Consider the following 71,669-nt stretch of genomic DNA (forward strand, 5'->3'; position numbering starts at 1 on the left):
TATAAAAAAAAAATATTGACGTGAATCATTTATCAAGTTTTTTACTTTCACAAATTTATGAAGTTGAGAATTATTTTGTCCCTTGGGTTTAGCCATGTATTCCTAGACTTTTGCTTCAAAAACGTCTCTTCAGCCTGAGCAATAGAAGTATAATCTTTGAGGCATTCACTAGCTCTAGCAGCACAACTTGATTGTCCCCGAGAAGATAAAACATCATTTTGAGCTTGATCCAAATGATCCTTAGCTAGTAATACCCTCTCCCTAATACCCCTAAACCTCAATATTCTTGACTTAAAGAAATGCTGAGAGACATCAGCTTAGCGTATAAGCAAAACATAGAAGAACCTTCAACACAAGTTTGCCAGCCCTCATCCACCCAAATAAGAAAATTCTCACGATCGAACCCAAAACAAAAGTACTTAAATGGCTTTGGCCCAAAGCTCTTCACCCTCCCTATAGAGATCACAGCAGGGGAGTGATTAGAGACCCCTACCTATTGGAATTCAACCTCAATTTCATCAACCATTTCCAGCCACTCCACATTACCCATCACCCTATCCAATTTCCAAGCCACAAAAGCATCCTCCTCATGATGAGCGGCCACTATAGGGAAAATCAAACACCTCAACCCTATAAAGGCATTCCCCAAATTCCTCCTCATAACAGTTAAGCTTAATACCATCACCCTTTTCAGACAAACTCTTAACCGCATTAAAGTCACCAGTTAAAAACCAAGGAGCCTGAGCAATTTGATTATGAACCACCCCCAATTCCTGCCATAACTCTCTATGCTCCACACCATTATTAGAACCATATACAAAAGAATGAACCCATCTATACTCACCTTGCACCAAACTGATATTACAACTTATAGTCTGGGCAGAACTATACAGAACACTAACACCAACACCAACAACATTCACATTCCAACAAACCCAAAATTTTCCAATAGGGTGGTTATCATAGTTGTTGATAAACCTCCAACACGGAAAAATAAACTCCTTAATCCTACAAGACTTTTCTAAATGAACACAAGCTTCTACCAAGCAAAACAAATCCACCTTATTTCTATTTTACAAACCTTTTTCTGCTGTAAGAGGTCATTTAGACCTCTTATGTTCCAAACTGCAATCTTCATAAAAGCAATTCCAGAAACACCTTTCCCCATATCATTGTTAATGGTAGATTCCAAGATACTAAGAAAATTGCAGAAAAATACCTTAATCGAGCTTTATTCTCTTTTTCAATAATAGTAGGTCTACTAATGGTCTTATCAAACCCTGTTTCTTGAGTTATGCCTTCTGGTTCTGCTTCACCACATTACCATCTGCCCTCGCTACCAAATTAAAATCAAACTTAGGCCTCCATAGCTTCTTCCCCTCACGCAAACATGCATGCGTTGGATGACCAAAAGCCTTGCATTTAGCACATTTGATAGGTATCCAGGGGTATTCAATCCCCACTATAATTAGCTTACCATCCCCATCAACCACATCCAACTCTGTAGGAAGCTCCGACTCCACATCAAACTCCACCACAGCTCTGGCAAATCCTAGCCGCTGTTGCTCCTCCGTCACAGAATCAGATAACGCTTTCCCAACCCCACTCGCAATACCACGAAGGCACTCTGGATCCCGAAACTCTATAGTCAGGTGAAGCAATTTGATCCATATGGGAATAGAAGAGACTGAAAGCTTCAGCAGTTGCATCCCCAGCTGCCACATTCTCGACTCAACCACCTCATCCCTTGTCATAACAACATTGAACCGAAAACTGTAGACCCAATTTTCTAGGGAGAAGACCTCAAGCTTCCCAAATTGGCTCCATATCTGCTCCACCGATTTCTTCACCAGGAAGAAAGAGAGCAGCTTCTCCAGAAATTGGCCCACAAGCTCGGGCTCCATTCGCTGCTTCCACCGGTGGTTTCACCACAACCCCTTCCACTGATCCGAGAAGGTAAAACTTCTCCTTCTTAAACCAACTCCCCCGGTCTTTTAACACCTTTTTTTTTTCGTTTACCTGTCAAACTACTATAATGTGACTAATGTCCCTATGTCCCTCTCACGAAAATGTTTTCGAATTAAGGGAAAGTTTCTAATAAAATCCCTTATTCAACTCGTGAAAATAAAAAATTTCCTAAACTTTTTTTTTTGAATTTTTAATCCCCGAGTCAATCAAAAATATGTCATAAGTCATTCCGTTACATTTTCTTCAAAGTGTCTAATGTCTGTGATTAAATCTCAAAACTCATTGTTTTGCCACATAAGCTTTTTTTTCATTTCACTTTAAAATATTAATTTTTTTATTAATTTAATTTTAAAATTAAATCTAAAAAATAAAATTTGAAGGGGTGGCCAGCCGTGGGATTGCCACCACTGACCACTCCCAACCCCTATGAGGTGGCTTGCGGCCACCTAGGGAGTTAGGGTGGCTCTCGTGGCCGCCCCGTTGGGAGGTTTGGGGTGGCGGCAAAGCCACCCCATAGGTGTTGCAAGCCACCCCTAACCCCCGGGGTGGCTGACGGCCACCCCGTTGAGGGGTTTGGGGTGGCCACGAACCACTCAATTGAAGGGTTTGGGGTGGCCGCAAAGCCACCTATGAGTGTTGAGGTGGCATTCCGGGGGTGGCTTGCATACCATCCCAACACCCATGGGTGCAAGCCACCCCAACACCCATGGGCATGGGTGGCTTGCAGCCAAGGGCCATGAAGGGAGGAGAGAGATATATAATAAACTCAAACCAAACCATGCATAATAGTTTATATACGAAGCTTTGATGATCGGAGGGAATACTATTAATTTATCTTTTTTTATCAATTTAATTCTTTTAGATAAATAATAATTTAACATAGTATGAGACATTTATTTTACTATTTATCTCAATTTTTCAATTAAAATAGTCTATGTACTATCTTGTCTTACACACATAAAAAGAAAAGTGTTACAATATTAATTAAAATATTAAATTTATTATTTCCTATAGACTTAAAACTAGTTTTAAGATAAATAGAGCTAGATTTAACCCAAACGTACAAAACGCTTATAAATTAAATTACTTACCAAAGATTTAGTGCTCAAAACGTTTTTGATAATCTCCAGATTCCCAAACTTGTGCAAGGCATTCCATATTCTCTTGTTAGTGGTTGTATTTATCAAGAAAATCAGAAACAATGATCTCTGCTTCCCAAAGAAGTCTTTCGACACCCTTACTTTAAAACTAGTAGATGTGCTGTCTTCCTCGTTTTCTTCATCGTCTTCCTGGTTTTCTTCATCGTCTTCCTGGTTTTCTTCATCGTCTGGATCATCATCATCCTCCGGGATTTTAGTGACCGTTACAAAAGCCCATTTCCTTCCTGTTCTCTGTAAATCAGAAACATCCTCGGGTATGGCGTCTGCTAAAACTAATATATCTCCCGGCAGAGTTTTGTACGGCTCCTTACCAGGAACACTGAATCTGTTTCTCCAAGAATCAACCTTAACATCAAACGACTTAGTTCCATATGGCTTAGATTCATGATCAAATGCAATCACTTTAGCGAAAGGAGCATTTGATATAATCTCCATGCTTGAATGCAGTTCTGCACGAGTTTCTTCCAGTAAGGGGTAAACATATGACCCAAAATACTGCTCAACAGACTCAAACTCCTTCGGAATATTTTCTACCTATAAAGAATCAAATTACAAGGGTTCAATTCAAAATAAAAAATAAAAAAAAACCATTGGAAGTAAATTTTCATTAGTTTTGACGCTACCTAAAAAATAAGGATATCGAACTTTTAATTTTTTTTCAATTATTTTGTTTCGTTGTTATTTTTCATTAATTTTTGTCAAAATACTCGTGTGTTTTTTTTTAATAAAAATAATTGCAAATTTGTTTTTATAAAAAAATAAAACGTTAGAATATTTTTATTTTATTTTTTTATAATAAAAAACATTAATATTTTTTGAATTTTGACAATATTTAACAGAAAATTCTATCATAATTAGGTAATTGAAAGTTAAATACCCTTAATTGAGAGTTTTTAAACTTTAAAAATACTTTCAAAACAGTGAAAGCTTCTATAAATTTTGCGAAGTTTCTCAAAAAAATAAAAAAAATGGTTAAATATTTTTTTGCCGTTATGGTTAACAACTTTATTTTTTGCGCTCTCAATTTTCATTTTGTATCACAAATGGTACCTTGATAATAGCTAATATTTGATGAGAATTCACGTTAGCACCCCATGCCACCCCCATTTGGCCTAGGGTGGTTTCGACCACCCCAAACCGGCCGATCTAGGTGGCCGAACCACCTCACCCCAAAAATGCCAATTAAAAATAATAATAATTAAGGTCGGCCCTTGGAGGTGGCTGAACTGCCCCCAAGGGCCGTGTTAGTGGCTGAAACTAAATGGGGGTGGCTGAGCTACCCTCAACAACCTTGGGGTGGTTTCGGCCACCCCCATTTTGCAAGTTAGGGGTGGCTCAAGTCACCCCTTTTCCTCCTATTTTATTTTTAAATTTAATTTTAATATATATATATATATATATATATATTATCATTTTAGGTATTTTTTATTTTTAATTAGATATATAGACATGTGTCGACTTTTTCGGGATGTTGACATAGATTTTCTTCAAATTTTGGAAGAAAGTTAAACGGGAGTATCATCTCCATTTTTAGCCATTATCAAAGTACCATTTGTGATACAAAATGAAACCGATGGAACAAAAAATAAAGTTGGTAAATCACATAAGGCAAAAAAATATTTAATCCAAAAATAAATAATAATAATCTTTGCTTACACATTCATAAGCAAGTTAAAATGCTTTCCTACCATTACTCCTATTCTTTTTTTTTTTTTTTTTTTTTTTTGACATGTCCACACAAGGGAAGAGGATGGGAGATTCAAACTAGTGACCTCCACTTTATGAGGCATGATTCACAGCCGATTGAGATACCTCTTGTGAACCATTACTCCTATTCTAATAACACATTTTATAAGCAGTAGAATGAGTTACAACCGTTACCCACATCCTTACAACTGTTGCCCACCAACGCTAACACTAAACAAGTAGAATGTTGGATTAAAATAAAATCAAACCTGGTTCTTGTAAAGGTTTTCATTGTAAATGTCTTCAAAGGACCAAGAAAGCACGACATCAAGCAAACCACCACGATTCTTAAAAACTGCTGCTCTCTTTGTGTTGGAACTCTCCCCCTCCATCATTAATTCCACTCTTCCAATATCTTTCTCACAATCTTTCTTCTTCTCATCTGCAGGCAATATCAATGATTTATTTTTTTTTTTAAAAAAAAACAAAGGAGAGAGGAGTGAGACTTCTTGGGTAGAAAGGAAAGAACTTTGAACCCATGAATGTATACAAGCATGCATTATCAAAAGCAAAATATATGCATTAGCACCCCTTTCCATCTAAAGAAATAAAAAAACACACACACACAAAAAAAACAGGGAAAGGTAAAAGAAGTTCTTTGGGCTGGCTATCCTTCGATCTCTTTCCTCGTACTAAAAGATATTTTTGGCATTTTGTTCATAAATCTTTTTGTTAGTGTTCTAGTTTTGACCAAAAAAGAAAAGAAAAAAAAAAAAAAAAGAAAAAACATTAATAAATAAAGTTTTGTTAATATAATTGGGGGAGAGAATTTTTAATTTTAGTTTTAAAACGTGTGGGCATTTTGATTTCATCATCATGGTATCGTCATTCATCGATGGGCTGATATGATTATGTAAATCAAGTCTTGATTAGTACTGCAAAATTAATCCAATAATACAATAACGTGATAAAAGATGAATACGTAGCATTACTATATATTTAATTGGCGCCACCTTGTTTTGGCGCCACCTTCTAGAACAAGGATATCAACGGGTAAGGATCGACATATATATTAAAAAAACATGCAAAGCTACTTTGGCTGGATGGAGCCAAGAAGTTTTATAGGAAGGGATCATAACAAAACTGTCTTTTTTCAGTTCTTAGGATTTTTTTTTTATAAAAAAAAAAAAAAAAAAAAAAAAAAAAAAAAAAAAGCTGTATTTTAGAACTAAAGACTACCCCGAACAATAATGATTGAATACAAATTAAAATATTGCAGTCTACAATCTAATACCTATAGTTATTAAATAACAACTAAATAACTATAATTTCTTATAAAATACCAAATAAAATGAGTAAACCTCATATACAAACGTTTGAGGATGCCTGTTTGGCAACCCGCTTTTTTCTTTTCTTTTTATCATTTCTATCCAAAAAAGTCACTCTTTTTTTTTTTTTTTCTTTCTTTTTTTTTTTTTACATTCATAAACAACTTTCTTTATTTTTACTCATAAAAATTTAAAGACTGATTTTACTCGCATCAACCTACCTTTATGTCTTATCAATCTATTTCTTTCTCATTTCTATTTGATTGGCCTTTTTGCTTTTTTATAGCATTAGAGCTTCTAGATTTCAATGTGTAAGAGCCAAAAGATTAATTGAGTAGGGATTAAAAGATTTTTATGCAATTAGGACTTCTTAGTTTGAATTAGTAAGAACCAAAAGATTTCTTGAGTGGGCCAAAATATTTATTGAGTTGGCCAAAAAAATTAGTGAATATGGCCAAAATTTTTATTGGGTAGGGCCAAAATATTTTGTTGGTAATTAAGGGCAATAGGCCAAAAAGTAAAAATTTTACTATATAATTTTTTTTTTTAACCTTCAATTTTTTTTTTTTTCTCTATGGATTAATGGGGGGACCCCCTGTCACTGTGCTTTGGGTTCTCCTTTACTAAAAAAGCATGATCACATTATCTCAACCAAAAACAAAAAAGAATAAAAAAGAAAAACATGCAGACTGAATAAAGCAGATAACAACACACCCTTTTTTTTCTTCAAAGCAGAAGACTACATACGGACCTGTTTCAAAGACTAGTGCTCTCTCATTTCAAAGAATTATACACATTATAAATTACCTTTCCTTTACTCTAAAATAAGAAGTTTTTATATTTACTTTATTCAAATAAAAAACCTTTTGTACTACATATATATAAATCTATAGTAAATCTTCATCTTTTAGTATAGGAGAAATATTGTTTAAACTATTTTTTATTAATATCATTTGCTTCTTTTCTCCTTTATTATTTAAATTATTTGTTTCAAAAAAAAAAAACTATGAAAAAAAGAAGAAGAAAAAGAAATTCAGGGATCTTAATTACTTAAAAAATAGAACACATGCAGTGGATAATTAATTAAACTTATTTGCATGGGTTCTAATATATTATTTACATACCTGAAAAGGCAATGCCCATGTGGAGGAATATTATTCCAACTCCAATATTAGCCTTCGTTTCTCTGAGTGTGAATCTATTTTTCTTCTTCTACTTGTTGTTCTTCAATCGCTTAAATGCTATAAATTATTCAAAAAGTTGCAATAAAATCTCATGAGACAATAAACTAAACCAAAATGAATTAAGATAACGTCGGAATAAAATAAAATCAAACCTGGTTCTTGTAAAGGTTTTCATCGTACGAAAAACTGCTGCTCTCTTTGTGTTGGAACTTGGAACTCTCCCCCTCCATCTTTCTCACAATCTTTCTTCTTCTCATCTGCAGGCAATATATATCAACAATGATATAAAAATAAAAAATAAAAAAACCACCCAATTCACTTGGAAATTAACTTTAGTTCTTTAAAACAAGGAATGTATAGTACAGGTACCCCATTCTGTCTAAAGAGAGAATTAAAGCAAAAGGGAAATAAGTTGTTGTTTGGGATGTGTCTTTTCTTTCCTCGTACGAATTTCCTAACTTTTGAAAGAGAAAACACATGTCACTAGATCATAGCATGATTCTGTTTGTAAACTCGTTAGAAGAAAAAGAAACCACAATTTTGAGAAAAATTATTTAGTAGACTCGTATTATTCCGATACAATTATAGTGATGTAACAGTGAAAATTAGCCTTTGAATCAGCGAGAGTTATAACAAGAAAAAATCACAGTGATTTTTACTGCTACATCACTAAAGTTATATAACAGTCGTATGAAAATCTACTAAATAGCAATTTTTCAACAAGATTTCAAGGTTCATAAAAAATAAAAAAATTATATCCAAATGATGACTTCACCATTTTCATTTTCAATCCATCCACGTACACCACATGTTTGGCGCCCCTTGTTGGCGTGATAAATATTAATTAAATACGCAAAAAATCACTTTGTGAGATTCTTTTTTTCTAAGTGAGATTCGAATTCGAAAGTAAACAGAAAAAAGAGGAAACAGCCAAACCACAAGAAAGCAGAATAACAAAAAGTCTTAGCAAGATTTAAAATGAAGATTCCCCATCCTCTCGATCGTACAGACTCTTTCACTTAGAGTATTCGCATCTGATTCATCAAATATATATATATATATATATATATATATATATATATATATATATATATATATTAACATTTGGTGAATTTATGGTACCCACCAAATATTTTTTGTTAAAATAACTAGCCGGGTGTAAATGCTCGTACAAGAAGAGGGTGGTCACATTGTTTGCCCATCTCAAACCAATTACCATAAATATTCAGCTAATTCAATAGACTAAATAAGGGAGATTCAAAGAAAGAAAAAAAGAAAAGAAAAGGGGAAATACAATTTATCCTTGAAGTATTCACGCATTTGTGTTTTAGTTTCTAATGTTTAAAAATTGATGATGGACCCCCCATAATTTATCTCACGTCAACAAAAAATACCATCCGTCTATTTGGATGGAAACCAAATCACTTGCATGGCACGTGACTTTTTTTAACCAAAAGTTCAAAATTGCCCTCGGAAGTAAAGCGTAAACATTAGAAAAAAAAAAAAAAAAACAAAAAAAAGCTTATGTTAAAAAACAAAAACAAAAAATAAACAGCATTAACGGCACTAAACAGGTAATGACATTTGAATAATGCCGTTTGAGTAAACAGCATTAACCTTCCGATCAGAAATTAATTTCCTCCCTTTAAAGACTTAAACGGCATTAATTTATGCCATTTGCACAGTAAATGACATTATTGTATATAATGTCGTCTACTATTCAAGCGGCATTAAAATTGATCATTAAAAATTGTTGTTCTCTTTGTCTTGGAACTTCCCCCCTCCATCATTTCCACTCACAATCTTTCTTCTTCTGATCTGCAGGCAATATCAATGATGATATTAAAAATAATTTTTTTTTAAAAACCACCCAATTCACTTGGAAACTGTAGAAGTTCTTTGAAACAAAAGGTATACATATTGGCAGTGGCAGATCCAAAAATTTATCTTAATAGAGGCATAAATAAAATAATAAAATATAATGAAGCTGCGTGGTACGGAAGACGACTCACTATTCAGATATGAGAACTTTTATCACAGGCTTCACATATATAACAGAATCACGTTGTAGTAGCAACTAACATCAATGAACAAGCAAAAAAAAAAAAAAAAAAGAATTCGTAGCCTAGTAGGTAAAAAATAGTGTAAAACACTCTCCTTCAGTCTATTCTAATGTTTGGGTTAAAATTTGGGTTGAACTGAGTTTTATAAGGGCTAAAAGTGTAAAGATATGAAATTTGTGTTTATTTTATAGGAGCTAATAGAAAATTTTGGCATAAAAATAATTTCTTTAAAAAAAAAAATTAAAAAATTTACCAAGGGTGGGAGCCCTTGCCTGCCCAGGGTGTATCCGCCACTGTGTGTAGGAGAGAGCAATGGGATTTCTTAGGCAGAAAGGAAATAACTTTGAACCCAGGAATGTGTAGTACAAGCATTATTAGTTATCAAAAGTAAAAGATATGCATTGGCATCCCTTTGCGTCTAAAGAGAGAACTAAAGAAAAAAAGAAAAGAAGAAGAAAGAAATAAAGGGAAAGGTAGAAGAAGTCACTTGGGCAGTGTCTTTCTCTTTCCTCGTACTGAAGTATAAAAAATCATATCCAAATGAGGACGTCACCATTTTCATTTTTAATCCAACCACACCTTTATAAAATTATAGCACACCTTTATACCATTTTCATTTTCAATCCAACCACACCTTTATAGCATCTCTAGTAAAAAGTAATCAAAATAACTACCGAAAACGTATAAATTTTTATTTTTTACTCATTTTTTTATTCACTCTCTAATAAATTTTATATTCTATTCTTAATTTTCTTTAAATATACTTTTGTGTGTGAGAGAGTGAAAAAAAAAAAAAAAAAGGAAAAGAGAAAATAATAATAAAAATTTGTAGTGTAAATAGTGAATGTGCAAAACAGAAGTGCCTATTTACTGTTCATAAAGAAAATGTTAAAGTATTTACTTTGTTGGACACAAAAAATAGCTCATAATAGTTAAATTTAGCTATTATGAGTTACTAGTTCATAAATCGCACCATGAGTGGGATTCTTCATTATAATTAAAATATATATATATATATATATATATATATATATATATTATGCTGGAGATGTTGGGCTAGCTTGTTTGCAATTTTTTTTTTTTTTTTTTTCTGATTGTTTTTTGTTATGCTGTAAAAAAAAAAAAAAAAAAAAACAAAACAAAAGTATTAACAAATAACTCAATATACAAAATACTCATGACATTATAATTAAATAATTATTATTAACATGGAAATTTGAATGGGTACAAAATTGGGAATTTTATTTCCGTATATATGTATTAGTTTGTAATGTTTTTTGTACGGTTGATAATAGAAGATAAATACATCTATGTTATTGATCGTAATTTCCTTCATGTGTTTAACTTGGAAATTGTTGTCAGAAAGGCTATTAAGATATATAAGCTTTTTGAGCATAAAGTACTTTAAATTTTAAGCTTTTCTTCATACCTCTTGTTTGTTTGTATGTTTTTTTTTTTTTTTTTTTGACATGTCCGCACAAGAAGGGGGAAGGAGATTCGAACTAGTGACTTCCGTTTTATTAAGCGTGGTTCCAGCTGATTGAACTATCTTTTGGGGACCAGACCTCTTGTTCTTAGGCTAAATATATATAGTAGCCCGTTTACGTCCGTGACATCCTCCCACTTTGAATGTTTACTTGTTTAGTGTCGACGACTATACCCGCCCCATCTTAAGTTTTATATTAGGACTTTGGACTGTTAGTCATTACTAACCAATCCCATTGATAGCTATCTTTTCAGCTATTTAGTTTTTTAGACATAATATACATTTCATGAGCATTTATCCAAATTATTAAGTAAATAAAACGACAATCCTTATAGAGATGAAATGTAGTGTCATTTCTCAGTAAGTACTTCCATACGTATCCTCCTCATAAAAGGTCCCCGACATCTTTTTTTGCATCCAAATTATATTCATACAATAATACATGTATTAGTCACTCTTTAAACAATGGATTGCTCATAGACCTCATCTCTTTATAGTCATTATCCATAACTTCATTTTTGTCAAAAATGCAATTCCTTGAAATTCTACCACTTGACAGAGGATTTCACTACAAACACATCGGGATTTTATTTGACTTAATTTAAGTCCGTTTGATTGAGTTTTGATCTAAGTCAAGTTTTAAGGCAAAAAGTCAATACCTTAAAAGTTTGGAAGATTACTTAATTTCTAAAATAATTATAGAAACTTAATTACAATGTTTTCACAACAGTGTTATTGATTTCTATAAGTGAATTTAAGAGACACTAAATTCCCCAGGTGTTATACCACAATAGAAAATTAGGTCCTAAAAAGCTGTCACTACAAAAAAAAAAAAAAAAAAAAAAAAAATATTGGCGCCCAAAGTTTAAAAATATTGGCGCCCAAAGTTTGCGTTTAAAACAACTACCCACACCAAAAAACTTCAAAAAATTTCCTCTTTCACCCACACAAATAAAACCTTTTTGTTTTTTTTCTTTTCTTTTTTTTTTTTTAAATAAATAAATAAAAAATAAAAAACGCAAGGTGGCCTGCAAGCCATCCCAGAGGTGGCCGCGGGTGGCTTGGCCACCCATGATCAGGGGTGGCTCGCGGGCCACCCTCAAGGCTAGGGTGCCCTTCAGGCCACCCCCCACTCCCAACGAGAGGTGGTTGGTATACACTTGTGAGGGTTGTGTCCCACATTGAATAAATATAAAGAACAAGAGTATTTAATATACATATGTGGACCTAAACCTATTAGCTTAAGCTTTTGGATTAAAAGTAGTGTCATAATATGTATATTAACTTACTCTTGTTTGACTCTCCTTGGTGTTTGTGACCCCAACAATTGGTATGAATTGATGTATTCCCATTCTTTTTTCTTTTTTTTCCCCTTTAAAATGTCCCTTCATAGTTAGTAAGACATCATTGTCTTGTATAAATAGGCTTTTGAGTAGTATCTTTAACATAAAATGTCTTTCCAAATAATTCAAATTTCATTGACTCATATATGACGTGTTTACAACTCTTTTGAGCTAAAATTTCAAAACACTTTGAATGGGTGCTTTGATATAATATATTGTAATTATCAAGTCATCCGTATTCATTTCTTTATTGAAAATAATTGTAATATTACAACTATTACTTTAGTTTTGATAAAAGTCACGTATTAACTTAAATATTATCTTGAAACATTTTGCTTTAACCAAAAGTCACTTTACTGAAGAAAGGTCGTACTTGAAAAACTCTAAACAGATAAATATCACAATTTTATGCGGAATTAACAGATATATATCAAAACAAACATTCATCAAAATATGAATAATCACGCACAAAGATTTTAGTGACGAAGAGGAAACCTTTTAGAAAACGTTCTAAAAGTAAAATCTCTCCGGGGCAGCCAAACCCAGGAAATCACTATCAAAAGATTATCCAGAGATTACAGACACTAGGAACACTTACAACCCTTTGCAAGACCTTGACTCTGTAAGATCGATAAGCCTCCAACTTGTCTCCTCGTTCACAATCTTCTTCAACGTGATTTTCCTTTATCGGACCCTTCCGATAGACTTCAATTAAGCACACAATCAATACTAACAAAAATCCTCTAAGAGAAATCAATTTGGCTCACAACAACATAATCACTCAAGCACAGCCTCACACGAACTCTCTGGGGATGAAAATTCGTGCTTCTCTCTTCTATAATGACGTATATATACCCCCGACAAAACCCTAGACCTAACCCACTTAAAATCACGTTTTTGGGCCTAAAATTTACGGGGTGTCCGGACAGGTTAATGGGTTGTCCGGACAGGGCTTTACAGAGCAGAAATTTAGTTACTGAAAATGCGGTCCGGATCCGGCCTGTCCAGTCTTGATCATCAGCTCCAATCGATGGCGTTTGTGGTCCGATTGAGCTGAAATTTTGCAGAGACGTTCATAACACATGAATCTACATTATGAACGGTGGAGATTGGATTCTGAGCATTCTATATCGGTGTTTGAGCTCGTGAACAGTAGCATCTGCATTTTGAAACTGAATTAAGCCAACACAAGAACTAACAGTACTAATAAAAGTAAGAACTATTAAACAACAATTTTTTAGATAAAATTACTGTAAGAATAAGTCAATCCATATAATAAATTACCTTTATTAAAAGGGCCTAAGCATTCAATTGCATATAAATGTTACAGTTTAAGCCGTAATTATCATTTGAATTAAACTTCAAAGTAAGTTTTTAAAGCGAGAGAAAAACAATGGTTGCAAAATCATGTGTTAGAAGAGTACTTATGGTGGTGATGATGGGAATGCTCACCCTTATTCTCTTTGACGTGCATGCCAATGACCTTGCATTTTGTCCATCTTCATCTCCCATTCCACTCTCTAATTTCTCTGAACTTGATGAAGGAGCAGGAGCAGGAGCAGGAGACTTGAGAATTTGCTTTATAAAAAGAGTTAGACGTTGCATTCATGAGGAAAAAGATCCTATACATGACGCGGAATATTACGAGGCAGCTTGCTTTTTTGAGGGTTTTCTTGATTGCAGAATTCATAAAATTAATGACGAAAAAATGTTCATTGAAACTTACCTCTGCTCCAACGATTGCAAGCGCATAACCCACATTCGTCGCGGCATGCATGAAAAAGTTCGTGTGATAAGATGTTTAGTCAAGTGTTGTGACAACTATATCATTCAAATGCAGAATCCTTGAGTTCCAGCTTTTGATCTGGTAAGAGTTCATAACTTCTCTCTCTTAATTAAGGGAACGCTCGTCAACATATATCTTATAGAATCTTAGGTTATTCTACCATGAGGATTTTGTACAAATTAAATGGTTTAGATTTTGTCATATTGATATTTATTTCTTTTGAAATATAATAAATACTCTAATGATAAATGTTGAGTTGATAAAAGTGATAAGCTTATATGAGAAATTCCCAAGCATTTATTTTGAAAATCATTGTTGAAATTAATTTGAAGAAAGTTAAATGTTAGATTTAAGAATATTTTAAAGAAACTGGCCATTTTCACTATCTCACTCTCCATACATTGTAGTGAGAAGGATGAGTTATATTTATACACCAATGAAATTGATTCCAAGAGAGATCTTAGGAGATATGTTGTAACGGCTAGGACTTATGTTAAATATACATGAGAAAAGAAAATAACGAAACAAGTAATGGTCATGTCCTTTGATTTATGCAGGCAACTCTTGATTTTTATTCTCTCTTTAATTTTTTTTCATTGACATGGCATGATTGTCGGTCCTAATACTCCTCCTCAAACTAGGTCGAGGAGTGAGGCCTTGTGTACCACCCCATATTTTAATCGTCGAGGAGTGAGGCCTTGTGTACCACCCCATATTTTAATCAATCATTTGTGAGATATTAATTTGTGAGGAATAAATATTGGTTGTAGGTTATTAGGTTATAAGGCCTGATTTATGAGAGATTATATTATGATAAAATTATTGGGTGATTTATGTGATAAAGAAATTTGATTAGGCAAATTGGGTATTAAGGAAATTAATCTGGATTAAAACATTAATAGATTTCAATAATAATATTATTGGTGTGATAATGTTAGCTGCAATTAAGATAGTAAAGGTCTAAAGTTATTAAATTAAATTAAATTAATACTGATAGGGATTAGTGTAATAGTGAATTAATTACAAGAATAGTTTAATGTAATAAATTAAGAGAAGAGTGTAAGTATGTATGCATGGAAGTACTTACTAAAAAATGACACAATATTGTTTCATCATTATATAGTAGTTTCATTTATATATGATATGAATAGAATAATGCATATTGTGTCAAACTGAATTAAAGAGCTGAGAAGATATAACTATCAATAGGACAGAGTAGTAACTGGTATAGGTCCAAAGACTATGAATTAATAAGGAAAAGCACACTTTATCCTTATAAAGTTTGAGCATATTTTCAATTCAACCCCCAATGTTTCAATTATTGCAATGTACCCCCAAAATTTAAATTTTTTACAATTCAGCCTATCCGTTAGTGAATGCCGTCTTCTCAGACAGAAACGTGATCGCGAGTTGTCGCGGGTAATCTCTCAGTGCGTCTTGGTGGGTTGTGCACGTGGAGCTCGAGTGTGGGTAAAGGAATTGGCGTGTGGGTGGGGGCATTTTGGGAAAAGAATGGGATTAAGTGATCATGAGCGGGTCACGTGATCATGTTTCGGTCAGAGAAGACAACAGTCACTAATGGATAGGCTGAATTACAAAACTTTTAAATTTTGGGAGTGCATTGCAAAAATTGAAACGTTGGAGGTCGAATTGAAAATCGGCTCAAACTTTGGAGGTAAAGTGTAATTTTCCCTAATTAATAAACAAACTTTGAAGTAATGGCTTCCGGTGGACTGGGAAGTAATGGCTACTAGTCCGAAAAACCAATAAGATTTATACGGTGGGATGTAATGGCTTCCAAACCTAATACATTAAAACGGGCTGGTATTTAGCCTTGCAACAAGAAGTGTGAAATAAGATAAATATAAGACTTTACTCAAACTAAAAGGTCACTACGTTGCATATGCATATATTTACAATCATTATTATTTGTATTGCTTTTAATAAACCAACACTATATTATACTATCAAAACAGAAGACTGACTTGTTTGCTTATGTAAATATTATAACATCATATTTACATAGACCTTGATGCTGGGTTCAAGGTTGAGGGTGAAGGTCCTTTCACTAGTTTTGATGGTTACAAAACCATCTAGTGCATGTTTGAAGCTACTCTCAAAGGAGCTGAAGCTACTCTCAAAGGAGCTAGCCTTGTTATTTTATGTTTATTTTCGCATTGTTCTATGTTATTCTTTTTGGAATGTATAACAAGGTTATAACTCAGTTTATGTTTGGGCTATATATTTATGTATGTTTATGTGCCGCATGTGGAACTTATTTGATACACCTGTGTGTTTATATGTAACTAAAACTACGATTCTATTTATTTTAAATATGGGGTAATTCAATCAGATCATTTGTGTTATGTGAGGTATTCTTAGTGTTTTTAATGGAAAATATATATATATATATATATATATTCTATTGTGAGATTCTAGATTTGATGTCGTAACTTCACGTGAAAATTAGATGTTTTCACTTAGGATTCTATTAAGTAGAGTAATGGCATCACAACAATGCTACAATTAAAAACTTAAGGTGAGAAGAAAACCACTAAAACGATCAAACTAAGCATGAGGTGCTTGCTTTAGCCCAGAAAAGCTTTTTTGAGTTGACACATAGAATTAAGATAGACAACATCTTTAAAACTAGGGCGTTGTTCCATATAAACTAATTCAAAAAGTTGTACATGAAGAAATGCATTTTTAACATCAAGTTGGCGAATACCCCAACCTTTCATCAATGCAACTAATAGAATAATACGGATGATGCCAAATTTTATAACTAGAAAGAAATCTCGTTATAATCAAAAACTTCAATTTGGTTAAAACCTTTGCCAACCAATCGAGCCTTAAAGCATTCAAAAGTTCCGTCAAAGCAAATCTTTTCATAAACCCATTTGTTACTGGCCACATTCATATATATGTTGGGGGCGGGGAACAAGATCTCAAGTATCTTTTTTTCAAACAAAACTTTTCAAAACATTAACAAATGAAGTTTGTTCTAGATCGCTAATATTCTAATAAAACCATAAAAAAGTTCAAATCTCGTTCGGGATTATCATTGTTTCGTCACAAATAGTCCATATGAATTTAGATGGCCACGCATTTACAAATTCTCACAAAAACCTCAATCCTGCAAAAATGTGAATGCCTATGCAAAAAAGATGGTTATCCACTTGCATGAAGTCAAATTGGTCATTTAGAGGGATAACATATAATTCTCACATAAAATCTAAAAAATATTTTTAAAATAATTAATTTATGTCTAAATCTTCAATTACTTACAATTACATGTTTTTCGTAGAATATAAAATGTATTTCAATTGAGAGCCCCTACTATCAGGTCCATCCTGATAACACACTTTTTGCAGCCTCCATTTACTATGTGAGGCATCATCAATTTAAGAAAAATGCAAAAAATAAAAGTGAGAACAATCACACCAAATAAAAAAAAAAAAAAAACGCCGGCCAGACCTACGACGTGGTGTGACCGGTTTTCGGCCAGATGTGGGTCTGACCAAACCCACAATGTGGTGTGATTGGTTTCCGGCCAGACAAGGATGATGACGACATCATCGTCTTATAGGTTGTCTTTGAGTAACGTTGTAAATAAGAGGATCGAAGAAGAAGGCTATTATGCACAAAAGCTTCACTCATTCTTCATTTTCCGTAAAAAGAATGTAGAGGATCAAAGATCGAGTGTAGAAATGTATGGCAAAACGCTGTGGGTCGGGTCTGGCCGGCGGTGAACTCCTCAAATCCCGCCCATTGTGACCCGCCTTAAAAATCATTTCTAATGCCTCAAAACCCATTTTTAATGTCCCAAAATTCGTTACTAATGCCTCAAAACTCGTTTTGAATTCAAAACTAAAACTTAGAGGTGAAAAGTTAACCCTTTAAAAATTTTATCATCCTAAAATCTAGTGTATTTTGGTCCCAAGTTATTTTTGTGCACTTTTTATGTTTTTGCTTATGTGTCGGTTATTGATTGGGGGTTTTAAAAGGAGTGTTAGATAAAATGTTTTCTCATTTCAATATATGAGAAATTTAAAAAGATAGATAATAAAAAAAAATATATTAATTCAAATATATTTTCTCTTCTACACAATGCGAACGAGATCATAGAGAGGATGCCTTTACTTTAAAGTTATATACTGTCCATACAGTGAAACAAAAATTACAAAATTTATGTCAAATCTTAAGTTGCACTGAGAAGAAACATGTAGAAGATAGTGAAACAAAGAAAGGTAATGTCAAGCCCTTAAAACAGAAAAATAATCAAAAATATTAATTCTAATATAATTTAGTTTTTCTTTTCTCCATCTAAAAACAACTCTTCAAACCACAAAAAAAAGAGGAAGAAAAAAAAAATAACACCTAATAATTAAAGAATTAAAGACGCAGTCAATTTCCCAAAGACATCATAAAAAGAACGGTGAACACGTACATAATGAGCATAAGCTTTGAGCATTCAAAACTATTAACACCAAATAGAACAAACGAAGCCATACTTTTTACATCTTCCAAAAAAGCAGACATTTGATGGCTTTTTTTTTGTCTAGATTGCTTGCTCAAGAAAAGCTCATTCCAAAATGATTTTACAATTTTGTGATCCTCTAGGGAGCTCTAACAACTGTTTAGCAAACTTCAATTGCGTTTCTAAATTCCCTTCAAAATGCTCTGAACAAGTTATAATTATTTCATCCAAAACAACTGCATTCTTGAGAAAAAACTTCACTGCAGAAAGCTGATCCTCATCTTTTCCATAAAAAATATCGACTTCAATCCACTTGACTTTAATCCACTTGAGATGGGACAAGAAACATGGAGGCACTGGGTTCAACATCCAATCATCATTTTTCCAATACCCCGACAAGAGTAACCCCTAAATTATCATTGCAACATAATATTTTATGGTAAATGGACAATAAGATGAAACATACACAAGATAGTAGACATTATAGTTCAGATGAGGTTACCTCGCAAAAATTCAATGTCTTAAGACAAGGAGATTTTTGCAATATCTTAAATAGTGCTGGACAGTCAAGATAAACAAGTCCTCCAACGAATATCAAATCCATCAGGTTATTGAACATAGGCATTTGAGAGAGGTGTCCTTTTGCATCCATCAGAACCTAAGCATGGGATAAAGAAACACATAATAATTAAAATACTGGTTCAAGTCTTAGCAAGCAAAAGAAAAAGAAATTTCTGTTTATTTGTTCGGGCAAAAGGATTTTGTGTTTAATATCAATAACACACAAGAGTAGGAATATAAACGACATTTAGGAACTTTCATCACTCAAAAAAGAACATAAGAGTGGCACTTATCCCAAACGATATACAAATACTAACCTCATGCAAGAATTCTCAAACAAAGGCAAACTAATGGTTAAATCACCAAACTAAAATCTTCTTTGAAATTGAAGAGAAACCAAATTCTGCAACATAATAGTTCTTTGAAGCTGACAAAGAATTACAGGAAATTTCATGTAACACCTATCAAAAACTTAAATAGCATTCAAACTTAGAATGGTAACTTTCCTTTATATGACATTAGCTTTACCCTTTCCAATTTTACAACTAAATCATTCCACATTTATGAAAACAATGCAAAAGAGGGATTAATTTTCCACCAATATGTTGATATTTACAGTAAATTTTGAATTTACAAAGAGAGAAGGTAGGCATACCCCAATCATGAGAGAGCTAAGTGTTAGTTGTTCTACGTTGAAGAGCCCTACAAGAAGGTTAAGCATGCGAAGAGCAATTTGTTCTGAAACATCGTCCTGCCATTCAGAATCAATCTCTGCCTTTTCCAGTGAGAATGAATTATATAAGCAATATTCGCAAATCAGATAACTGTTGTAATAAAATTCTTTCAGGCTATCTCCAACAATCATAACCTGACAAAAATCACTGGAACTCCAAAAATATTCAAAATCTATATCTGGCAACTCGTTTTCAAATATGCTGAGTGAATGTAGTTTGGGAGCAGAAATACTCACAAACTTGAGATTACCCCAGCTGCAATTTATTAATTTCAACTCCTCAAGAACTGGCAGACCAGAAAAAAGCTGCTGGGTCAAGTACTCATTCGAAAATGTAACTCTTTCGATCCCCAAAATCTTAAGACTCGAGAAACAAATGGTAGTGGGAACCTTGAGGATATAAGACATGTCAAGGTGCAAGCTTGTGAGTGTATTAGAAGTAAACAAGCAATAAGGAAGTGGAGCAAAGCCCTCAACTTTTCTAAGCTTAATATGCAACTCCTGAACATTATGCCGCCTTACTACGGTAGAAATCCATGTATAAACACGAGAAGCATCTCCAAGCACATCACAAGAGAGAGAGAATCGTTTCATAATGGATGAATCACGAAGACAAAGTGCCCTGTCCACAAAATCCATCAAAAGATTTCTATTTGCAGACTTTCTCGCAAAATCCAGATGGGGAATAGAAGCCCAAACGTACTCCCACCTTCTAGAAAGTACGCTTGTCCTAACGGCATCTGATGTTGGAAGAAAGGAAATGATGTGTCGAAGAACCTCATCGGGTAAGTTTCCCAAGCATTTGCTGTTCCCATCAATGTCCTCTTCTTCATTCAGTTTCTGCTTCTTTTGGGGTTTCTGAATAACACATGTTGTCTCCATAAACTCAGATGGTTCCACTGAAACACCCAATACTCTGTCAGATACAGAAACATCCATAAAAGGGTATAGAACTGAAATGGAAACTTTGTAGAAACACATTAACACTCAGATACAAAGTTACAAGCATAGGCTAATGCAAATTTTCACTAATTATTTAAGGATCGCTAAAAAAAGTTGGAACTTGAATGATTACCGCTCATGCCAGTGGCGAAATCTGAAACGACGTTGCTTCTGGTTGAAAGATTGGCGTTTGGGTTGGAGGGAGAAGCACACTTTAAAGTGAAAAGATTTGGAGGAGGGGTCTGAGTCTCTGGTTCTTGGGGGCAGAGGAAGCGGAGCAGACGCTCAAGAGTCAAGAACCTAGAAAATTTATGGGTCTGAATCTCTGGTTCTAGGGCAGAGGACGCGATAGCTGAAAGGCATGAAGGAGGGAGTTTAACAGGGGTTTACTGTGTCATATGCTCACTCTAGGCCCAGCCGTTTCTTGGGCTTATGTTTTTCAATCTCTTTTAGCTGAAGGGTTGGCTAGAGCCTAAAGTAGTAGTAACGCCCATTGATTAGGAATCGGGCCTAGTCCGGGGAGATTTGGGGTTTCAGTTTATATATTTGAGAGATTAGGATTTGGGAAATATGATGGATTACTTCTAATAGCACTAACAAAGGAAGAGTGAGTATGTGATTGAAGGGTTTAAAAGTGTGTTTAACAGTCAAAAAGTTTATTTGAAAAAAAAAAAAAAAAGTGTCCGTTTGGTAAAAAGAATTGAAAGCGTTTTTAAGGATCCAAAAAGTCTCAAAATGGTCAAAACGTATTTTTGGCAAAAACTTAAAAATAATAATTTTGCTAAAAAAGGTTTTTTGACTTAAAAGCTGTATTTCTCAAATATACTCTAAAATAACTCATAATAGTTAAATATAATTATAATTATTATGAGTCATTTTATTTGTCTTGTGTTCATTTTGCTACAATAAATTTTTAGGGCAACACTTTTCAAGATTTATTTTATGGATAGAGTTTTCCTCTAACTTAATTTATAAAAATAACATGTATTCCTTAAGCATGTTAAAAGTATAGTTTTCTTAATAGCATGGAGAAAGTTGGAATAAATTTGATTCAATATTAAAAAAAATAAAAGACACATGCATGTCATTTTTATATACTACGTTGGAAGAAGTTCCTACAACCCAGTTTAGAAGAAAACTTTGTCCTTATTTTATTATCTCTCTTCATTCTCTCTTTCTCTCTTTCTCTTCAAAAACCCATTTCCTTTTCGACTTTTTCGTTTGATATTCATTCAATGCTCTTCAGCCATTTTATTGAGCTCTTTAAATTTGGTTTTTCTTCCAAACTTTGAAAAAACTTATAAAAAAGTCATTAAATAAGTTATTTACTTTATTTCAAATTTAACTTTGATCAACAAGGCTATTCAAATATTAAGAGCCAAAAAGTAAAATCTATTTAGTTTTTTTAATCTTATATATTCATTTCTCTTCTTTCTCTCCACTACCAAAAACAAAGAAAGAATTAATAAAGAATAACAAAGAATATTTAACCAAAGTAGAAAAAGATGTAGAGAGTTTAATATTTGATTCATTTAAAAAGTGACTCTACAAATTAAAAAGTGAATTTTTAAATTTAACTTTTATTTGAAAAGCTTAATAGGAATGCTTAAAAAAGTTTCTTGTTTTCTTCTTGATGACATGGAAACTTTCAGCGGAGAAGCCATGAAAACTTTCGGTCCTTGAGAAAAGTTGACTGAAGTAGGATTTTCTTAAGCTTTGATTTGATTATGGAAGTACCCACTGTATTTAGAGATTAATTATGTAGTAATTGGGTGCTTGGATTTTGTTGGGTCGAAGTTTTAGCATAATTCGTGCATTCTCTTCCAGACTTTGGAGTGAATAGAAAAAGGGGCGAAATGTTGATAACGGGTTAGGACTCTACTAGAGAGTTGTCCTTCGTTTGAGGGGAAGTCTCAGGCTGCAGTTTTTTTTTTTTCCTTGTGATGTATTGGTTGTTTACTGACCTTGGTTATTTTGCTGTGTTTCTATTAGCAATTGATGTGTTGGACTATGTAGATTCACTTAGAGAAATTGCTAGGTGCCAGTAATTTATTTATTTTTTATTTTTTTATATATTTTCTATATTTTGTCTTACAAATCAACTATTAAGCCCCTCCTGTGCAGTTCTTAGTGGATAAGTGCTATTATGGTCACGCCCAGGTAGAATAGTCACAATTGGTCTTCCCCCACCTACCCTTTTTTAATTAGAAAAAAAAAAAAAAAATTGTGAACTTATATGAGCCTCACAAATCTAGTGGTTGATAAAAACTTAGTGACCCTTAGCATCTCTCATTCACTTATGTTTGTATTGGCAATTGATGTGTTGGGCAATGTAGATTCACTTAGAAAAATGCTAAGTGTCAATATTTCTTTTCATCATATTTTCTCTATTTTGTCTTACAAATCAACTATTAGATTTGTAAACTTATGTGGACTCCATATAAGTCAATAATGACGAAACTCCCTCCTCTCATGGGGTCTCAGATCTCATTCCTCTCTTTAGCGGCTAGAGAGAACAAACCCCAGCAAAGTGCATGCAGATAGTGATGGGGTAAATGTCTCTTTATAATTAGTAAGACATCAATGTCTTCGGTAGGTTTTTTTTTTTTTTTTTTTTTTTAGTATAAACATAGGCTTTTGAGTAGTATTTTTAATATAAAATGTCTTTCCAAATAATTCAAATTTTATCAATTCATATATGAAGTGTTTACAATGCTTTTCTAGCTAACATTTCAAAAAAAAATCTAATGGGGGCATTGATATAATATATTGTAATTATCACAAGTCATCCCTCTTCATTTGTTTATTGAACATAATTTCAGTATTACAACTATTACTTTAGTTTTGATAGAAGTCACATGTTAACTTAAATATTATCTTAAAACATTTTGCTCTAACCAAAAGTCACTTTATTGAAGAAAGACCATACTTATAAAAACAAGAACTATTAAACTATTTAACAACAATTTTTTAAATAAAATTACTTTAAGAATAAGTTAATTCATATAATAAATTATCTTTTTTGCAAGGGTCTAAGCATTCAATTGCATATAAATGTTTGCCTTAGTTATCTTTTTGAATTAAACTTTAAACTAAAAAAGTTTCTAAAGTGTAAGAAAAACAATGGCTGCAAAATCATGTGTTAGAAGACTCATGGTGGTGATGATGGGATTGCTCATCATTACTCTCTTTGATGAGCATGCCAATGCCCTTGCATTTTGCAAATCTTCACCTCCCATCCTACTTTCTTATTTCTCCGAACTTGATGAAGCTGCAGGAGCAGGAGAATTGAAAATTTGATTTAAAAAAAAGAGTGGAAGGTTGTATACATTTGAAAAATTCTCCAATAATTGAGGAGCTATATCATGAAGTATGTATTTTTGCAGGTTTTTACTTATGCATGATAAAATTTATGACCCAAAAATGGTGGATGAAACTTACAATTGGGCTGCCAATTGCAAGCCCAAAAAGCGAATTAGTCATAGCTATCCTGAAAAATTCAGGGATACTAAAACGATGTAGTTTTGGGATTATATATATACCTATGTAACCTTATCTTAATTTGGGATTGGGTAGGTTTGACTTTTTTTTTTTTAGTGATGGCATTGGATGAAATTTCTTTGCCTTTGGTGAAAGCATTTTTCATGAACTAGTTTTGTTAGTCTAATTAACATTCATTATGTTAATTAGTCCATTTACTTTAGAAAAATGTATTTTATAATATAAAAAAACAGTTGTGGTAGATCAATATAAAAAAATTTCAATTTTTAGCTTAAAAAACAAATATTTGGGTCTCGACAAAAAGTATTTGAACCCTAAAACAACTCATTTTTAATAAGTTATTTTAGCCCAACAAAAAGTATTTGGGCTCTCAAAAGTAAAAAGAACTCATTTTTGGCTCAATAAAATAAATCAATTTAAAACCCACGGTTAAATCGGTTAACCGAACCGTTTAAACGAGTACCGTTATAACCGATAATTTCGGTTAAAATTCTTATTAGTTCGGTATCGGTTAATAAACCGTTTAACCGAAAATTATCGGTTAATAACCGATAAGAGCTAAAACCGGACCGTTTTAACCGATACCTAGGCTTAACTCACACACTCAAAACTATCCATCCAGTAAAGACTGGAACACCAATTACCCAACGGTAGTAAGAACAAACACACCCTACTAAAAAAACAGTGGCAAAATTTACAGAAACACTTTACAACTAAAACAAAAACCAGACCAAGCAAAAATCAACTCATAAGAAACAAGAAACTTTTTTAATAAGGCGTAAACTTTTTTGACTCTAGTAAACAAGAAATTGTTTTAATCTGTAGAGTGTTGTGCAAAAACACACGATCACAATTACGGTTAAATAAGGCAAGAACAATCACACATAAAATAACACCAAGATTTAAGTGGTTTCCTCAATGTGAGGTACGTCCACTGGCGGAGGCGATCATGAAGAAATTTACTATGAAAGATAAAATACAAAAATATAGTAGAGAGAAAATTACTCATACCTAAAACCCCAATACACACAAATCTCAAGGTCTGAATGGAGGGCAAAAGTGGAAGGAAAACACTTAAAATCGCACGTGAATTGCATATGATGCGTTGGCCGTCTATTTTAACCATTTTGACTGACGAAAATGAGGTTGTTTGCTATAAAATGGTAGCTTGATGGGGTTGGGTATCACACTTGGAAGTTCATGGAGGCAAAATGGCAAGACCCTATAGTTCATAGGGGCAAAATGTAGTTTTTCTTATATTTAACTATTATGCGTTATTTTAAAGTATTTTTGTGATTATGTTTGAAAAATATAGTTTTTAACTCAAAAAATGTTTTTTAGTAAAAGCTTCTATTTTTGCCAAAAGTGCATTTTTGTCATTTTGGGGCCTTTTAGACCCTAAAAGTGTTTTTAATTCTTTTTACCAAATGGGTATTTTTTTTTTCTTCAATTTTTTTTTTTTAAGTGTTAAATACACTTTTAAACTCCTCAAAGTTGCACCATAGACCGGCGGTATGGGGGTGGCCGAACCACCCCCTTAGGCTCTAAGGGGGTGGTTCGGCTATCCCCTATGAGGCGGTTCGGTCACCCCTATCTTTTTTTATTTTTTCCAAAAAAAAAAAGAAAGATTTAATTAAATTAATAAAAAATTAATATTTTAATGAGGTGAAATCGTGCGTTTTAATTTGACTAACGGTTATTAAAAATTTTTGATAACAAAAATTTTATTATCATTTATATTGACTCAGAGAGTAAATTTTTGAAAAAAAAAAAAAAATTTAAAAAAATTTTGGAGAGTTGACTGAATAATTTATTATACAAATACCTAGATATCTAAAAAAAAAACAAAAAAACACAAAGTCTCTGGTGATTTTACGAACCCCCAGGCCCAAAAGCAGCTGATACGCATCCCTATCCGTTCGCTTCCCGCACCCACAGTAAACCCCCCAACTTTGTACCGATGCGTTGCGCGTGTGCTCCATCTGAGCCGTTAAACTCCCTCCTTCATGCCTTCCAGCTATCGCTTCCTCTGCCCAAGAACCAGAGATTCAGACCCATAAATTTTCTAGGTTCTTGAGCGTCTGCTCCGCTTCCTTTGCCCCAAGAACCAGAGACTCAGACCCCTCCAAATCTTTTCACTTTGTGCTTCTCCCTCCTACCCAAACGCTCATCTTTCAACGAGAAACAACGTCGTTTAGATTTCGCCACTGGCATGAGCGGTAATCATTCAAGTTACAACCTTTTTTTTTACTATCCTTAAATAATTAGCGAAAATTTGCATTAGCCCAAGTTTGTAACTTTGAGTGTTAATGTGTTTGTACAAAGTTTCCATTTCAGTTCTATACCCTTTTATTGATGTTTCTGTATCTGACAGAGTATTGTGTGTTTCAGGGGAACCATCTAAGTTTATGGAGACAACATGTGTTATTCAGAAACCCCAAAAGAAGCAGAAACCGAATGGGAACCCCAAATGCTTGGGAAACTTACCGGATGAGGTTCTTCGACACATCCTTTCGTTTCTTCCAACAACAGATGCCGTTAGGACAAGCGTACTTTCTAGAAGGTGGGGTACCTTTGGGCTTCTATTCCCAATCTGAATTTTGGGAGACAGCCTGCAAATAGAAATCTTTTGATGGATTTTGTGGAGAGGGCGCTTTGTCTTCTTGATTCATCTGTTATCAAACGATTATCTCTCTCTTGTGATGTGCTCGGAGATGCTTCTCGTATTAATACGTGGATCTCTACTGCAGTAAGGTGGCATAATGTTCATCTTGAAAAAATAGAGCGGTTTGTTCCACTTCCTTATTGCTTATTTAATTGTAAGACACTCACAAGCTTGCACCTTGATGTATGTCCTCAAGCTTCCCACTACAATCCACTACAATCCACTACAATTTGTTTCTCAAGTCTAAAGATTTTGAGCATCCAAAGGGTTACATTTCTGAATGAGTACTTGACCCGGAAGCTTTTTTCTGGTCTGCCAGTTCTTGAGGAGCTGAAATTAAGAAATTGCAGCTGGGGTGATCTCAAGTTTGTTAGTATTTCTGCTCCCAAGCTACATAGATTGTTCATATTTGAAAACGATACAAGAAATAGAGATTTTGGGAGTCCTAGTGATTTTTGTCAGGTAACGATTGTTGGAGATAGCCCGAAGAAATTTTGTTACATCGGTAATCTGACCGGCGAATATTGCTTATGTAAGTCATTCTCACTGAAAGAGGCATATATTCATACTACCTGGGTCAGTCTTTCAGAACGAAGAGAACAAATTGCTCTTCGCATGATTAAACTTCTTATAGGGCTCTCCAACGTAGAACAACTAACCCCTAGCTCTTACACGATTGAGGTATGCCCGTCTTCTCTCTTTGTAAATTCAAAATTTACTTGCATTGCTTGCATAAATGTGGAGTGGTTTAGTGGTAAAATTGGAAAGGGTAAAGCTAACGTCATATAAAGGAAAGTTGTCATTCTATGTTTTAATGCCTTTTAAGTTGACAGACGTTAAGCCTCAAATAAATATTATGTTGTAGATTTTGGTTTCTCTTCAATTTCAAAGAGGGTTTGTGTTTGGTGATTAACCATTTGTTTGCGTTGTATGAGAATTATTGTTTTTGTAATACAACCAAATGGGATTAGTATCTGTAGATCTTTTGGGAAACCATTGGATGATGAAAGTTCCTATATGTCGTTTGTATTCCTACTCCTTTGTGTTATTGATATTAAACACAATACTTTTAGCCATTAAAAAAAAACAGAAACTTCTTTATATTTTTAATAGTTGAACCAGTATTTTAATTATTATTTATTTCTTTTCCTATGCTTAGCATATGATGTATGCAGCAGGACAGCTCCCTCATTTGCCTATGTTCAATAATCTGATGGATTTGATAATCGATGAAGTTGTTTGTCTTAACTGTCCATAACTAGTGAAGATATTGCAAAACGCTCCTTGTCTTAGGACTCTTAATTTTTCTACGGTAATCTCACCTGAACTACATCGTTTATTATCTTGTGGATGTATCATCTTACTGCTTATTTAACTTGATCGGTAAATTATTTATGTTGCAATGATCATTTAGGGGATTACTGAATGGTTTGATTGGATATGGGACCCAGTGCCTCCATGTTTCTTGTCCCATCTCAAGTGGATTAAAGTAAGTTATTTAAAAGAAGAAAATGAGGAAGAGCTTTCTGCGGTGAAGTTTTTGCTCAAGAATGCAGTTGTCTTGGATGAAATAATTATAACTATTACAAAGTATTATGAAGTAAATTTGGAAGCGCAGTTGAAGGTTGCTAAACAGTTGTTAGCACTCCCTAGATGATCACAAAATTGTAAAATCATTTTGGAATGAGCTTTTCTTGAGAAAGCAATCTAGAAAAAAGCTATTAAATTTCTGCTAAGGTGGGAAATTCGTGAAAACAGAGGAATCCATTGTGTATAAGGTGGGAAATTCGTGCTAGAATTATGGCGAAGGGTGCTGAGTCGAATTTAGAATCTCTCGTGAAAGCTCTTTGATTGAAGGCTGCTGGAGTATTCCTAAAAACAGTGGGTACTTCCATAATCAAATCAAAGCTTAAGAAAATCAAACTCCAGTCAACTTTGATTTTAACAGCTCAATAGGAATACTCAAAAAAGTTTCTTGTTTACTTCTTGATGACATGGATACTTTCATAGGAGAAGCCATGAAAACTTTCGGTCCTTGAGAAAAGTTGACTGGAGTAGGATTTTCTTAAGCTTTGATTTGATTATGGAAGTACCCACTGTATTTAGAGATTAATTATGTAGTACGTAATTGGGTGCTTGGATTTTGTTGGGTTGAAGTTTAAGCATAATTCGTGCATTCTCTTTCAGATTTGGAGTGAATAGAAAAAGGGGGAAGGACTCTACGAGAGAGTTGTCCTTCGTTTGAGGGGGAGTCTCAGGATGCTGCTGTTTTGAGCTTGTGATGTATTGGTTTTTATTGACCTTGGACATTTTGCTGTGTTTCTATTGGCAATTGATTTGTTGGGCTATGTTGATTCACATAGAGAAATCCTCTAAGTGTCAATTTTTTTTTTTTTTTCCCACCTCATATGGCCTGCGATGGATTCCTCTGTTTTCACCAATTTCCCACCTTGGCAGAAATTTAATGGCTTTTTGTCTAGATTGCTTGCTCAAGAAAAGCTCATTCGAAAATGATTTTACAGTTTTGTGATCCTCTAGGGAGCTCTAACAACTGTTTAGCAACCTTCAATTGCATTTCTAAATTCACTTTAAAATACTTTTTAAAAGTTATAATTATTTCATCCAAGACAACTGCATTCTTGAGAATAAACTTCACTGCAGGAAGCTCATACTCATCTTCTCCATCATAATTACAAACTTTAATCCACTTGAGATGGGACAAGAAACATGGGTTCAATATCCAATCATCATTTCCCCGATCCGGCACCAGACTAACCCCTAAATGATCATTGCAACATAAATAATTTATCGATCAAGTTAAACAAGCAGTAAGATGAAACATACACAAGATAATAAATGATGTAGTTCAGGTGAGATTACCCCAGAAAAATTAGGAGTCCTAAGACAAGGAGTTTTTTGCAATATCTTAAGACAATTAAGACAAACATCTTCAACGATTATCAAATCCATCAGGTTATTGAACATAGGCATATGAGGGAGGTGTCCTTCTGCATCCGTCAGAACCTAAGCATAGGAAAAGAAATGCATAATAATTAAAATACTGGTTCAAGTCTTTGCCAAGCAAAATAAAAAGAAATTTTTGTTTCTTTTTTTTTAATGGGCAAAAGGATTTTGTGTTTAATATCAATAGTACACAGCCTAAGAATAGGAATATAAACGACATATAGGAACTTTCATCATTCAAAAAAGAAAGCATGAGAGTAGCACTTATCCAATGGTTTCCCAAAAGATATACAGATACTAACCCCATTTGGTTGTATTACAAAAACAAGAATTCTAAACAAGGCAAACCAATGGTTAAATCACCAAACTAAAACCTTCTTTGAAATTGAACAGAAACTAAAATCTACAACATGATAGTTATTTGAAGCTCGCAAAGAATTACAGCAACTTTTTTTTGACAAGTGTCAAAACTTTAAAGGCATTAAAACATAGAATGATAACTTTCCTTTCTATGACATTAGCTTTACCCTTTCCAATTTCACCACCAAATCACTCCACATTTATGCAAGCAATGCAAACGAGGGTTTAATTTTTTCACCAATATGTTAATATTTAGAGTTAATTTTGAATTTACAAAGAGAAGGCAGGCATACCCAAGTTGAGCGACCGCCAAGTGTTAGTTGTTCTACGTTGGAGAGCCCTACAAGAAGTTTAAGCATGCGAAGAGCCCTTTGTTCTAAAAGGGTATCCTCCCATTTAGTATCAATCTCTGCCTTTTCTAGTGAGAATGAATTATATAAGCAATATTCGGCATTTAGATAACTGTTGTAATAAAATTCCTTCAGGCTATCTCCAACAACCCTTATCTGACAAAAATAACTAGAACTCCCAAAATGCGTCTCTTTTTCAAATATGATTTGTCAATGTAGTTTGGGAGCATAAATACTCACAAACTTGAGATCTCCCCAAATGCAATTTCTTAATTCTAGCTCCTCAAGAATTGACAAACCAGAAAAAAGCTTCCAAGTCAAGTTCTCATTCGAAAATGTAACCCTTTGCTCAAAATCTTTAGACTAGAGAAACAAATTGTAGTGGGAAGCTTGAGGATATACAACATATCAAGGTGCAAGCTTGTTAGTGTCTTACAAATAAGGAAGTGGAACAAACCGGTCGATTTTTTCAAGCTTAATATACAACTCCTGAACATTATGTTGCCTTACTACAGTAGAGATCCACGTATAAACACGAGAAGCATCTCCAAGCACATCACAAGAGAGGGAGAATTGTTTGATAATGGATGAATCACGAAGACAAAGCGCCCTGTCCACAAAATCCATCAAAAGATTTCTATTTGCTGACTTTTTCGCAAAATCCCGATTGGGAATAGAAGCCCAAAGGTACTCCCACCTTCTAGAGAGTAAGCTTGTCCTAACGGCATCTGTTGTTGGAAGAAAGGAAAGGATGTGTCGAAGAACCTCATCGGGCAAGTTTCCCAAGCATTTGCTGTTCCCATCAATGTCCTCTTCTTCATTCGGTTTCTGCTTCTTTTGGGGTTTCTGCTTCATTTTGTCTGTCAGATCAGGGAAGAGGAGGGTCTCTGGTTCTTGGGCAGGGGAAAGCGGAGCAGATGCTAAAGAAGCTAGAAAATTGATGGGCGGGGCGTTGAAGAATTACGAGGTATTGGGAGACAGATGGAAGGCATCAGGAGGGAGTTTAACAGCTCAGATGGAGCACACGCGTAACACATCTAAGCACGTTGATGGATGGAAGAGTTGGTCCTATTTTCTTCAATGCCATCCAATTCACCACCCACAAAGAAATTTATCTTAATTATAATGTAAATAATTATTATTAAGATGGAAATTTGAATGGGTACAAAATTGGGAATTTTATTTCTGTATGTATTAGTTTATAATGTTTTTTGTACGGTTGATAATAGAAGATAAATAAATCTATGTTATTGATCGTATCTTCATTCATGTGTTTTACTCGGAAATTGTTGTCGGAAAGGCTTTTAAGATATATAAGCTTTTTGAGCATGTTGCAACCTACGGGAGGTTTGGCTACTAAAAGTATTTTTTAAAATTTTGATTGCCAAACAGACAAATTTTTGTTTGACACAACTTTTTACGTACTACTTTTTACGTACTAAAAGTACTTAAATTCTTTAACGTAATTACAAACAAATTGTAAGTATTTGCGCCGCTTTATGTGCTCAACTGTCGTAGGGGGGAAGCAATATGTTACAAAGACCGCTAGAAGTGATGTTACAAAGACTTCTAGAATTGTATTTGAAAACAACCACTCTATTTTGTGTTGAGTCGTAAATCATCGCCAACATTTCTACTCAGCTGATGACAGCAAGAGGGATGTACATGTATGAATTGATGTATTCCCATTTTTTTTTTCTTTTCTTTTTTCTTAAAATGTCCCTTCATAGTTAGTAAGATATCATTGTCTTTTGTATAAATAGACTTTTGAGTAGTGTCTTTAACATAAAATGTCTTTTCAAATAATTCAAATTGCATTGATTTATGTATGATGTGTTTACAACCAGGGACAGATCCAACTTAAACTTTGGGGGACCAAGGGCCAAAATTTTTTTGGAAGGGACCAATTGCCAAAAAATGCTTTAAATTATTATTATTTTTTTACCTTAATTTTTAATTTTTAATTTTTAATTTTTTGTAATTTTGGGGGGATCAGGACACTGCAGGTTCCCCCTAAATTTGTTTCTGTTTACAACTCTTTTCAATCTAAAATTTCAAAACATTTCGAATGGGTACATTGATATAATATATTGTAATTATCAAGTCATCCGTATTCCTTTCTCTATTGAAAATAATTGCAATATTACAACTATTACTTTAGTTTTGATAAAAGTCACATTAACTTAAATATTATCTTAAAACATTTTGCTCTAACCAAAAGTCACTTTACTGAAGAAAGGCCATACTTATAAAAATAAGAACTATAAACAACAATTTTTTCAAATAAAATTACTTTAAGAATAAGTCAAATCCATATAATAAATTACCTTTATTAAAAGGGCCTAAGCATTCAATTGCATTTAAATGCTACAGTTTAAGCCGTAATTATCATTTCGAATTAATGTTCAAAATAAGAAAGTTTTTAAAGCGGAGAAAAACAATGGTTCCAAAATCATGTGTTAGAAGACATATGGTGGTGATGACGGGAATGCTCACCCTTATTCTCTTTGATGTGTATGCCAATGACCTTGCATTTTGTCCATCTTCATCTCCCATTCCACTTTCTAATTTCTCTGAACTTGATGAAGGAGCAGGAGCAGGAGACCTCAGAATTTGCTTTATAAAAGTAGTTAAACGTTGCATACATGAGGAAAAAGATCATATACATGACAAGGAATATTATGAGGCAGCTTGCTTTATTGAGGGTTTTCATGAATGCATACATGATAAAATTAATGACCCAAAAATGTTGTATGAAACTCACCTTTGCTCCAACGATTGCAAGCACACAAACAACATTCGTCGCGGCATGCTTGAAAAAGTCCGTGTGATAAGATGTTTAGCCAAGTGTTGTGACAATTATATCATGAAGAACTCAGATGTCATTCATATGCAAACATAGAATGTATATAAAACACATTCTCAGATATGCATGGGTGCTATTGAATTCACCTTTTATGTCACACAAAAATACTTTTTAGTCATAAAAAAAAAAAAAAAAAACTACTTGTCACTTCTCTCCACCTCTTTGTTATTCCTTTGTCGTTTCTCATCTCTCTCTTTCAACGCTCTCGATCGATCACTGGTTTGGCTGAGAAGGAAAAATCTGTGTTAATTTCCACTTTCGGTCTTCTTGTTCCATCATATTATTGACTTCTCCTTAGAGTACCAAAAATCTCTTCTAATTTCGAATTTTTTATTAAATCTTTTTAAATTTTTTTAAAAATATTTATGTTTTTTATTATAAAAATATAAAATAAAAAATTGCAAAGTTCAGGTGTTGATAAGAATTTAATCGAATTTGTAAAAATTGAGAATTCGATACTCTAAATTGAGAGTTTTTAAACATTAGGAAAATAATTTCCAAATGTGTGTAAATTCATGAAGGTTTTGTGAAGTTTCTCCAATTTAAAATCTCTTTTCTTTGGATGAATCATATGCTCTTCTTTGAGGCATATGAAACCACTCGTGCATTAATATGTCCGAGAATAGTTTTGAATTTCCACCTCTTCTTCTTTCCATAGCAGCGGCACCCCGACTTCGCCAAATAAACTCTACTACAAAAACGTCAGTTGAAACTTACGTTTGACTTGGGTTACATTTGGAACGCATAATAGTTATTCAATTAGAAGGAAAAAAAAAATAGCGTGTTAGAGTATATAATAAGGATTTTACACTTCAGGTATACGAAAAAAAAGACAAAAATTTCCTTTAAATTGGTTTGGAGGAAATTTCTTTTAATCTACTCCAATAAGTGACAAATGTCATCTCTCACATTTTTTTTTTTTTTTCTTCATATTTTAAGCATCATTTATTGTCATTCCATTAATCTAGAAACTCAAACATTAATTTTTTAAAAACCCAATAATGTTTAAAGACACTTATCACTTATTGAAGTGGGTCGAAGAAAATAAAAGACTTGTAACATTACTCTAAACCTCATTAATGTACTTGTCTCTACTTAGCTGTTCAACAGTGTAGAATAACCAAAGGCAAAAGAGGAGGCCATAATATTGGTATGCTTTCTATATATAAATTTTTCAGCCTACCCAAATTTTCTTTATTCCTGTTTTCAATTCTCAATATTATTCTAAAGAATTACAAAGAATTTCCTGTTTTCAGTCCATACCATCCTTCCGGATAAAGCTCTTCATCAAGCACAAGTTTGGTTTTAAGCTAAAGGAGTTTAGGCCCAACCGTAAAAATGGAGCCTTTGGGCTCTTCAACGATCGATGCTGTGCACCGGTAGACTCGGCCGTGGCCATGCCTAATGAGAAAAACAGAACTAGAGCTAGCTTTTCCATTCCCCCCTTTCAGTACTGGGGAAAAAACAAATGTAGCATTGAATCAAATTTTCTGCAATTTCCCTGCCCTCTCTCCTTCTCTGTGCGCAGGGGAATTGCTATCGTAATCCTTCCATTTCATGCTAATTAATGAGCATGTTGCATGTAATTAACCTCGTAACCAATGGCCTGACTTCCCGTTCTGACTCTGCCAGCTGGGGGGGGTGTGTGGGAAGAGGGCAGTGCCCTTCACGGGCATGCCAACTGTTTGACAAAAGGGGCTTTCAATGACAGCAATTTAATTTGTGACAATTCTGTCAGTTGAATTTAGTCCCGAACAAGACACACAATGTGCTATATATATGCTTGCATTTAGATTGGTCCCCGTCATGAAATTAACCTCTTTGTAATTTCCTGTGCTAAGGTTAATTTAGAGACAACCAAAGGCAAAAGGCAAAAGAGGAGGTATGCTCTCTGTAAAAATTTCCTTTTTTATTCTTTCAATTCTTACGTTGTTTTGTTTTTCTTAAACTATTTTATAGCTGTTCAACAATATTGAAGGAGTGCAATAGCTTGATCACCAAAGGCTGGTGCAAATGCAACCTATGATTATTCAATTTTAACAAGGTGGGTTAATTAAGGTTGTTAATTTCTTTAGATCCTAAAGTTTTTGTTGTTGTTTCCTTTTAATTGGCTTGTTCTTTTTGATCTAGTTTTTTTCCATTTGTTCAGCGCAAACCATAGAAATTAGAAACAGAGAAGGTCATATGAAACCAAAAACCATGCAATGATTTTCATGCATGCAAGCGGTTCAGAGAGATGCAGATTAATAGAATTCCTACAAGAAAACAGTCATCTGAATAAAGAAGACTTCAACTTCATAATATATTACAAGGCATGATTTGATCATTCTAAAATATCAAGAATTCAAGGTGTGCGTGGCACTACAATAAAGAACACACTCATGATCAGTCAGTCTAGCTACTACTGTGCTTCAGTTGATCAAAGTCATGCAAGGATTCTTCTGGAAGAGAACCCAGGAGGAGGAGGCAGATTTTTTCGGATTGACTCAAACCCAGGAGGAGTAGGAGGCAGAGTTTTGGGCAATGACGGTCTCTTCGCAATTGGTCCAAACCCAGGAGGAGGAGGAGGCAGAGTTTTGGGCAATGACGGTCTCTTTGCAATTGGTTCAAACCCAGGAGGAGGAGGCAGCTTCTTTGATACAGAAAAATCTAGAGCAGTTTTTGTAGATGGCGGCAGAGCTTGAGTCTCAAGGAGAAAAGGATGATGCAGTAGCATCTCAGCCGTCCATCTCTCTGTTGGGTCCCATGCAAAACACCTCCGCAAGAAATCCTTCCCAATCTCGGACATGGTTTCAGGTATGTTGGGTGACTCCGTAGCAATTTGAATCACCAAACCATCCAAGCTGCCTGTTGAGTCCCATACCGGCTTTCCGCTAATCATCTCAACCACCACGCAACCCAGAGACCATATATCCAAACAACCTTTGATTTCACCGACTAGAAAAGATTCTGGAGACATATAAAGTGGTGTTCCTCGGAAATCATACCTTTTTGTCATGAGCTCATTCAAATCTCCAGGAATCTTGGATAACCCAAAGTCGGTGATCTTCACACTTTTGCTTCTTGCACCGTGTGGAGAAGAGAAAACAAGAATGTTCTCTGGCTTAAGATCGCAATGAACGTAACCCTTTTCATGGATGCAACGGAGGCCCTTGAGAATCATTCTAGTGTATTTTTTGACGTCAATTTCATCCAACTTTCCTCCACTTGTTTGTATTAAATCATGGAGGGTGCCTCCCGATGCGTACTCCAGAAGTAAATTGTAGAACCACAAGCCACCTTCATAGCTGATATCAAACCCCAACCCACGAACAACTTCAGGACAATTAACAAATTCTTGGAGGATCTCCGCCTCCTTCATGAGCGAAAATGATTTCTCAATAACCGCAGACTTCACAGCGATAAACCCAGATGAAGAAGAACCAGTAGTGTTTGTTGTTGCCATTGCTAAGTGTACTGTACCATACGATCCTCTCCCAAGAACTTTCATCTTGAACCACTTCATGGGTGCGGAAGGGAAGCATGGATAACCATCCATCGATCTTCACATGAAAAGGGAAACCAAAGAAGAAAATTGGAAACTGATGGATCGGTCGGTGTTTGTGAGTAGAAATTTGATGTGAGCAAGGATTTCTAGTGTTGATCAGAGTGTTTTATATCTGCGTTAAGTCGGTGTAATGAAGGCGGTTTATAAACATAAACCGACTTTCAGAGCTTTCCTTTTCCTTTCGTATTACATGCTAGGCGCCAGCTGTTCCATTTTTTTTTTTTTTTTTTGGTTTTCAATTTATTTATTTATTTTGTGTCCAATATGGTAGCTGCTTGAATTTCACTTTGTTCCCAACTGTTTATGTTAGTATAAATCACACATGGCAGTAATTTAGTTTGTGTATACACACATGCATCTACGTTAACTAGGGCTAATAATTTTTTATACAACCTGTAAATTTGATACGAATCAAATATGAACTTAACTGATTAGAATTTAGTACAATTAAATACGGATCAAATCAGTTGTTGAGACATTTAAAAAATAGGTCAATTTCGTATCAATCCGCATGACCCTACGGCAAACTCAATGAAAGAGACAATGCTAAAAAAAAAAAAAAAAAAAAAAGAGTCCATAAATAATCCCAAATGGACCATAAGCAAACCAGTCCTCTAAATCTTGGGCAAAAGCCAAGAAAATGGCTGTATAAAGCGGCTTAAGTACCAAATTAGAGGGCACGGGCATAGGCATATCTGTCTCGAGACCCTTAAACCCTAAAACTCCTCACAGACTCAAAATGGTCCCAACCCTTGATTAACCCTAATTTTTTAAATCCAAGAAGTCTCGTTCGAACGACTTGGAAATAGGGTTCCAACGAGACAAATATTTCATCCAAACTGGATTTGAGGAAACATCAACCTCGTTTATAAGAATATTATGTGTCTCTTTGCAAATATATATATATATATAATGTAAGAATAATTTATTAAAAAAAACATGTGCTTCTTACAAGCAAAAGAACATATGTCATTCTATAAATTGAGTTTGAGAAAATTTCTCTAATCCACATCGAAGAAAAACTCTATCCTTAATCTTGAGCTTAAAATGATATATTAACCCAAGAAAACACCTTTTTGCAGGAATTGAAAAAAAGAAATCAGCCATTGATTTGAAACCGTGGACAAAAAAAAAAAAAAAAAAAAAAAATCTCTTCGGCCGGATGGATTAAATAAATAAATAAATAAAAAAAAGAAAAAAAGAGAGAAGAAAATAAAGAGATGCTTAAAAGCAATTTAAAAAAAAAAAAAGAAAAAAAAAAGCAGCCAACAACAGCCGTGAATCGAAAGAAAAAGCCTTCTCTTATTGGATTGCTATTTTATTTTCTATTATTATTATTATTAGCACTTTGATTATGGGTGTTTTTTTTTTATAGTTATGAGTGGCTAATTTTCTAGCAAAAGCCATGGGTGAAGCCTAGTCTTTTCATTACATATTATTGAGACAATTGTGTTCGTTATGAATTATTAATGATTCAATGTTGGAAATGATTTTAATTTTTTAAAAAATCTCATGTGAAGAGTTTTTAATTCATTAAAATTTTTGTTTATATCAAATGCTTACTTTATTTAAATTTTTATTATTCGAGAATATATTGAATTCTTAGTCTATTATTGAAGTCAAATTTTCAATCAAACTGATACTTTGAGTATCAACTTTATTTTTAATTAGTGTTTATTTTATCTTCTAATTATAAGAGTAATTGATTCGATCTAGCTACTTAATTGAGTTAAAAATGTCTTAAGAATATATAATAGAATGTTAGGTGCATGGATAGTTGAAGCCCTAGTATTTTCCTATTAATTTTGTCCAACTCCATTTGAATTAATTTAATTTAGTTAATCTAATTTTACTTTACATTTCATTCCATTGCTCCACTTCTTAGTAGAAAAACAATAATCAAGTTATTTCATTTTCCTACACGATAATATAAATTTTACTTTTAGTATGTATCATTCCCTTTGAATTGATCTCAGTTTCACTGAAATTTTATTTACTTGCAATTGCATTCACTTAAGTTTACAATTTTTTTGACGTAGTAGCAACTGCAAAATTTTATGGAAAACCAAACAGTATGGTAAATAAGAATTAGAAAAAAAATAAAATAAAATAAAGAGAACGGACTTTCTCCATAGAAAACATAAAATCAAATATAACCAACAGCCAAATTGCCATGTTAGAAAGTGAGAAAATAAGAATGGAGACTGAGGGCCTGTTTGGCTGTGCGTAGGGACGGAAGTAGAATTTAATATAGGCATCGGCCAAAGGCCAATAAATTGCATTGCTGGGGGCCCATAAAAAAATATAAAAAATATTTTTTAAAAAAATTACCTTATAAATTATTTTTTTTACCATCAATTTTTTTTTTTTCCTTATGAGTTGGAGGGTGGCCATGGCCTATATAGGCCTAGGGCTGTTAAGTGAGCGAAGCGTCTCGCGAGCAAGCTCGGGCTCGGCTCGCATAAGCTCGGCTCGTGCTCGACTCGAATATTAAATGAAGCACTTCATGAACACAAATCCTAGCTCGAATATTAAACGAAGCAAGCTCGGCTCGACTCGGCTAAGCTCGTATAAGCTCGAGTGTGTGTATATATATATAAACTAACTAATACATAATTAATTATAAATCTCATAATTATTAAAACCTTAAAATTGCATTTATATTTAAGCTTTAGAGAATGGAAAATTCTACACCCTTCGTGATCAAAGAGAGAGAGAGCAATCATTAAAAAAACCTTGATTCAATTAAAGCATATTCAAACGAAAGGAAGAAGAATCAAGCAGAAACTATTGAGGGAGATTGCGAAAGGCATAAACTATTGAAGAATCAAACAGACCCAAACACTATCACTACCTGTCTGGTGAGTGAGAGTGAGAGAGTGGGAAATGAGAGTTTAGGTGGAAGATCCGTTGTGACTGGTGAGGGGGATTGAGAGAGAAACGTTAAAAAAATATTTTTTTGTAGGGGGCATTGTCCTAATGCAGTTTGAATGCAACATGTTAACTTGTCCCACATTGTTAAGAAAACATCAATCTCCAACTTTGCTTATCTATAAAAGGATGCATATCCTCTCTCTTTGAAACCAAATGCCTTGCTGTATTGACTCAGGCTCCATACTCGACTAGTCAGGCTAAGGAAATACTCATATGCAAACTAACTTCTTAAGCCGTTTAAGAGTACTTGAAGTTAAAAAAAAAAATTTAAAACAAAAACATTAAATATAAGAGCCAGCTCGCGAGCTGGCTCGGTTCGACTTATTATTAGCTCGAACTCGATTTTTTTGGCTCGCCCTTAAGCTCGACTCGAGCTCGAGTAAAATTTAAACGAGCCAAGCCTGAACAAGGGAAGCTCGCTCAAGCTCGGCTCGTTTACACCCCTATATAGGCCACCCCATTCCAATGATTATGTCCAGAAAAAAAGAAAAAAGAAAAAAGAAAAAAGAAAAAGAAATTCAGTGGTTGAAATGTATTTTCTAGCTACCTTATCTAATATATATGCGATCTTCGGTCCAATGTATGAAACTCCGATGAATGATTTCGTGACGACTTTTAGCTCTTTTCTCCTTTTTTGTCTTTTTTTTTTTTTTTTTTTTTTCAATATATATTCACGTGAGTTGTGAGTATAATGTCGAAAATTTCTGTTTGTTCGACTGGACTTGATCGCGATATAACATAAAGAAAGGATAAAAAATTATTTTCCATCCAATTTTCACATAGTGAATAGATGAACTCGCCATTGAAATTTGTATGAGATCCACATGAGTTTACTAATCTATAGATGAATCCATTAATTAGATTTGCAAAAATAGATGGTTGAGAGAATGATGCATGTGTAACATATCTCAATAACATATATTTTACTATTTTTTATTTCATTTTTATTTTTCTAAGTAATATTTTCAGTATTTTTTCAGGGACAAATGCAAAATTGGTTTATGTGGTTGACCTAAATTACAAATCACTATATGTGGTATAAAAAATAATTTTTGCAGAATTTCGTATACAAAATTGTTCACTTCATGTTCTCGTTTATATATCAGAAGGTACTCAAACACATACAGAGAGAAAGAACTTGTAAAAGCAAGAATATTTGGAGATGGAAAGGAATGTCTACAGAGCTCATTGTTTGGTCTTAACCTATCCAGCCCAAGGCCACATTAATCCCATGATGCAATTCTCCAAGCGTTTGGAGCACAAAGGAGTAAAAGTTACACTGGTTATTACCAACTCCATCTCCTACACCATGCATAAAGAAGCCACCTCTAGATCTATTGCTCTCGAGACAATCTCCGACGGCTATGATGATGGCGGGATAGCACAAGCAGAGAGCATCCACGCCTATTTGGAGCGTTTTCGGCGAGTCGGGTCGAAAACTTTGGTTGAGCTTATTGAGAAACTTTCTAGCTTAGGTTTGTCTTGTTGATTGTGTTGTTCATGATCCTTTCTTGTCATGGGGTCTAGACGTAGCCAAAAAGTTTGGCTTCCTCGGAGCTGTGTTTTTCACTCAATCATGTGTTGTTGATAATATATACTACCATGTTCACAAAGGAGTGCTAAAACTCCCTCTTTCAGAGACTGAAATTTTGCTTCCTGGGATTTGCCTCAGGATTTGCCTTCCTTTATTCATAATTTTTGATCCTGTCAGGCTTACTATGACATGTTGGTGAGTCAATTCTCCAACGTTGATAAAGCTGATTGGGTCCTTGTCAACACGTTTTATGAATTGGAGCAAGAGGTAAGGGCTTGTGTTTATTAATTTCCTCAATCGTTTTTTCTTTTTCTTTTGAAAAGCTAAATGATATTTGCTTGATTTTGATTCTTTTAAAGGTGGTGGATTTGATGGCAAAGATATGGCCATTTAGGACAATAGGACCAACTATACCATCTATGCTCCTAGACAAGCGGCTTGAAGATGACAAAGATTATGGTTTGAGCATCTTCAAGCCCAACGCCGATGCTTGCATGAAATGGTTAAATGATCGTCCAAAGGGGTTGGTTGTTTATGTTTCTTTTGGGAGTTTTTCCGAACTTAAAGTTGAGCAAATAGAAGAACTAGCTTGGAGATTGAAAATGAGCAACATGAGCTTCTTGTGGGTGGTGAGGGCATTAGAAGAGGCAAAGCTCCCCAAAACCTTTGTGGAGGAGACGTCCAAGAAAGGATTGATGGTTCATTGGTGTCCTCAACTAGAGGTCTTATTAAATCACCACTTATTTAAAAAACTTAACAATCTCGTAGAAATGACTGAATTCAATCATTTAATTTATATTCTAACACATATTTTAATTGAAATGGCTGTGAATGATTGAGACAAGGTTTGCACACAAGACCTAATTTGCTCTAATTAATAAGAATTAATTAATTTAATCATTTAATTTATATTTTAACAGGTTTTAACTCAGGAGACCGTATGGAACTCTACTTTGGAGGCCCTCAGCTTGGGTGTTCCAATGGTCGCTGTGCCATTGTGGACAGACCAAAGCACAAATGCAAAGTATATTATGGATGTCTAGAAGATGAGACTGAAAGCTCTGGCTGATGAGAAAGGGTTAGTAAGGCGAGAAGCAGTTGAACATTGCATTGGAGAAATAATGGAGGGAGAGAAAGGGGAAGAGATAAAGAAAAATGCTTTAAAATTGAGGAAATTGGCCAAAGAGGCTATTGACGAGGGTGGAAGTTCTGATAAAAACATTGAAGAATTTGTAGCCAAATTAGTTCAATCCTAAGTCCAACATAAAACACATCCATTTCCTAAGTTGCTGCTGTTTATGACAAATGCCGTTTATGTAATAATTGTGGATTGGTTCAAATTATATATATATATATATATATATATATATATATATATCTTAGTTACCTCTTGTTCAATTGTTCCATTATAAACTCAAAAAGTTAAAAGAAAATTTTCATCCCTTTCTAAAACCTAAGAATTATTTCATAAATATGACAATGCTGTCTTTGTGCTTGTTACGATAAAGACAGCATTGCAAATTCGAATTCGTGTACAATTTTTGCATTTCATGTTCATTTTTAATATTAATAATACACATGCATTAGCAGAAAGATAGACGTGAGAGACATCTCAATTAATCTTTGCAAGCAGAAATGGAGAAGGAAAGTTTTGCTGAATTGGAGTATTAAGGAAGATATCTTGTACGTGTTGATTATGGCTTGTTAGAGCATTTCTAGCGAGATGAGCCAAGATAACTAGTGAAAAAAAATATAAATTTATACTTTAACTACTCATTTTTTTTATACACTTAATAAATAAAGGAGGCATAATAAAAAACTTATAAATAAACTTTTGTATCTTGAATAGTAAATAAGCATAATAACATATTTATGGTTCACACTACGAATAAAATGTTAGCGTAGCTAAGCTGTCCAACACAAAAAATAGTTCATGTTTTGCTAGCTAGAGATGCTTAGTTTTGCTAACAATAATAATGAGTTGGTCTTTGGGGTTGGCCGAATATGAACCACCCCGAAGGGCCATGGGGTGGCTCAAGATGAGTGGCCAAGATGGGTGGCTAGCCAACCCTTATTTTTTTTTATTAATTTGTCCAAGAGATACCCAAAAAAAAAAGAAAAAAAAAAAGAAGAAGAAAAATAATGTAATTAAAGAAAAAAAAAATATGATAGAAATTAAGAGAATACATGTGGTGTAAAATTCCAGCATTCAATAAATAATTAATACTTAAGCTAAAAACATCAAAAGCAAATATGATCATCACATAACATGGACATTCACGTATCAAGGCAAGAACATCACCTAAGGAAATCCACCCGTTGCTGGCACACCCACTTTGGAAACAAGATCATCAACCCATTGCTAATTGACATTGATGGCCATTAAAACGAAGGCACCAACTCCAATATATAATTATATATATATGATAGAAAATCTATCCTTTATTTCAAACAGAGGAGTAGGGATTATTCACACATTGATGGCCATAAAATCGAAGGCACCAACCCCAACTTCCACCTAATAACTTTAATGCCTTTGATCAGTTACTCAAGTATCTATATAAGCAGCGTAAGAGAACCATGTTCTTGAGTAACAGTAGCGATCCAGAATGAAAGTTTTCTTTGTATTTTTTGTTTTTTAATTCTGTCTCCCAATTATATTGGCCTTTGATTTTTATCTCTTATCCATGCAATAGCCACTGGGTTTTTGCAATGGAGGCACTTCTACTTATTCGCAACGTAGTCGAGCTCTCCCTACGTTGTTCACCATACATGGCGTATGGCCACAGTAGAACAGTGCCCCCAGTCCCTTGTCCACAAACACCTGCCATATTTAATCTAAGTGAGGTTATCATGAAGTGTTGGTAGGCGTCCATTGTAATCTCCTAGCTTGAAAGTTAAAGGGCCTACATAATAGATATAGAATGAAAATAATGATGTTTGTTTATGTTAAAATATTATTTAAATGATTAAATTTATTAGATTTTACTAACTTAAGCCTTTAGGGGATACTTAACAATTGAACAGGATACCAGAATATGATTGGATCTATTAAAATTTCAACAGTTTAAATACGAGAGATGAGCTATCGAGCCCACCTGCACCAAGCTCGTTGGCTTCATACCTTATACCTTAAACTGTTTGGTGGCATGGATACCCTAGACTACTTGGGGGAAGTGGCTCCCTAGCCACATCCCTTAGACAAGTAGATCTTAAAAAATCTTAAGTTTCATTCATAACTTCATAGTTTAATTACCTTTCATATAAGTTATGAATTCTATGTGTGATCAATTTTTTTTTTTTTTTTTTTGAAGGAAGTTTTACATCATATTAGGAAATAATATGATGTAAAACTTAAATATATTTAGCCGTTCATAAAGCAAAATATTGGGTAAGTTATTTTTAAAATTTCCCTAAAATGAATAAAAGAAAAAAAGAAAAGAGTAGCATACCACTCTGAGATTCAACAAAATAGTAGAAAAGTTGCGCTGTCTTGCTCTTCACACCCCCACTCCCCCCCCCCCCCCCCCCCCCCCCCTACACCAGTATATCTACAACAAGACAAAGTCTTATCATAAATCTTTTAGAAAAAAATACGAAGGAAATGTGTTTTGGGATCTGTTTGCAGGAAAAATCTCAGGATAAAGCTCGAGCTGAAAAAGAAAGAAATACTCACCCAGTTTCAAGCGTGAGGGGAAGCTCGCCGGAATAACCCAGCAGGGTGGTGATGATGTTTGAGGTTGAGGTGGCTATGCCCAAGAAAGCCAATAGAAGAAGTAGACTTAAACCCATGCCCACTGTTCTGCTGTATGCGGCCATAGATCGAAGCGCCTTCATCGTAGAAACCCAGAGGCCATCGTATGGATAGAAAATAAAACTCAAAGTTCAATATAGTTGGGACACTGAATAAAAAAACGAAAAATACAAAGAAAACTTTCTTTCTCGATCGCTACTGTTACTTAACTATATGGTTCTCTTACACTCCTTATATATACTGAAGTAACTTACCAAAGGCATTAAAGTTGTGAGGCGGAAGTTATGATGAAAACAATAACTGAATAATATAATTGTAATCAGCCCATTTGAACTATGGGTTTAGTATTCTATTTAAAAAATAATTACAAACAAACTAAGCCAAAATATATGGCATGTTATACTAGAATAATAATATCTTGATTTGTTGAGATATTATCTAAAACTTAAATAACAAACATTTGAATTTGAATCTTCCAATATCTTATTTTCAAAAGATTTCTGGGTTGAGTTGTTGTGAAGCCTCTTTATTTCCAATACCCTGTGTAGACACAAGTGACTTGGTGAGAATATCGGCTATTTGATCTTTGCTGGACAAAAATTTTACAACCAATGTTTTTGCAGCAACTTTATCATGTACAAAGTGATAGTCAATGGCAATATGTTTCGTTCTTGCATGAAACAATGGATTTGCCATAAAATACGTTGCACCAATATTATCACATAATAAAATAGGAGGTGTCGACAAAAGCATTCCTAGTTCAGAGAGGAGGGATTGGATCCATGTAAGCTTAGCAACAGCATTAGCAATGGCCTTATATTCTGATTCCGTGCTTGATCGAGAGACTGCAAGTTGTTTCTTGGAGCACCAAGAAATTAGATTATGTCCAAAGAAAACACAATATCCAGAGGTAGACTTATGATCATCCGGGCACCAAGCTCAATCTGCATCTGTATATGTTGTAAGTTGAGATGAGGAGCTTCTTCGAATGACTAATCCATGTGTAATTGAATGCTTCAAATAGCGTAAGATACGCTTTACTGCCGACCAGTGTGTGTCACGTGGATTATGCATAAATTGTGAAACTTTATTCACTACAAAAGAAATAACTAGATGCGTAATAGCTATGTATTGCAAAGCACCTACAGTACTACGATATAGAGTAGGATCAGTGAGAGATACACCTGAATATTTACTTAATGGAGAAGAAGCAGCCATCTGAGATGTAATTGGCTTGGATAAGTCCATGTTTGTCTTCTGCAGAATATCTTATATATATCTTTGCTGAGATAAATGAATACCATCTGGAATTTGAGTGACTTCAAGTCCAAGAAAAAAATTTAAATTCCCAAGTCCCTTAATTGGAAAATCTTCAGAGAGCACCTTAATTAGTCGATCAATTGATGTAGAGTCGGAACCTGTAAGAATTATATCGTCTAAATAGACCAATGCAAATAAAGAAATGCCAGAGGATTTATATATGAACAAAGATGAGTCACATTTTGAACTAACAAATCCCAGATCAACAAGCCTTGTACTAAGTCTGGAAAACCAAGCTCATGGTGCTTGTTTTAGACCATAAATTGCCTTTTTGCGTTCACATACTGCATTTGGAAATTGGGGATGAACAAAACCTGGTGGTTGTGACATGTAGACAATTTCACTTAAGTTTTCATGAAATAAGGCATTACTTACATCAATCTGTTTCATCACCCATCCTGCAGACACAGCCAAAGATAAAACAGCATGAATTGTGATAGGTTTAATGACAGGGTTGTAAGTTTCACTGAAATCAACTCCAGGTTGTTGATGATATCATTTGGCTACCAATCGCACTTTATATCTGTCAATACTACCATCAGCTTTTCTTTTAATTTGAAACACCCACTTGCAGCCTACAATATTCATTGAGGGAGTGGATGATACCAATTTCCATGTACCATTATGGATTAGAGCATTGAACTCAATGGTCATTGCATCTCGCCATACAGCATCTTTTACAGTTGAGGTAAACAGGTGGGTTCAATGGCTGTGGTTGTGAGAGAAGTTGTCAAGGCATGAGGTAGTGGATATTTAATGGTTCCATCTGTTGGGATTTTTGGATTGGAAACGTGATTTTGTGATCTGGTAATCATGCCATGTGTACGTACGTAGAGGGAGGGATGGCACAGGTAGCTGCTGCGTGGTGTCCGTAGCTTGCGATATGGTGTTATCTTGTTGGAGGCTTTGGTTGAATGTCTCGGTTGGTGGGGCTGTTTCATATGCTTGATCTGTAGCGTCAATAGGCATTGAGTCAGATGTGGCAGAAATTTGTAAGGTTAAAATTTGACGAGAAGACTCTATGGAAGATTCACGTGGACTTCTTGGAAATTCTTCAAATGCATGTGAACCTTGAATTGAACTTGAATGAGACAAAGCATTCTGAATTGTTGGAGAAAGGGAAGACACACCATGTGGACTTCATGATTCAAGTGAACCTTGTATTGAAGTAGAATGAGACAAAGGATTTTGAATTGTTGGAGAAAGTGTTGCAGGTGCAGACACATCATGAGCAGCAGATGCGATACGGCCATCTTTAAACTGGGGAATTTTTGGATTAACCATTGGAATATATTTTCTGGAGGGAGCTAAACCGGCAGGAGAAGAGTGCCGGAATGGAAAAACACTTTCATTGAAAACGACATGTCTTGCAATTATAGTTTTCCCTGAATCAAGATCAAAGCACTTATATTCAGTGTGAGGTTTACTGTATCCTAGAAAAACATAGGATTTTGACCGGAAAGAAAATTTATTTTTGTTATATAGACGTAAGTACGGAAAACCTTCACAACCGAAAACTTTTAGGAATTTATAATCTGGAGTTTTGTCAAATAAAATCTCAAAGGGAGATTTATTTTGTGTGATAGAAAAAGGCAACCTATTAATAAGATATGTGGCTGTATGAAAGGCTGCATCCCAGAATTGAAAAGGTACCTTTGAATGAGAAAGAAGAGATAATTCGGTATCTACTATATGGCGATGTTTTCGTTCAACACTCTCATTTTGGTGATGAGTGTGTGGACAAGTTTGCCTATAAGAGATACCAGATTTGCTCAAGTGTCTTTGAATTAGAATGAATTCTCCACCACCATCAGTTTGAACAGATTTGATGGTGGTTTCAAAATAATTTTCAACCAAGGTTTTAAACTGAACAAAAATGGAGAGCGCATCTGATTTAGAAGTTATTGGAAAAAGCCATGAATATCGACTAAAATCATCTACGATGCATAAATAATATCTTTTATTATTAATTGAAAGTAGAGAAGCAAGGCCCCATACATCAAGAAATAATAAATTTAAAGGAGAAGTTGAACCAAAATGGAGGCGATGCATTTTGCCTTGTTGACAAGCAGAACACACTTGAGATGACTTATTTGACAAAACAGGAATTGAGTGCTTGGAAATGACTTTTTGAACAATCTGTAAAGCAGGATGACCGAGTCGACGATGCCAAGAATTTACGGAGACACGTTCACCCATAAAAACTGTGGGAGGAGATGAGATGGAAGAGGATGATGGCCAAGGATAAAGACCATTTTTACTTTGGCCTTTGAGCAAAAGAGTTCCGATGCGAAGATCCTTGACACGAAAATCAAAAGGGTTAAATTCTATAGAAACAAGATTATCTCGAGTGAATTGATTGACAGAAATTAAATTTTTCTGAATATCAGGAACATGAAGCAATGATTTTAAAGAAAAAATTTTCTTAGCTGTAGGTAAAGAAGCTAAGCCAGAGTGGCGAATTTCCAAACCTTGACCATTTCCAACACGAATTTGCTCATTGCCTGTATATTCTTTAGCTTGCATATTAAGGTTTGAAAGGTTATTGGTTAAATGGTGTCTAGCTGCTGTATCTAAATACCAGTTCATGTCTTGTGATGGAGATGAAGAGGTGAGAAGAAAAGCTGATGGAGGAGGAGGTACACACTCATAAGCATGATCAAACCTGTGAAAACACTTTGCTGCAGTATGGCTGGGTTTGAGGCACAATTGACAAGTGGGCCTCAGAGATGTATAACCGGTATTGGGGAAAAATTGAGGGGGACCACGTCCTCTCCCTTTACCACGTCCTCTTCTTCCAGAGGAGTAATTGTTGGAGGAAAAATTCCTTTGTTGCTTGAAAAAATTGTTGGAAGATCCTTGACGTTGGGCTACATTGATAGATGAAACAGCCAAGTCAATTGGCGTGTGTTGTTGCTCCAAACGTTGCTCATAGGTGAGCAAGTGGGCATAGAGATCTTCTAAAGTAATAGGCTCAATCCGAGTGGTAATAGATGTTACCAGGGAGTTGTATTCTGCAGAAAGCCCAGCAAGAATATGTAATGTGAGCTCCGAATCTTTCATAGGTTCACCAATGGCAGCCAAAGTGTGAGATAAATTTTGGGCCTTCTGAAAATAATCAGAAATGGAGAGATTGTTCTTCTTCATAGTTGACATTTGATAGCGAATTTGTATGATGCGAGCTTTGGATTCAAAAGCAAATATCTTCTCTAGCAAAACCCAAACTTCACGTGAAGTTTTAATGCCATAAACATGAGGCAAAATAGCTTCTGTCAGTGTGGAAACAATAGCACCGAGAATGAGCTTGTCCTGCTGGTACCACAATTTATATGCTGGATTGGGTATGGACACCGAATAAGAAGATGTAGTGGCTACAGAATTAATTAATTTTGGTGGACATGGAACATCACCAGTGACATGACCAAATAAATCATTTCCTTCAAGATAAGGGACAATTTTGGTGCGCCAGGTCATGTGATTATCACGATCAAGTTTAACTAAATTGGAAGGATGGAAAGACATAGGGACTAGGGAGGAAGATGAAGAAGCCATGGATTTAGACATTGGTCGTATATAGCTCTGATACCATATGATGAAAACAATAACTGAATAATATAATTGTAATCAGCCCATCTGAACTATGGGTTTAGTATTCTATTTAAAGAATAATTACAAACAAACTAAGCCAAAATATATGGCTTGTTATACTAGAATAATAATATCTTGATTTGTTGAGATATTATCTAAAACTTAAATAACAAACATTTGAATTTGAATCTTCCAATATCTTATCTTCAAAAGATTTAAGTTTGAATTTTGGATTGAGTTGTTGTGAAGCTTCTTTATTTCCAATAGAAGTAGGGTAGTTGGTGCATTCGATTTGATGGCCATCAATATTGGTGCTTGGTGTTTTCGTATTCATACCTTCTCTCTTTGAAATAAATGAGAGATTTTATGTCATATTACTAAAAAAAATCTTTGTGACGCGGCAATAGTGAGTTAAAAAAAAAAAAAAAAAAAATCAATAATTAGTGTCGTTTTATTGTGGCCTAAGGGGGTGGTCCAACCACCCCCCCTATGGCCAAACCCTCAAAAAATAATTTGAGGGTTTAACCCTAAGGGTGGCCAAACCATCCCCCTGGGCCCTGGAGGAGGTTCGGCCACCCCCATACGGCCAGTCTGGGGGTGGCCGAACCACCCCCATGGGCCTTGGGGGTGGTTCGGCCAACCCCATATGGTCGGTCTGGGGGTGGCCGAACCACCCCAAGGGCACAAGGGGGTGGTTCGGCCACCCTTGTCCTTTCTTTCTTTATTTTTATTTTTAGATTTAAATTTTTTAAAAAAAAAACAGTGCATTTTGACCCAGACTAACGGCTGTTAAAAAATTTTGACGTTAGGAATTTTATTGTCATTTTGATTGACATAGGGAGTAAAAAGTTTTTTTTTTTTTTTTTTTTTTTTTTTTAAAAAAAAAAAACTTATGGATTTAATAATTTTGGAGGGTTAACTCAAGGACTTATTGTATAATTACCAAAAAAAAAAAAAAAGAAATCAGCAAATAAATTAATAAATAAATGGGAAAAAAAATTTTGAAAAAAAAAAAAATTAATGACGTTTTTACTGTTCACACTCACCAACAGTAAAAAAGCCATTACTCATGTTTCCAATCTACCACACTTTTGCCGTTTTAAAAACGTCATTACAGGCACATGATTGCCTATTAGTGACTTTTTTGGCCCAATAACGTCACTAATAGGCAATCACAAAATTCTTAAATTTTTGCAATATATATATACCAAGATTGTCAATGAGCAAAGGGATGGATTTCCTTCATGGTGTTCTTGCCCTGATACGTGGATGTCCATGTTATGTATTGATTCAATAATGAGAATATCTTCTATAAGGTCTTGACATAAACTAAGACCTTCGTGTCGACCAATAAGAGGTTGACACCTCAGTTTAGAACAAAATAACAAAATGATAGCAAAACGCTTGATCATACCAAAATTAAACTCTAAAATAACTCTTCATCTACCCAATACATTAACCACTCATCACGCCGCTACCGCCGTCCAACTGGATGCCGAACGCCACCACCCATGCGGTAAGTTATCCCTCTCTCTCTCTCTCTCTCTCTCTCTCTCATCTATTGCCCAGGCCGCCGGATCTGTTAGCTTCCTCTCTTTCTCCGAATCTACTGCTCAACCACTGATACATCAACACATAGACTGAATCTACCGTCCAACCATTGATACATCAACACCCAGCTTCGAGATCTCCTTAGTTTTGCGCTACCCATGCCCACCACAACAAGCTTAATTAGACCAAAACTGCCATGGGATGTTGCTTGATGGAATCGAGACAGCGAGAAGGAAGAACCTAATAGAGCTTTGTGCGATGGAGTTTGTGTCATCCGGAGCAGCAGCGTCCGGCTTCTTGCTGGGCGGCGGTGGTAGTGTGATGGGTGGTTAATGTAAAAAGTAGATGAGCTTTTTTAAGGTTTAAATTTGGTATGATCCGATGTTTTGTTCTCACTTTATTATCTTGTTCCAAGCTGAAGTGTCAACCTTTTAATGGTGGGCACAAAGGTCATGGTTTGTACCAAGACCATATAGAAATTATTCTCTTCAATAATATATCTCTAGAGTTAATAATTTTATTTGAAGAATATTGAACGCAATCACTTATTATTACCCGTCCTCTCCAATTTTCTGTTGAGGGTCAAAAGTATTTAAAAGAAAAAAAAACCAAAATAAAATTGCAGAAAAATGTCGATTTGAAAATATGAAGAAAAACAAAATTCACGTTGTCAAGTCGCAGGCAAAGGTGCGTGTTTTTTAAAAATAGATGCTCTTATAGGTCAAATTGTGATTTTAAAGACTGGATCGCGGTTAAAAATGCACAATATTGAAATATATTGAAAGTGCTTTAGGCTTGAATACCTAAACAGCACACTATCACGTTTATTATATAGAGTAATGTACCGTTTGAATTCTATATAATCTTTACAAGAGAATTTGAATATGATACTAGAGTCCTACTTAGAGTACAATGTTATCTCTTAGAATATAAGATAAATATATGAGGAGATAATACATAAGAAAAATATCATCTCCTTCTTGATCTTGATTCCTCTTATGGCTTATCTTTGAAGTGGTTTTCTCTAATATAGTCTTTATCTCTAACAGCCCCCCTCAAGCTAAGGGGAGGTTTAATTACCGTAAGTTTGTCACGCAACATGCAAAAACGAGCTGATGTAAGGCCATTTGTAAAAACATCCGCTAGTTGATCATGTGTGGAGAGATATTTAACAAGGATATCCTTGTTAACGACTTTCTCACGAGTGAAGTGATAGTCAACCTCAATGTGCTTAGTACGACCATGATAGACCGGGTTAGATGGAAGAGCAAGGGCACCAATGTTGTCACACCACAATGTAGGAGGAGATGGTAGTAAAATGCGAAGATCTTGGAGCAACATGAGCTAATAGATCTCAGCAGTAGCAACTGCCATAGCCCGATACTCAGCCTCAGTGCTTGAACGAGTAACCACTGATTACTTCTTGGCACACCAAGACACTAGACAAGGGCCAAGAAAAATACCAAATCCTGTAGTAAAGTGACAACTATCCGGATCACCAACCCAATCTGAGTCACAAAATGCTTCTAAGCAAAGCGAGCCCTTGCGAAAAAACAAGCCATGGTCTATACTTCCTTTAAGGTAGCGTAAAACTCGCTTAGCTGCCACCCAATGAACCGTGATGAGTGAGTGCATAAATTGACATAATTGATTTACCGGGTAAGAGAGATCTGGCCTATTCATAGTGCAACATTGTAAGGTACCAAGGACTTGGCGATAGATGGCACTGTCAGCTTCAGAGAGAGGATCGCCATCTATTGCTGAAAGTTTAAAGCTGGACACCGTAGGAGCTGCATATGGCTTGGCACCTATCATTTTTGACTTGTGTAATAAGTCAATGACGTATTTGGATTGCCGTAAATATAACCCAGTGGAATCACAGATTGCTTGCATACCAAGGAAGAAGCCAAGGTCACCTAGAGCCTTCATTACAAACACACGTTGGAGCTGGTTGACAACAGAAAAGATTTCAACTTTGCTTGTTCCTGTAATTAAAATATCATCCACATATGCTAAAACATATAAAGTGGCATTGGTAGTATAATAGATGAAAAGAGATGTATCCACAGCAGAGGAGTGAAACCCAATGTCAAACAGTGCTTGAGAGAGCCAAGTAAACCAGGCCAGGGGTGCTTGTTTAAGGCCATAAATAGCCTTATGCAGATGACAAACAAAATCAGGTGAAAAGCATCTACAAAACCCTGAGGTTGTTCCATAAAAACATCTTCTGCTAGATGACCATGAAGAAAAGCATTGGAAACATCTAACTGACGAATGCACCAATCAAAATGAACAGCCAAAGTTAAAACCACACGGATCGTACATTGCTTAAGGACAGGGCTGAATGTCTTTGTAAAATCAACCCCACTCCTCTGATCAAAACCCTTAGCAACTAGCCTTGCCTTGAACCTCTCAATGGAGCCATCTTGTTTACGTTTGATCTTGTAAACCCACTTATTGCCAACAATGTTCTTATGTAAAGGACGTGGGCATAAAGACCATGTGCCATTAGCAAGGAGAGCATCAAACTCACAACCCATAGCAGCTTTCCATTCAGGTGATGACACTGCTTGTGTGTAATAGCTAGGTTCAGCATATTGTGGAACACTTGAGAAGGCTGTGAGTGGGTGTTTGGTGGAGTAGAGAGCTGTGTAGTCTGGAAAAGATTTCGGCTTAAGGTTTCCAGTCTTTGTCCAAGTGAGCATTGGATGGGAGGGGGATGGACTGATGTGTAATGGGAGATTTTGGTCATTGGCAAGAGATGGAGATCCGTGTGATGCAGCGAGTGATATCACTACAAAAATATTAGCATTTTGTGACGTGGTCTACAATACATGTTTTGTCGCCACGCCACAAATTTTTTGGTGTGGCAATTTTTCCTGACGAGTGAATAATGCCACGTCAAAATTTTCTGATGTGTTAGTTTTAGCACGTTAGAAAATTCTACCGTATTAAATATTTAAACGTCAGAAATTTTTTATATATTTTAAAACTTAAAAAATTATATATTTTCTGACATGGTGCTTTGCCCGTCAGAAAATATATTAATTATGTTTTAGTTTTTTATAAAAACTCCTGATGGCACGTTAGGAATCCCCTCGATACCCGATATTGACATGTCCCAAAAAAATAGGCGGGATTTTAAAATTTTTCCCTCTTCTTGTTTCCGACCAGGATCCCCCCAAATTAGTTTAAAATTTAAGGGCCTCGAATTCTCGAATCCTGGCTGTTGAATCCATCTAACGGTTCAAACTAAGTCACGTGGATAAACATTGATTTCCCTTTAATTCTTTTCCAAAACCCACTTAATTTTCCCTCGAAAAACAAATCAAACTTCTGCACATATTTTGAGTAACCCATTGGAAACTGCAAAATTCTCGCGCCAATATGAAACAATGATTTTAGAAGGCATTGTTGAAGCAAAATTATTGGCATCGACTTCTTCTTCCTCTGTCTCACGCCTGGAAAAAAATATTAGCTTTCGACTGTTACTAAATGCGTGCTTAAGGCTTCTTTTCTTTCAGGAGGCTTGCCTTTGATATGTACCTAGCTGTTCCAAAGTCTCTGCAGAAAAACTTCTGAGAAAAAAAAGGTTCTTTGAGGGCGTTAAGGTTTCTAAAAGAAAGTATTTTGAACTGATCCACTTTTACTAATTTGACAAAGAAACCACAAGATTTTTTATTTTTGTTTTTTTTCTATTCAAGAAACCACAAGATTGAGATGAAAAAACTGACCAGATAGGTCTTTGTTTAATTAGGTGTGATTTCTGGACATTAGAATTTAGACGAGCTCAAACTCTTACTAATTTGATCCACTTTTCTTTTTATTTTTTGTTGAAGAAATTTGAAACCACAAGATTGAGATGAAAAAACTGACCAGATAGGTATTTTTTTAATTAGGTGTGATTTCTGGGCATTAGACGAGCTCAAACTCTTACTAATTTGATCCACTTTTCTTTTTATTTTTTGTTGAAGAAATTTTATTTGCTTGGCTATGGGTTCTTCGGATGCCAATAATTTTGCTTAAATAGTTTTGGACTACAAGATTGCAGTTTCCTAGGGGTTACTAGGAATATGTTCAGACGTTTGATTTGTTTTTAGAGGGAATTTATCGGTATTCTAAAACTGATAGTGGGTTTTGGAAAAGAATTAGAGGGAAATCAATGTTTATCCACGTGACTTAGTTTGAACCGTTAGATGGATTTAACAGCCAGGATTCGAGAATTCGAGGCCCTCAAATTTTAAACTAATTTGAGAGGATCCCGGTCTTCTTGTTTCCCTTCAACCTCTTTATTTATTTCTCCCACACTCTCTCTCTCCTCTCTCAATCTCCCTTCTCTCTGCACACTGCATGATAGCTTCTTCATTTATTTCCCCCTCACTTTCTCTCTCCTCTCTCAATCTCCTTTCTTTGCACACTGCACGGCAGTTAGGGGTGTTATGTGAGCAAGCCGCTCACGAGCAAGCTTGGGATCGACTCGTATAAGCTCGGCTCGTGTCGACTCGGTTATTAAATGAAACGCTTCGTGAACACAAATCCTAGCTCGAATATTAAATGAATCAAGCTCGGCTCGACTTGGTTAGGCTCGTGAACAAGCTCGTATAAGCTCGTGTGTGTGTGTGTCTATATATATATAAACTAAGTAATACATAATTAATTATAAATCTCATAATTATTAAAATCTTAAAATTGCATTTATATTTAAGCGTTAGAAAATGAAAAATTATGGACCCTTCGTGATCAAAGAGAGAGAGAGCAATCATTAAAAAGAGCCCGATTCAATTAGAGCAGACCCAAACGAAAGGAAGAAGAATCAAGCAGAAACTATTAAGGGAGATTGCGAAAGGCAGAAACTATTGAAGAATCAAACGAACCCAAACATTATCACTACCTGTCTGGTGAGCGAGAGTGAGAGAGTGGAAAATGAGAGTTCAGGTGGAAGGTGCGCTATGACTGGTGAGGGAGATTGAGAGAAAGACGTTGAAAAAATATTTTTTTGTAGGGGCGTTATCTCAATCCAGTTTGGTGTCCCACATTGTTAAGAAAACACCAATCCCCAAGTTTGATTACCTATAAAAGGATGCATATCTTCTATCTTCGAAACCAAATGCACTGCTGTATTGACTCAGGCTCCACACTCGACTAGCCAGGCTAAGCAAATGCTCATATGCAAGCTAACTCCTTAAGCCGTTTAAGAGTACTTGAAGTTTATTTATTTTTTTTTTAAAAAAAAAAACATTAAATATAAGAGCCAGCTCGCGAGCTGGCTCGGCTCGACTTATTATTAGCTCGAGCTCAATTTTTTTGGCTCGAGCTTGAGCTCGAGTAAAATTTAAACGAGCCAAGCCTGAACAAAGGAAGTTCGCTCAAGCTCGGCTCGTTTACACCCCTGTCGGTAGCTCCCTCTAGATCTAGAGGGAAAAAATGAAAGCAGCAGATCGAAGAAGAAAGCAAAAGAAGAAGAAGAAGAAGAAGAAGAAGAAGAAAAAGAAAAGGAAAAGAGAAGCTGGGTATGTTAAAAAAAAAAAAAAAAAAAGAAGAAGAAAAGATAAGAAGATTTTTGGGTTTTTGAAGATTTTTGTTGGGTTTGACGTTTGAGTTTTTGATTTTTCAGATTGATTTTTTGATTTGTTGAAGTTTTGTCAGTTTGGGTTTTCGAAAATGGAGATCGAAAAGAAGAGACAAAGAGTGAGAAAATGGAGAAAAGGGAGAGCTGGCCGGAGAAAAGAAGAGAGAGAAAGAGAAAATAGAGAAAATAAGAGAGGTGCAGAGAAATTCCTAAAAAAAAAAATAATTAAATTGAAAATTAATTTAAATTAATAAATTTTGTAATTGAAAAAAAAATTCCAGAAAAATTTTTTTTTAAAAAAAATTTCTGACATCAAAAATTTTTTTAAGGTGCCAAAATTGACACGTCAGAAAATTCTGGCGTCATGTAAAAAAATTTTCTGTCGTGTCAGACATCTTGACACATCAAAAAACTCCGGTGAGAAAAAAAATTGTTTTTTTTGGTAGTGTACGGAAGTGTCACGTATTGATTCAAAGCTGTCTGGCTAGGCCAAGGGCGTACATGGGGATGTTGAAAAAGTAGGTATAACAGTATGTGCAGGTTCGCGTAATGCATGGAGTGATATGGATGTGTCACGAATTGATTCAAGGTTGTCTGATGAGGCCAAGGGAGCACATGGGGCTGCTGAAAAAGTAGGTGCAGCAGTGTGTGCAGATCCGTGTGATGCACTAGTGGTAGGCATGGGCTGTATGGGATGAGGACAAGTCAAAGATGGACTAGAAAAAGCAGGGGCTGTTTCGTGAGGTGTAGTAGTGGCAGATGGGTGAGCAAATATGGGTTCTAATGCATTAGGTAAGGCTATAGTTGGACATAAGACAGTAGTAATAATAGGCATGGCAGAAGGTGAGATGTAGAAAGAATACCTGATGGGCGTGCTGGAGCATGAAGGGATGAAGGAACCTCGACCTTGGCTGGAAAACTCATCTCATTAAACACAACATGTCTTGTAATTAAAACTTTGTTAGTAAGTGGATCAAGACAACGTTAAGGCCTTATAATTCTCATAAACTCATATATTGAATACCTAAACACACACTATCACCTTTATTATATAGAGTAATGTACAGTTTGAATTCTATATAATCTTTACAAGAGAATTTGAATATGATACTAGAGTCCTACTTAGAGTACAATGTTATCTCTTAGAATATAAGATAAATAAGGAGATAAATATATGAAGAGATAATATATAAGAAAAATATTATCTCCTTCTTGATCTTGATTCCTCTTGTGGCTTATCTTTGAAGTGGTCTTCTCTAATATCGTCTTTATCTCTAACAAATTTTAAGTCAATTTTAACTGAAGCTTAGTTCCGCTTTTAAAAATCATATTTTTATTAACTACATTTTGAAATTAGAGGGGTCATCCAATTCTGTAAACTGAGCTTGATTAGGAAGTTGCTGCTTGAAGGCTTGAAGGCTTGAAGCCGAGGGGATTGGGTTTTAAATTATGGTAACACATCCAAAATGAAAAAGTGGTTTAAAAAGGTAGCATAACTCTAATGATTGTATACTCTCATGCATTTCCATCCGGACCATCCTTATTAGTTTCCAATTAAACGAGTAAATAAACTGAAGAAAAAAATTATCTATATATAAAATTCCAATATATCACCAGCTATATATATATATATATATATATATACAAGTTCAGATTATAAAGTCAATCCCACGTAATACAAATTAGCCGGATGTGCAAATATAGGGTAACTTTTCATTATAACAATTGGTCGTCACTAATAAGATGATACTAACACGACAAGTCATCTTATAGGAGGTGTTTTTAGCAGCCACTTTCAATGTTATTAGGGATGATATTTGGATCGTCGCTAAAGACGGTTTTTCGAGTACAACTATATAATATACTGTAATGCAACACTACTCTTTTCGCAAGAGATTGAAGGCTACGTGCTAGGACTTAATTAAATTCCAGGAAAAAAAAAAAAAAATTCAGTGGTTGAAATGTATTTTCTATCTACCTTATCTAATTTGCAATCTTCTGTCCAATGAATGATTTCCTGACGACTTTTTGCTCTTTTCTCCTTTTTGTCTTTTATCATAAAAGAAATGATAAAAAAATATTTTTCATCCAATTTTTTTACCAATTTTCATGTAATTAATGGATGAATTCACTGTTGTTCGTATGAGACCCATATGAATTTACAAATTCAATTAAAGGTGGGCAAATTAACTATTTATGGTCTATCGACCGCCTACATACTATAATTGAACCAACAGGAGTATATAATATGGAAAGCTGAAAAAGGACTTGAACTAACTTCTTTTATAGGGTTAAATACTAAATATTTTCTGGGGTTTCACAACTTTTTTTTTTTTTTTTTTTTCTTAGGGTTTGATTTTTATCACAGGAGGTCCTTGTAGTTTTGATAATAGACCAAATTAGTCATTCTGTTAGTTGACTTAACGAAATTCCACGTGGGCCAATCAAATATCGACACGTGGCACTTACTTAATTTTTTTTAAAAAAAAAATTAAAAAAATTAAGTAGGTGCCACGTGTTAACATCTGATTGGTCCACGTGGAATTCCGTTAAGTCAATTAACAGAATGACTAATTTGGTCTATTATCAAAATCACAGGGACCTCCTGTGATAAAAATCAAACCCTAAGAGAAAAAAAAAAAAAGTTGTGAAATCTCAGGGGGGTATTTAGTATTTAACCCTCTTTTATAATAAAGACACACACACCACAGAATTCCAGATTCAGATTTCTCATTTGATAAGGACATATATGCACCGCAGAATTTCGTATACAAATTGTTCACTTCATTTTCTAGTTTATATATGAGAAGGTACTCAAACACATACACAGAGAGAGAGAGATCAGAGAAGTTGAAAAAGCAAGAATATTTGGAAATGGAAAGGAATGTCTTCAGAGCTCATTGTTTGGTCTTAACCTTTCCAGCCCAAGGCCACATTAATCCCATGATGCAGTTCTCCAAGCGTTTGGAGCAAAAAGGGGTAAAAGTAACAGTAGTCATTACCAAATCCGTCTCCAACACCATGCAAAAAGAAGCCACCTCCATTGCTCTCGAGAAAATCTCTGACGGCTATGATGAAGGCGGGTTAACACAAGCAGAGAGCGTCCACGCCTATCTGGAGCGTTTCCAGCGAGTCGGGTCTCAAACTTTGGCTGAGCTTATTGAGAAGCTTTCTAGCTCAGGCTGCCCGGTTGATTGTGTTGTTTATGATCCTTTCTTGCCATGGGGTCTAGACGTAGCCAAAAAGTTTGGCTTGCTCGGAGCTGTGTTTTTCACTCAATCTTGTGTTGTTGATAATATATACTACCATGTCCACAAAGGAGTGCTAAAACTCCCTCTTTCAGAGACTGAAATTTTGCTTCCTGGGTCGCCACCACTCAAACCTCAAGATTTGCCTTCCTTTATTCATGATTTTGGATCCTATCCGGCTTACTATGACATGTTGGTGAGTCAATTCTCCAACGTTGATAAAGCTGATTGGGTGCTTGTCAACACGTTTTATGAATTGGAGCAAGAGGTAATTAAGGGCTTGTGTTTACTAATTTCCTCAATTGTTTTTTCTTTTTTCTTTTGAGAAGCTTTATGATAGCTTGATTTTGATTCTTTTGTAGGTGGTGGATTGGATGGGAAAGATATGGCCATTGAGGACAATAGGACCAACTATACCATCTATGTTCCTAGACAAGCGACTTGAAAATGACAAAGAGTATGGTTTGAGCATCTTCAAGCCCAACACCGATGCTTGCATGAAATGGTTAAATGATCGTCCAAAGGGGTCGGTTGTTTATGTTTCTTTTGGGAGTTTTGCCGAACTTCAAGTTGAGCAAATGGAAGAACTAGCTTGGGGATTGAAAATGAGCAACATGAGCTTCTTGTGGGTGGTGAGGGCATTAGAAGAGTCAAAGCTCCCCAAAACTTTTGTGGAGGAGACGTCCGAGAAGGGATTGATAGTTCATTGGTGTCCTCAGCTAGAGGTCTGTTTAAATCACTACTTATCTTAAAAGCTTAACAAACTGATAAAAAATAAATGAATTTAATTATTTAATTTATATTCTAACACATTTTAATTGTAATGAGCGGTGAATGATGGAGATGGGGTTAACACTAAGACCTTTGCTCTAATAATAGAAATTAATGAATTTAATCATTTAATTTATATTTTAACAGGTTTTAACTCACGAGGCCGTGGGATGCTTTGTTACACATTGTGGATGGAATTCTACGTTGGAGGCCCTCAGTTTTGGTGTTCCGATGGTTGCAGTGCCACAATGGACAGACCAAAGCACGAATGCAAAGTATATTATGGATGTTTGGAAGATGGGACTAAAAGCTCCGGCTGATGAGAAAGGGTTAGTCAGGAGGGAAGCTCTTGAACATTGCATCAGGGAAATAATGGAGGGAGAGAGAGCGGAAGAGATAAAGAAAAATGCTTTAAAATGGAGGAAATTGGCCAAAGAGGCTGTTGACGAGGGTGGAAGTTCTGACAAAAACATTGAAGAATTTGTAGCGAAATTGGTTCATTCCTAAGTCCAACATAGAACACATCCATTTCCGAAGTTGCTGCTGTTTATGACAAATGCCGTTCATGTAATAATTGTGGATTGGTTCAAATTATATATATCTTAGTTACTTCTTGTTCAATATACACACTTCAATAAATTTTTTATTTTACTCTCTATTTTCTTTAAATATTCTTTTTGTGTGGTTAAAAATGTGAAAGAAAAGGGAGGAGAGATAATGAAAAAAAAAAAAAAAAGAAAAAAAAAAGAGAGAATTATTTAAAAAAAAAAAAAAAAAAAAAACTTTTGTAGTGTGAATAGTAAATAGGCAGAAGAGCATGTTTATTGTTCACACTACGGAAAAATGTTAAGATAGCTACTCTGTCCAATGTAGAAAATAGCTCATAATAGTCAAATTTAGTTATTGTGAATCATTTGCCTATTCAGCTAGCTAGAAATTCTCTTATAGTTTAATTAGTCTCTGTTGTTGATTTTTTTTCCTGTTGGGGTTTTTTTTTCTTTTTTTTTTTTAATTGAAGAAAAAAAAAAAACAATAGCAATAGTACTTAATATACATAAGTAGACCCAAATACCCAATTTCATTAGCTTAGCTTTTTGAGTTAGAAAGAGAGTCCTAATATGTATATTAATTTACTCTTATTTAACTAGTTGGTGCTTCTCTCCTCAGCACAAACAAAGATGAAATGCAATGAATCTAAATCCAATAATTATGAGCTACTAATTTTTGACTTTCAAAGCTTTCTTCCACAGTATTTTACTAATTTGCAAGGAAGCCCTTTTGCAATGCAAACCCATTCAAAGCCACTAGCCTCAATGCAAATTTCTGTAGTTGTTTTCTCCTTGTCCTTTTCCTCACAAAGCTATAACTTTTACATGAGTTGTGAGGAACCTTCTCTCCTTTTCTTTCCGACTAAACTTACACGAGGAAGGTTTTGGCAAGTGAATATAATTATTAAAAGGGTTAAATCAAAAAATAGTCCATATGCTTTTCGTGCTTGTCAAAGTACTTATTGGGTTTTAGAAAGTTATAAAATTTGTCTTTGGCTTTTATGAGCTTTTATACATTTACTCATGTTATTCTTAACCTAATAAAAATGCTTTCTCATAAAACACATCAAACTAGATCCCACAAGACAACAAAACATCAAAGTTGCCATCATCGGGCATGTGTTGCATTAAACCTACCAGTCAACCGACCATATAGGAACACCAGCTGACTTTTAGGTTTTGACAAAGGTCGTTACTCACATTTTGATAAATGAACACAACTAGAAAATTTGGATTTATTGTGTAGTAATCTCATAAGTTAAAAAAGGTTGACTATACATGATTTGAACCTTGATTCAAATTTTAAGGGATGTGCTCCATCTTCTTAAATCTATATATAATAAACTTTTTGTAAGCCGAAAATGTATTGTAAAATAAGAGAATTTATTCTTCTAAAATCTATCACTTTTTTCTTTATATATTTTTACGTGACAATAAAAATTATTATTAATAGTAATTTATTTAAATTTTAATAGTATTTTTAGTGTTATGTCAAATTATGAAGTTTGAACATGTAAAAGTGTACGTAACAATTTTTTTTTTTTTTTAATGATATGCTTGGGTGCATTGGAAAAATAAATTTTTTTTAAAAAAAGTTATTTGGTTGGATATACGTACTCGAGACTGAGACATTTTGTCATTTTTCATAGAACAATTACAATTAAATATTTGTTTCTCTTTTATATATTTTGGTAGCAAATCATTGCACCTAGCTAACGCAAGCCATGACGCTTTTGGACCCATAGATTTTTTTGTTTGCATGGTACGTCAAGTCAAAAAAAGAAGCATAAACTACAAAACAAATTCATTAATTAACATCTCAAATCATAAATTTAAGGGGAAAGTCTACATACCCCTCAAACTATCACTCAATTGATAATCTTCATTTCAAACTTTCAATTATGACAATGTCCTCCCTAAACAACTAAAAATTGTCAATGTTTCCCCAATAACGAAACTACCCTTAGTAAAAAAAAAAAAAAAAAAATACTAAACTTCTAGAAAAAACCTAAAAAAAAAAAAAAAAAAATTCCAAAGTGTGGCAAATTTTAAATTAAAAAAAAAAAAATCCTTTTTATAAGAAAAAAAATTAAAAAATTTCGATTTCATTTTTTTTTTTTGTTATAAAAATTGAAAATTTTTGTTTTGTTTTATAACTTTTTTAAATAAAAATTTCTTTTTAAAAAAATTAACAATTTTCGCTTAAGAAAATAAAATTTTTCATTTTCGAAAACAAGATTTTTTTTTATAAAAAAAAATGTTTTTTTTTTTAAAAATAAAAATTTCCGTTTGAAAAAAAAAATCCTTTTAAAAAAAATTAAAATTTTCGTTTAAAAAATAGAACTTCTTTTTTTTAAAAAAAAAAAAAAAAAAAAAAATCGTTCCTTTTAAATTAAAATTTTCATTTTAAAAAAATTATTATTATTTTTTTGAATTTATAAGGGTATTTTTGACTTATTGAGAAATATATAGGGACATTTTTATCTTTTTGTTAGCCTTGGGGGACATTGACAATCTTTTGGTGGTTTTGAAGGAACATTGTCACAATTGAAAGTTTGAGGAAAAAATTGTCAATTGTGTAATAGTTTGAGGAAATGTGTGGACTTTATCCTAAATTTAAACTTCAGATTTATATTGTTGAATAAATATGTCCTCTCTGTTGAGGGTAGCTACACGAATATGAGCGGTTTGAACTTTTGAAAAATACGTAGGTGTATTGTACATTTCTTCTTACTAACTTAATAATTAAGTGACTAACTTTATTTCTTCTTATCAACTTAAGTTTATGAAAAAAGTTGTGATTTAACACATATTGATCAGAATCTATGCCAAAGATCGGTGGACAAGTGTTTTAGGTTCTGAACAGATTCTCTTACGATTTTTTTTGTTGCACCCCTTTTTTTTTTTTTTTTTTTTTTTTTTATCCTTTCCATAAACAAACCTAAAGACTTTCCTGATTATCATCTCTATCACTCCATAAAATCAACCAAGCATCCTTTAAAAGTAATGTACAAGCAATGCTTACACCGAGAACTTACCACCTTTGCTCAAACTGTGTCCAACCTAAAGTTGGTTTAACATATAGCCTACATTCACACACTAAAATTCTATACCCTACATCATGCTTTTATTGAATAGTTCAATAGTACATAGGAAGCCTTAATATATACAAGCCAAAAAAAGAGAGGCTCTTATACATGAACAATGCGGGACAAACTCAAATATTCTTCACTACAAATTGGTTTGATGCTATGGAAAGTGAACTTAAGCCCTACTGGATAACAGTACATGATCCCTCTGTTCTACCCCATCACACTGGAATATTATAAAAAACAAGTGGGTTTTTTGGTTGAAGCAAAAGCCAGATGGTACAGTTGAAAAACAGAGAGATCCATGTCATTGACTACACAGACTTTTAGTCCAATCATCGAAACAGCTACCATATCCATTCTTCTCTCTCTAGGCCACTCAAGTAATTGGATGCATCCAATGTTTTTCTTCATGGTCAGTTAACTGAAGATGTGTTTTGCACATCAAAAAAGAACAGGTGTTATGGAACAACTTACTGGCGTCGTGGATAATATGTATCTTGATCATGTGTGCAAATCAACAAGACACTCTATGGATTAAAACAAGCACCATGAGCTTGGTTCAAAGAGTCTCAGCAGCTCTACTTCATTTGGGCTTAATTGAATCTTCAATTCGGTGGTGATGCTTAATTGATCCCAAGCCTTATCGACAGAGGAAACTTCTATAAACAGCAGAGACAACTTTTCTGTGCTATAAACCTAATTCACTTCATTAGCCTTGAGGCCTTGAGGTCCCACGCTTTGTTAGCAAGCTTTTTCTTTTACAATCACTGTTAGGAAATTGATAATAAATTGGCAATCAATTTCCCCTAACCCTTTATGCGAAAGACAAGTTTGAAAAGAAAACACACAAGAACACACATCAATCACACATGTACACAAAGAGTTTACGTGGTTCAGCCCAAAACCTGGCCTACGTCCACCAACAAGAGAGTTCCACTATGAGCAAATTTTTACAACTCACAATACATGCCCATTCCACCAAAATACACTTTACTCAGAGAAAAGCCTCACATGCTCATCTCAATACAAGTGATAATTGAATTAAGGACAAAACACTCACTCTCTTGTCCATCCCCTCCCCTCCCTAGCTCGATCTCTTCTCTCTTCCTTACATTGAAGAAGCTCTTCTTTGGGATCTCTTCTCAGGGATTCAGAGATAATTTCCTCTCTTCTACAGCTCTCCTTATATAGGAGCAGAAGGGTTGGTAAGTAACATGAAAAGTCCATGGTTGGTGCAACAACCATGCAATATTCCTTCGACGGCTTGGTTGGTGCAACAACTTTTCACTATTCCTTTGACAGCTTGGTTGGTGCAACAACCTTTTACTATTCTTTTGACGGCTTAGTTGGTACAACAACCTTTTACTATTCCTTTGACGTCTTCTAGAAGATACTACCATTGTTTACTCATTTTGCTCCATTTTTCGGCAATCTTCTAGAGAATAGTATAGCATGCCAATTTTTCTCTTTCAATGATTTATGGCTGTCACCTTTGACTTATGAAAAACAAGTCATAAGACTCATAACCAACAACCACCACCACCACAGCTTGTATCTATTTTAATATTAATAGGGACATAAAGACAGAGAGAGAGAGAGAGAGAGAGAGAGATATCTCAAATCTGTGAAGGCAGAAATGGAGTTGGAAAAGAATGTGTACAGAGCACATTGTTTGGTCTTAACCTATCCAGCCCAAGGCCACATTAATCCTCTACTTGAATTCTCCAAGCGTTTGGAGCACAAAGGAGTAAAAGTCACTGTGGTTACCACCCACTTCATCTCCAAGACCATTCACAAAGCGGAAGCCACCTCCATTGCTCTCGAGACCATCTCTGATGGCTACAACGACGGCGGGAGAGCAAAAGCAGAGAGCATCCACGCCTACTTGGATAGCTTCCGGCGAGTCGGGTCTCAAACTCTGGCTGAGCTCCTTGAGAAACTCTCTAACTCAGGCTGCCCTGTCGATTGTATTGTTTACGATGCTTTCTTGCCTTGGGCTCTAGATGTTGCTAAAAGTTTGGATTACTCGGAGCTGCAATTTTCACTCAATCTTGTGCTGTTGATAATATATACTACCATGTACACAAAGGGGTGCTGAAAGTCCCTCTTTCGGAAGCTGAAATTTTGCTTCCCGGGTCGCCAGCACTTGGACCTCAGGATATGCCGTCTTTCGTTTACTATTTCGGATCTTACCCGGCTGTTCTTGACTTGATTGCGGATCGATTCTCCAACATTGATAAAGCTGACTGGGTTTTTGTCAATACTTTTTATGAGTTGGAGCAAAAGGTAATTAATCACCCTATTAATTTTGTCCTTTCTTTTTTATGGATGATATTGATGAACTAATGTGTAGGTGGTGGATTGGATGGCAAAGATATGGCCGTTGAGAACAATAGGACCAACTATACCATCAATGTTCCTAGACAAGGAACTTGAAGATGACAAAAATTATGGTTTTGACATCTTCAAGCCAAACACCGATGCCTGCATGAAATTGTTAAATGGTCAGCCAAAGGGGTCGGTTGTTTATGTTTCGTTCGGGAGTATGGTGGCTTTTGAAGTTGAACAAATGGAAGAAATAGCTTGGGGATTGAGAATGAGCAATAGATGCTTCTTGTGGGTTGTAAGGGAATCGGAGGAGGTAAAGCTCCCCAAAAACTTCGTGGAGGAGACGTCCAAGAAGGGATTGGTGGTTCGTTGGTGTCCTCAACTGGAGGTCTTAGCTCATGAGGCAGTGGGATGCTTTGTGACGCATTGTGGGTGGAACTCTACTTTGGAGGCCTTAGCTTTGGGGTGCCGATGGTCGGAGTTCCATATTGGTCCGACCAGAACACGAATGCAAAGTATATTATGGATGTTTGGAAGATGGGGCTAAAAGCTCCGACTGATGAGGAAGGAATAGTTCGGCGAGAAATAGCAGAACATTGCATCAGGGAAATAATGGAGGGAGATAGAGGGAAAGAGATAAAGAAAAATGCCTTTAAGTGGAGGAAGTTGGCCAGAGAGGCTGTTGACGAGGGTGGAAGTTCTGATAAAAACATTGAAGAATTTGTAGCCAAATTGGTTCAATCCTAAGTCCAACGTAGAACACATGGCCATTTCCTAAGATGCGGCTGTTTATGACAAATGCCATTTATGTAATAATTGTGGATTGGTTCAAATTATATATATCTTTGATAGCTTCCATTTGATAGATAACGAGCTTGGCGGCAAATAAACAAAATGACTAAAGGAAAAAAAGGACCATCCCAAAGCAAAAGAATATTACTCTATAAAAGGGGCTTGCACCAACTTTGAAAAACCAGAGTCTAATACTCACCACCCAGTCTAGAAATATTACTCTATTCAAAATGTTTTCTCATAAAACACATCAAAGTACATCCCACAAGACAACAAAACATCAAAGTTTGCTATCATCTGGCATATGTTGCATTAAACCAACCAGTCAACCGACCATATAGGAACACCAGCTGACTTTTAGGTTTTGACAAATGATACACACTTTTTTCTGTATAGGCGAGAGAATACACTGTACCCTTAAAGTTTTACCTCATTTTTAATTTAGCCTCATGATGTAGACTAGAAAGTTAAGGATTCCATAAAAAATAGCGATGATTCGCACCTGACGAGTCCTACTAAAAATGCCATATTTTGAGTTTCAGACCTGGAATTGGAGCAAGCTTTGCGGCATTGGAAAGATAACTCAAATATTTATAAAGTTATGTTTACAAGAGTTTGCTAATTCCGATGTTTACTAGGTCCAAAGAGCCTCCGTTCATAGGCCGTTCAAAAGCAATCCGAACGGGCCTCTTCCGGAAGTCACCATAGTAAAACCCAAGACATTTGTTCACAAGCTGTCTGAATGGCCCTATGTTATGTTTCGGTTTTTACTTAGTTTTGGGTTGTTTTACGTACTTTAAATTCAGTTATTTTGGTGACCGACCGAACGGGCACCGTAGAGTTTCACTTCGATTTAGTTTTGTATTTTTATTAGGTTTAGGGTTTGGGGGCTATAAATACATACTTTATAGACCCTAAAACACAGTTCTTGTTTATGATTGAATTTTGTTCAATAAGAAGCCTCAGAGTTGAGCGTTCTTCTGTTTTTCCTTCAAAACCTATAGAGTATCTAGTGTTTTAGAGAATATTTCGTAGATTCTTTGATATAATCAAAATCTATATATATATATATATATATATATATATATATATATATATGTTCTTTATTGTTGTTCATCGTTACTGCCCACTAAGTCATGCTGCCTTACCCCAAATATTTAAAAATTGACAATGTACTCCAAGAAAATATTAAAAATTTGTAATGTGAGTCAGCCATTTCTGTCTAATTTGACAGAAAATGGCTCATGTGCATTTTTCTGTCTCAACTTTCTAAAAATATCCCATATTTTTTGAAAAAAAAAAAATTCAAAAATACTCACAATTACATTAAAAAAAATATAATAAATTTGGTGATGGCCGGCCAGGTGGGGGTGATCTGAGCACCCCATGGCCAAAAGTCACCCCAAATGACCAAAGAGAGTGCCTACAACCACTTTCAATTTTATCTCAAATTTAATAGTAATTTATTGTAAATTTTATATTTAGTGTTGTCAAATTATGAACGTTTGAAAAAATGTTAAAGTGTATGTAACATTTTTCTTGAATGATTTGCTTGGATGCATAGAAAAGAAAGAAAAAAAAATGTTATTTGGTAGGATATACACTCGAGAGTGAGACGTTTTGTCATTTTTCATAGAACAATTACAATTAAATATGTGTTTGTCTTTTATATATTTCGGACTTTTGGTAGATCATTGCACCTAGCTAACGCAAGCTATGACGCTTTTGAACCCATAGATTTTTTTTGTTTTCATGATACGTCAAGTCAAAAAACAGAAGCATAAACTACAAAACAAATTCATTAATTAACATCTCAAATCATAAATTTAAGGGATAAGTCTACATACCCTCCTCAAATTACCACCTAATTGATAATCTTCTTTCTAAACTTTCAATTGTGACAATATTCTCCCTAAACTACTAAAAATTGTCAATGTTCCCCCAATGATGAAACTACCCTTAGTAAAAAAAAAAAATATACTAAACTTCTAGAAAAAAACCTAAAAAAAAAAAAAAAAAAAAAAAAAAATCCAAAGTGTGGCAAATTTTAAATTAAAAAAAAAAAAATCCTTTTTATAAGAAAAAAAATTAAAAAATTTCGATTTTTTTTTTTTTTTTGGGTTATAAAAATTGAAAATTTTTGTTTTGTTTTATAACTTTTTTAAATAATTTTTTTTTTTAAAAAAAAAATTAACAATTTTCGTTTAAGGAAATAAAATTTTTTGTTTTCGTAAACAAAATATATATATATATATATATATATATTTTTTTTTTAAATAAAAATTTTCTTTTAAAAAATAGAACTTTTTTATTTTTTTTTAAAAAAATCGTTCCTTTTAAATTAAAATTTTCATTTAAAAAAAAAATTATTATTATTTTTTTGAATTTATAAGGGTATTTTTGACTTATTGAGAAATATATAAAGGCATTTTTATCTTTTTACTAGCCTTGGGGGACATTGACAATGTTTTGGTGGTTTTGAGGGAACATTGTCACAATTGAAAATTTGAGGGAGAAATTGTCAATTGGATAGTAGTTTGAGGAGATATGTGGACTTTATCCTAAATTTAAACTTCATATTTATATTGTTGAATAAATATTTCCTCTTTGTTGAGGGTGGCTACACGAATATGAGAGGTTTGAACTTTTGAAAAATAAGTAGGTTTATTGTATATAAAACACATTCTCAAATATGGGTGCTATCCGATTCACCTTTATGTCACACGAAATACTTTTTAGTCATCAAAAGGATAAAAATCCATTAAACTACTTGTCACTTCTCTCCTCCTCTTTGTTATTCCTATTTCGTTTCTAAGCTCTCGATCTATGAATGGTTTGGCTGAGAAGGAAAAATCTTTTTTTTTTTTGGAAAGAAATACATTATAATTTCATTGATAATAATTACGAGCATAAAGCTCTTACATCGCAGGAGCACAAAGTCCTAAAAATGCAAATTATAGCCAAAGCTATAAGGATACAACATCACCTAAAACCTCCGCTAACCTATGACTAGTTTTCAGTTAAAATAATAAATCTGCATAAGACAGACGCAATCCAATGCATAGGTAGCGCAAATTCCTCCTCGACCCAAAAGCCAAGATGAAGTTCACGTCCACAACTCGAAGGTTTGGACCAAAATTCACATTCATGACCTAAAAGATCTTGACCAAAGTTCAGTTCACATCCAAGCAGGCAGATCGAGTGGCCAAGCCTTATTACAAAACAGAAGCAAGAAAACCGAAATAAAACGTGGGCAAACCAAAGAGGCAGGGCCTTATTACAAGCAAATAACAGGAATGAAATGCATACAGGGAAAAAACATGAACAAAGACAATACAAGGAAAATAAAACAAATAGGAACAGGCACACGCAGCGTGGATGCCGATTGTGCACTCGTCGAAAACCGACACTGGAAGGGAACGATGGAAGCTCGACATGGTGGGGACGCGGAAAAAGCCCAAAACAGTGGACGGAGGGTGGCGAAAACCGATCACCAGCTGGGCGGAAAACCAACGCAGCAGGGGACGTTGAAGCTCATCGTTGGAAGGGCACGAGAAAAGACCCAGCGGCGGACGGTGGGCGGCAGAGCGGGCGAAGAAGATCGGTGGCGAACACAAAACAAAACTGGGAGGAGTTTGAAAGAAACCCCCAAAATCAGCACCCACAC

The 71,669-nt window shown here is 34.7% G+C and overlaps 7 protein-coding genes and 2 pseudogenes across 8 annotated transcripts in view; 4 read left to right on the forward strand and 5 right to left on the reverse strand.

Moving 5' to 3' along the window:
* The window catches only part of LOC132174379 (uncharacterized), a 25,439-nt gene extending 17,934 nt beyond the window's left edge, over positions 1-7,505 (reverse strand). The window contains exons 1-3 of the mRNA XM_088513488.1: positions 7,479-7,505; positions 5,084-5,256; positions 3,060-3,662 (exon numbers count right to left, since the gene is read on the reverse strand). Coding sequence (XP_088369614.1) covers positions 3,060-3,662; positions 5,084-5,209 — 729 coding nt within the window. The 5' untranslated portion in view covers positions 5,210-5,256; positions 7,479-7,505. The remainder of the gene's footprint in view (positions 1-3,059; positions 3,663-5,083; positions 5,257-7,478) is intronic.
* A 10,909-nt stretch (positions 7,506-18,414) lies between these two features.
* Positions 18,415-21,104, reverse strand: LOC132178965 (F-box/LRR-repeat protein At4g14103). Of its 2 annotated transcripts, none has more exons than XM_059591571.2 (4): positions 20,854-21,104; positions 19,701-20,694; positions 18,987-19,142; positions 18,415-18,892 (listed from the first exon to the last, which is right to left on the reverse strand). In XM_059591571.2, the coding sequence occupies exons 2-4, from the start codon at positions 20,658-20,660 to the stop codon at positions 18,590-18,592; spliced, it is 1,419 nt and encodes a 472-aa protein (XP_059447554.1). In that variant the 5' UTR covers positions 20,661-20,694; positions 20,854-21,104; the 3' UTR covers positions 18,415-18,589. The 2 variants fall into 2 exon arrangements, with proteins under 2 accessions (XP_059447554.1, XP_059447546.1); XM_059591563.2 differs by having other exon boundaries at positions 19,701-20,677; positions 20,854-21,103.
* A 5,010-nt stretch (positions 21,105-26,114) lies between these two features.
* LOC132178980 (F-box/LRR-repeat protein At4g14103) lies at positions 26,115-28,573 on the forward strand. The gene is given in 5 exon segments (XM_088512955.1): positions 26,115-26,440; positions 26,613-26,786; positions 26,789-27,567; positions 28,046-28,198; positions 28,301-28,573. Coding segments are annotated over 5 exon segments (1,386 nt in total). The 5' UTR covers positions 26,115-26,433.
* Positions 28,574-29,374: 801 nt separating this feature from the next.
* Positions 29,375-31,783, reverse strand: LOC148587152 (F-box/LRR-repeat protein At4g14103-like; annotated as a pseudogene).
* A 3,697-nt stretch (positions 31,784-35,480) lies between these two features.
* Positions 35,481-37,282, reverse strand: LOC132174369 (mitogen-activated protein kinase kinase kinase 20-like). The gene has a single exon (XM_059586039.2). It carries the CDS (start codon positions 36,962-36,964, stop codon positions 35,852-35,854), a length of 1,113 nt encoding a protein of 370 aa, XP_059442022.2. The 5' UTR covers positions 36,965-37,282; the 3' UTR covers positions 35,481-35,851.
* A 3,787-nt stretch (positions 37,283-41,069) lies between these two features.
* Positions 41,070-42,697, forward strand: LOC132167673 (UDP-glycosyltransferase 74G1-like; annotated as a pseudogene).
* Positions 42,698-44,020: 1,323 nt separating this feature from the next.
* Positions 44,021-45,380, reverse strand: LOC148587153 (serine carboxypeptidase-like 5). The gene is made up of 4 exons (XM_088512878.1): positions 45,118-45,380; positions 44,973-44,992; positions 44,894-44,941; positions 44,021-44,265 (listed from the first exon to the last, which is right to left on the reverse strand). The coding sequence occupies exons 1-4, from the start codon at positions 45,276-45,278 to the stop codon at positions 44,123-44,125; spliced, it is 372 nt and encodes a 123-aa protein (XP_088369004.1). The 5' UTR covers positions 45,279-45,380; the 3' UTR covers positions 44,021-44,122.
* A 14,591-nt stretch (positions 45,381-59,971) lies between these two features.
* On the forward strand, positions 59,972-61,900 carry LOC132189588 (mogroside I-E synthase). Its single transcript, XM_059604336.2, has 3 exons — positions 59,972-60,739; positions 60,834-61,196; positions 61,390-61,900. The coding sequence occupies exons 1-3, from the start codon at positions 60,026-60,028 to the stop codon at positions 61,747-61,749; spliced, it is 1,437 nt and encodes a 478-aa protein (XP_059460319.2). The 5' UTR covers positions 59,972-60,025; the 3' UTR covers positions 61,750-61,900.
* Positions 61,901-66,512: 4,612 nt separating this feature from the next.
* Positions 66,513-68,052, forward strand: LOC132167170 (mogroside I-E synthase). Its single transcript, XM_059578074.2, is given in 4 exon segments — positions 66,513-66,897; positions 66,900-67,168; positions 67,236-67,668; positions 67,671-68,052. Coding segments are annotated over 4 exon segments (1,368 nt in total). The 5' UTR covers positions 66,513-66,518; the 3' UTR covers positions 67,958-68,052.
* The last annotated feature ends 3,617 nt before the right edge of the window (positions 68,053-71,669 follow it).

Source organism: Corylus avellana, chromosome 2, assembly GCF_965113065.1.
Source record: "Corylus avellana chromosome 2, dhCorAvel1.hap1.2, whole genome shotgun sequence".
Taxonomy (NCBI): Eukaryota; Viridiplantae; Streptophyta; class Magnoliopsida; order Fagales; family Betulaceae; genus Corylus; species Corylus avellana.

Coding starts and splice junctions, on each gene's coding strand:
- LOC132174369 (XM_059586039.2), bottom strand. CDS start 36,964: ATGGATGGTTATCCATGCTTCCCTTCCGCACCCATGAAGTGGTTCAAG.
- LOC132189588 (XM_059604336.2), top strand. CDS start 60,026: ATGAGAAGGTACTCAAACACATACACAGAGAGAGAGAGATCAGAGAAG. Junction 60,740..60,833: donor TTTATGAATTGGAGCAAGAG/GTAATTAAGGGC, acceptor ATTCTTTTGTAG/GTGGTGGATTGGATGGGAAA. Junction 61,197..61,389: donor ATTGGTGTCCTCAGCTAGAG/GTCTGTTTAAAT, acceptor ATATTTTAACAG/GTTTTAACTCACGAGGCCGT.
- LOC148587153 (XM_088512878.1), bottom strand. CDS start 45,278: ATGAAGGCGCTTCGATCTATGGCCGCATACAGCAGAACAGTGGGCATG. Junction 44,993..45,117: donor CCCCTCACGCTTGAAACTGG/GTGAGTATTTCT, acceptor GTCTTGTTGTAG/ATATACTGGTGTAGGGGGGG. Junction 44,266..44,893: donor TTTTGTTGAATCTCAGAGTG/GTATGCTACTCT, acceptor TAAATATGGCAG/GTGTTTGTGGACAAGGGACT.
- LOC132178965 (XM_059591563.2), bottom strand. Junction 19,143..19,700: donor TTAGCTCTCTCATGATTGGG/GTATGCCTACCT, acceptor TCCCATGCTTAG/GTTCTGATGGATGCAAAAGG. Junction 18,893..18,986: donor AGACATTGAATTTTTGCGAG/GTAACCTCATCT, acceptor ATGATAATTTAG/GGGTTACTCTTGTCGGGGTA.